The 72,089-nt window shown below is 39.3% G+C and overlaps 1 protein-coding gene across 1 annotated transcript; it reads left to right on the forward strand.

Annotated features, from left to right (window-relative positions):
- Positions 1–16,270: 16,270 nt before the first annotated feature.
- On the forward strand, positions 16,271–23,943 carry nkx2.2a (NK2 homeobox 2a). Its single transcript, XM_058749751.1, has 3 exons — positions 16,271–16,301; positions 21,885–22,190; positions 22,855–23,943. Exons 2-3 carry the CDS (start codon positions 21,923–21,925, stop codon positions 23,400–23,402), a joined length of 816 nt encoding a protein of 271 aa, XP_058605734.1. The 5' UTR covers positions 16,271–16,301; positions 21,885–21,922; the 3' UTR covers positions 23,403–23,943.
- The last annotated feature ends 48,146 nt before the right edge of the window (positions 23,944–72,089 follow it).

Genomic DNA, 72,089 nt, shown 5'->3' on the forward strand with positions numbered 1-72,089 from the left:
GTTACCATTCATTTCAAATTTAATTTGGTGATATGGAATATATTAACAAAATGTATTAATGATTTTCAGTATGTCAAGTGAACTGATTTACCTGATTTACCTGAAAAACTTTCATTTATGAATCAAGGATTTGGCTGGTTAGTCAAGTCATGTCAGGCAGATAACTTTAGTCGACTACTTATGTCTAGTAGATTATACAGTCATACAGTATATTTATCCTGCCTATAGCTCTCTGAATCTGCTTAGGTTTAGCTTTTATGGCTGACACGTCCTGTAACAATGTACTTTAATGAGCCAGCTACATGCTTGTTTTGGGAAACTGACATGAATCCATTGTTGTATAAAGTACAATGTAATTTCACAAAGATACCAGAAAACCTGGCCATTATTTATAGTCTATAACAATATAATTACAACCCCTCTTAAAATAATGAAATTTTGTATAATGTAACTTTGAGCTAGATTTTAGTCTTGTGCATGGCACTTCTATTTGCTAGTATAGCAGGCTACTAGTTATCTAATTTCAGATGTAATAATATATTGAATGCTGGATCCCTTTTCCCTGATGGACATCAAAGTACTGTGTTTCCGTATGTTGCCCCATTTGTCCCTAAATGTCACATTTGTGTAATATTTATTTCATGTCCATTAAATAGATCTTTAAGGAAATATCAGAATAAAAGTTCAAGATTTAATTACTTTTTAATGTATGTTAACAAAATTGTTGAACGTCATGTGACAAGTGTTTCTTGTCCAACTTGTTTATCAAGGTGCCATCTTTTGAGGCCCAGTGTAAATGCAGTTCATTGTTATTATCTCAGGATATAATTCAGGTTAGACATTGATTTGTCTCTGTCTCTACATTAAGTCATGGATTAAATCAGCGTTTATTTATTTTTTTCCTTGACCTTGAGCCCAAACAACCACAAGTTAGTCCATGATTAATGATTTACCTTATGTGTTTTCTTTGTACCTTACAATGAACCTGAAAATAAATTATTTTGACATTTTAAGCAGCATGAAGTCTCCAGCTGTATCTTCTTTATGTGTGTATTGTGCACTGTGTAAATTTTGTTCAAGCAACATGAGCGGCTAAGGACTGACTCTGAAAAAAAGGATAGAAGTGACAGAAAGAGGTTAAGAAGCATATAAGGGCTCAATATTTGCACACTGGTTGGAAAAAAAAAAACTGTTCCCCTTTCTGCAGTCGTATCAAGTTCTCAAGTGAGAATCTAGATAAGACAGTATGAGTGATGACATGATAGCAATCAGGTTATAAAGGAGTATGCTACAACATTCGCAAAAGGTCATCACTGTAAAAAAAAAAAAACACTTTCAACTTGAAACTTTCAGTTCAGTTGCTGCCTTAAATTCCTTCCTAAATACTTTTTTTGAAAGGCTAATTTTAGTTTTTAGTTTGAAACCAATGCACCTTTGATGTAACTAACAATTTTATTATCAATTTCAATTATATTATTAAGTTGCTGTTTTATGTAAGAGTTGATAGCTTTACCTCATTGGTGAAGATTTCTAGGAAGAGACTAGGAAGTAGCAAGCAGGCAGGATTGGGTCATAAACCCTTGTCGATGTACAACAGTTCTCAATCTCAGTTGTGTTTACCCATAAACACCTTAAATTCACTGGGGGAAACATGAGCCTGTACGGGTGAATAAATAATAAAGAGCGATACAATAATAGTGGAATGTTTGGGACAAGTTTAGACTTCAGTAAAACTGAGCAATTCATGTCAGATGTCCCTCACCACAGCAACAAGACATTTAACCAGTACTTTTGCATTAATGCCAGTCATTTGTAAAGTAGTAGAATTTAAATTATTAGAATTATTCTCAAAAAAATAAAAATAAAAATTCTCATGAGATGGATGGCTGGGGAACTTTAAAGACATCGAAAGAGCACACTTTCCTTTTTTTTTTTTTTTTTCTTTTTTTTTTGTGGGAATATGAATGTACAGATTCATCAACTTCAGGCAAAGACAGCAAATGCTCATTTGGGTTAAATGTGGTAAATGAGTTGTTTCAATTCCACTTAGAGATAGATTATTAATATGAAAAACAAACTATTACAATCATCACACTGCTTTTATGAATTAACAAAAACATTGTTTGTAGTGCTTTGGGTAATAGAAAGGCACATTATAAATAAGTGTATTATCATAAGAGACCTTATGTATTAATGGCAATCTCACAAAAACACTGAGTAATGTTATACACAATAAAAAAATAAATAAAAAAAATAAATATATAAATAAATAATGGTTGTTTTTCATCCCTAGGTTTAACTGTGTTACACTTTTATTGTTGGGGTACATACACGTACCAACAGTTAGGCTACCTTTTCTTTTTCTTTTTACAGTGTGCAGTAAACAATAAATGTGCAACACGGTGCACTTTAATGGAAAAACACCATGCATATTGGAATTGCATATTGATTAATGACTTTCCCCAAAAAGGGGAAAGTTGCAGGTTTTTATTGATGAGAGGTGTAGAAGTCGTAATTTGAACGGCCAGCAGATGGCAGTAAAGGATAGCGAGTGGACCTAGGTTCTGTTAGACTGCCGCTTTGAGCGTGAGACAGAAATAAACCGGGGTGAAATGTAAGTGGCTGACCCTCACATGCTGCTCTACACCTGTAATTGAGTTCTTCACTTTCAAGTTGTTGGTGCGCTGACCAAAGAAACACGCTTTCTCTCATTGAGTGTTTACAAGGCCAAGGGTTTTCATATGCTTCTCGGCTAAACTCGCCTCTGTCCTCATTACAGCGCCACGAAAGAAGCTGCCTGTGATGCGCAGACTAAAGAGGACAGAAACGCATTTAATAAAGACCTTCTCAGCCGTACAGATCTCTCTGCTAACGACAAATAATTGGCTTTGATTAGTGAATTAAAGAATAAAATAGCAAGAATAAATAAAATCTGAAATAAAACATCAGGCCAGAGGGTGGCAGTCTTCTCCCAATATAGTGACATTTTACATCGTTTTGAAATATTTTGTCATGCAAGCAATGCGAACTCTAAAATAAATATGTAATGCGTAAATCTTCATATCGTCTTTAACGGTAGTCCAGTGTGTTCCCTAAATAACTGGAGATAATCAAGAAAAAAATAAAATGTAGCAATTGCCTTTTTTCTGACCTTATTGCAGATGGTGCATAATTAAGAATAGGCCTATCTATTAGTCTCATACAAGTAGGCTTATGCAATGCAAGGTTTGGATTTATGCAGGTTGCTCCATGTGATAACCTGAGGCTTTAAAACAGCGTTGGCAGATATTTTATACAGTGTGTATTGCATTTCTTCCACATCCCTTTATTCTGTTCTTTAACATCCCTACATCCCCACAGGCATTCATTCATTTTTCAGAAATGTTTGCTGTCCCTTAACCTTTGAAAGAAGAGCTTAGCTTTAAAGGATGTTGCTTTAAATGACCTATTTCCCCCCATAACCTTGACATTTTACTCAGCCTTGTTTGTTTTCATACACCATTCAAAATATGCTGGTGCCATCAAACATGAATACTAATCTAAACAAACATAGACTATAAAGATTGCATTTTTGTACTGTATTGCACCTAAGGTGAATTCTAAATATTCTAATTTAGAAATTTAGATTGTATTTTATTAATTTATCTTTATTTCATCCATCCATTTTATGCTCAACATTAAAGCAAAAAAAAAAAGAAAAAACTTTTCAAAAGCGTTGAAATGTAACTCTCTCACTAAAGAGAGTTACAGTGAAACTCTCCATGGTGCTTTTATATATGTCTTTCTGCACTTCATATCATGAATCAGTGTGGGTCAAATAAGTGCAACAACTCTTAACCAACCACAATCGTTTTTTTTTTTTTAACTGTACTGATAGATGTTGTTCAAAAAGGATCCAGCCAAAACTCTTTACATTTACCTGATGTAGGTCAGTGCACTCTGGTTAACACAAGCAGGTTTGCGATTTAAAATCTGATTGAGTTGACAGAGGTCAGCCACTATATGGCTCATACTTGCTGTGTATCAGCGTGCACCGCATTCACGTCTCAAACTACAGACAGCTCTTTGGACTGACTCCAGAGTGGGGGGGGGGAAAAACTAAGATTTCAATTTTTGAATTTGTTATGGAGTTCAGTGGAGTGTCATGGTGCTTCTCCCAATTTCATGTTCTGATTTCAGCCTAGCTCTTTCCAAAACCCCCCATGACACTGATCCTACCTTGTTGCTCAGCCTAATTTCATTTCAACAGCAAATGCCGGGAGAGCGAGGAACTAGCCACTATCTCAACTCATCTTGACAGACAATTGTATTTACTATTTTCTTTTCACAGGCCAATAAAAGCGAGGCAGTTATTGCATCAGATTAAATGAAAAACTGTTTAATGATTCCAATTTATAACTCTACACCGAATAAAGCTGCGTTTAAGAGCTGACAGGCGATGATAAATGGGGCCTCATATAAAACATATTCAGAGTGAAGAATGGCTTTAGATGAATTGCACGCTGATACAAACCCCTGATAAAACACCCTAAGAGCCACTAGAAGACTTAATAATGTGCTATTCATTTTGAAGTGATAATTCCTGGCTAATAAAAGCACAGAAATTAAAAATATATAAATATATTTTAGAAAGGAAAGTTTTGTTTTCTTCTCACTTAAAGAGAAGGCTGTTACCTCATGTACACTCATTGTCTTAGTTTACGTGACTTAATGAGATGGAGATTTCCAACAGACCATCCATCAACTTCTTATCTTCGCTGGACTGATTGTCACAGACTGCAGCTGAGGGAATGAGCTCACTGTGACACACGTTACCAGCTCACTCCTATATACGTGACGCATGACAGAAGAAAAAAAAAAACACTTCCAACGGAACAGCATTGTTTTGAGGGTGCATCATTTGTTTTATCACATTTCTGTCTTGTATTCGTATGTACCTACTGGTGAATTTCATCTAAATCCTGTTACATTAGATACAGCTGGATGAAGCACAGAATTTTTGATTATTTCTTTATTTATAAAAACATTATGTTACCTACAGAAAATAATATGGATTGCAATATTTGTCTTGTTTGCCATTCTTCATTAATGCATAAATTTATAAATTTCACTAAAACTAGAACATTTGCCAGTTGACTATACCCAATGCAATAACATGAATAAAATCACAAACACAATGAATATGCACTTATTCAAAATGATTTCTGAAAAAAGTTAATCTTTGCATGTAGTCAGATCTGGTACATTCTGAAGTGTTTTATTGTTGCAATAGGTAATTATATATCTGTATATTATTACAACCCGAATGTTGGGACGTTTTTTAAAATTTGAATAAAATGAAAACTAAAAGTCTTTCAAATCACAGGAGCCAATATTTTATTCATAATAGAACATAGATAACATAACAAATGTTTAAACTGAGAAATTTCACAATTTTATGCACAAAATGAGCTAATTTCAAATTTTATCCCTGCTACATGTCTCTAAATAGTTGGGACGGGGGCATGTTTACCATGGTGTAGCATCTCCTCTTTTTTTCAAAACAGTTTGAAGACGTCTGGGCATCAAGGTTATGAGTTTCTGGAGTTTTGCTGTTGGAATTTGGTCCTATTCTTGCCTGATATAGGTTTCCAGCTGCTGAAGAGTTTGTGGTCGTCTTTGACGTATTTTTTGTTTAATGATGCGCCAAATGTTCTCTGTAGGTGATAGGCAGGCCAGTTCAGCACCCGGACTCTTCTACTACGAAGCCATGCTGTTGTAATAGCTGCAGTATGTGGTTTTGCACTGTCCTGATGCAATAGACGTCGTCTGGAGGGGAGCATATGTTGCTCTAAAACCTTCATATACCTTTCAGCATTCATAGTGCCTTCCAAAACATGCAAGCTGCCCATACCGTATGCACTTATGCACCCCCATACCATCAGAGATACTGCTTTTGAACTGAACACTGATAACATGCTCTCCCTCCTCTTTAGCCCGGAGGACACGGCGTCCATGATTTTCAACAAGAATGTCAAATTTGGACTCATCTGACCATAGCACACTTTTCCACTTTGAAACAGTCCATTTTAAATGAGCCTTGGCTCACAGGACATGACAGCGCTTCTGGACCATGTTCTCATATGGCTTCCTTTTTGCATGATAGAGCTTTAGTTGGCAGTGTCGTCTGAGGGCTGTACAATTTCTCTGTTTAAACATTTGTTATGTTCTCTATGTTCTATTGTGAATAAAATATTGGCTCATGTGATTTGAAAGTTGTTTAGTTTTCATTTTATTCAAATTAAAAAAATGTCCCAACATTTCCGGAATTCGGGTTGTATTACATTATGCCTACTGGTGTACATAAATGTTTACATGATTTAAGGGGAGAATTTATCTTCCACTCTTTCTTTATTAAAAAACCTACTGCACCTAATAGAGGAGGTCCTCTCAGAAATTTAACGTAACTTGCTGTCCAGAGAAGAAAAGAAATCCAATGCACTCTTAAAAATCAAGGTTGCAAAAGGCAATTTTATAGAAGGAACATTTTATCCGAAGAACCTTTTTCCACTATAAAGTATCTTTTGCAGTGCATGTTGAAAGTTCTTCATGGAACCAATAAAGTACCTTTAAAACCGCAATGTTCATCATCAGTGTGTGCAATATTTCCTGTTTCTTAGTTAACCTGTATAATACAAAAAATATATATATGGTGATTGTGGTGTGTCCAGAGCTGGTTAAACGGGTGTACCCTTCATCTGCCAGACAGCTCCTTAATACCACCTCCTCGTTGTTGTCAAGGGCAACCTGTGTTGCTATAGGACAAGTGATAATCTACCATTTGAATGATAAGAGTGTCTTGTTAATGAAAAAATGCTAATGTAGAACTGTTTGATGAAGAAACAAAGTGTGTGTGTGTGTGGGGGATCTGGTGTGACACCTGGGTGGCAGATGAAGCAGACAGCATTGCGAGTTTAAACCAGCGGTTTGGGACATGCAGTTCGATGTGTCATCAATGACAAATGATCCTAAATGGACTCTTTGCTCTGTGTTTCACACAGGTTGATGGTTGAATTAGATGCTTTCAAGGACTTTTTCTATTTATTGTCTATTATTGAAAACATGACCATGTTTTGTCATTGGTGGACTAAACCCTGGAGATGTGGAGATACTTGTTAATTCATTTATTCTTGATTAACTATTCAATGTAGTGGGTCAAATGTGGAGAATATTGTCTTTTTATGGAGTAAAAAGTAATTTTTCACACTATGCACAAATTACAATGTGTCCTTCAGCTAATACAAATAGCTCAGAATTAGCACTTTTTTCAATCCATCCGAAGTTGTGCCTTTGGTTAACGTGTCTGTAATAAGAGCAAGTCTCTGCCTACCCCCATCGGCCATCTTTTGAGATGTCATTCGGCATTATTGCCTGACACATCGATTTGCACAAACAACAAGAGTTGGGCCCTTCAGAGCCACTTTGCAACATCCTAGCAACACCCTCTGTCCACCTCCCTGGTCACACATTTACATCCCAACATAAACCATCCTCTTTTCATCCAAGGACCCCTCTCAAAAGCCCTTCTTGGTGCTTAGGGAAGACCCTAGGCCAGTGCTTGAGAAATGTGGGTCTGAATAGGGCTTGCCCTGGCCATTGTCCTAAGTCTCTCTCTATGTACACAGCCTTTGCTCTGGGTGTTTTCATCCTCTTAATTGCATCGCCTCAGGCTGTCAATGCGCCCTGCCAATGACATCACTTTCACAGGGGTCCGGGCCAGGTAAAGGAATGCTTACCGTGGGAGAGGTGGACATGACAGCAAATATTCTATCGTGCCGACTTCCGTACCCCTTATGAATTCTGAACGTTCCATTTTTTCATATACACTATACTACATAATTTGTTGATTTACCGCTTGGACGTAATGGTATATATTTTTGTAATGTAAATCTACTAAGGTTTTTGTTTAACCTGTAGAATTATGAATTAGTATATCATTAATTTTTTGTAACTACTATTTAAATGTATTTTTCTCATTTTGAATTCTATACTGGCTGCATAATTGGAAGTGTGGTCTTTGTCATTATTATCAGCTGTAAATACTCATACTGGGTTCTTTTTACATTTTGCTGATAATTTTGCATGTTTTGGAAGCCTGAAGAAGGATTGACTAAAACATTGCTAACAACATTTTTAGTGTTTTAACACTTTAAAACACTTTTTAAGGACCAATTCTCACTATTAACTAGCTGCTTATTAGCATGCATATTACTGCATTACTGCGTTGGCTGTTTATTAGTACTTATAAAGCACATATTAATACCTTATTCTAAATTTTATTTATTTATTTTTTTGATGATGATTAGCGCTTACAGCTCATGAAAGTCAAAAATCCAGTATCTCAAAATATTAAAATATTTCCTAAAATTTGCAAAACAGAAAAGTTCAAGTTCTTTAAAATATGTTAATTTATGCATTCAATACTTGGTCGGGGCTCCTTTAGCACAAACTCCAGCATCAGTGAGGTGTGGGATGGAAGCAATCAGTCTGTGGCACTGCTGAGGCACTATTGAGCCCTCAGCTCGTCTGTGTTGTTGGATCCACTGTTTCTCATCTTTCTCTTGAAAATATCCCATAGATTCCATATGGGCTTCAGGTCAGGCATGTTGGCTGGCCAATCAAACACAGTAATATCATGGTCAGCAAACCACTTGGAAGTGGTTTTAGCACTGTGGGCAGGTGCTAAAGTCTTGCTGGAAAAGGAAATCAGCATCTCCATAAAGCTTGTCAGCAGATGGAAGCATAAAGTGCTCCAAAATCTCCTGGTAGATGGCTGCATTGACTTTGGACTTGATAAAACACAATGGACCAACACCAGCAGACGTCACGGCACCCAAATCATCACTGACTTCAGAAACTTCACACTGGACTTCAAGCAGCTTGGATTCTGTGCCTCTCCACTCTTCCTCCAGGCTCCAGACCTTGATTTCCAAATGAAATGCAAAATTTACTTTTATCTGAAAAGAGGACTTTGGACCACTGAGCAACAGTCCAGTTCTTTTTCTCTATAGCTCAGGTAAGATGCTTCTGACGTTGTTTCTGTTTCAGAAGTGGCTTGGTAGCTCTTTTCCTGAAGATGTCTGAGCATGGTGACTCTTGATGCACTGACTCCAGCTTCAGCCCACTCCTTGTGAAGCTCTCACAAGTGTTTGAGTCAGCTTTGCTTGACTGTATTCTCAAGCTTGCGGTCATCTCTGTTGCTTGTGCATCTTTTCCTACCCAATTTCTTCCTTCCAGTCAACTTTGAATTTAATATACTTTGATACAGCACTCTGTGAACAGCCACCCCTTTCAGTAATTACCCCATTTATGACTTACCTTCTTTGTGGAGGGTGTCAATGATTGTCTTCTGGACCATTTCCAAGTCAGCAGTCTTCCCCATTGGTGTGGTTTCAAAGAACAAGAGAGACCCGGAATTTATACTGTAAGGATGGTCATTTAATGAAGCTCAAATGTAAATATTCTAATATTTTGAGATACTGGATTTTTGACTTTCATAAGCTGTGAGCTCTAATCATCAAAATTAAAACAGCAACAACAAAAAACGTTTGAAATATTTTACTTTACATGTAATGAATCTAGAATATATGAAAGTTTCACTTTTTGAAATAAGTTACCAAAAAAAAACAAAAAAAAAACTTTTTGACGGTATGCTGTGAAAATGTACTGTGAAAATATCTGTAGAAAAACTGAAAAGATACTGGTAATTTTCTGCCAAGACATTATCCGTTAAGTTTACAGACATGTCCTTTAATCCAGTGGTTTTCAAACTTGTTCCTGGGGACCCACAGCTCTGCACATTTTGCATGTGTCCATAATTTACACACCTGATTCAGATCATCAGCTCATTAGGAAAGAGCCCCATGAACTCAGATGAGTGTGTCAGATAAGGGAGACATGCAAAATGTGCAGAGCAGTGGGTCCCGAGGAACAGGATTGAAAATCACTGCTTTAATCCCAAAATACAACACAATGTGTAACTCCAAATACGGTTAAAATACCTGTGAAAAATCAATACAGAAAATTTCTTCATATTAACACAAAACAATGGACCCTGTTTTTACAGACTTTTCATAGAGTGTAGTCTATAACTGCCACACATTTTACGCCTGCAGAGACACTTTCATTGCTCTCTCATTGTATGAGAATTAAAAAAAAAAAAAAAAAATACCAGTCTTTGATGCTTTGAGTCACATCTCTTAGTAGATTTGAGTATATCTCTTTCTGAGTCAAAGACATACAAATGGCTGCGGCTACTGTTAAAATACTCCAAAATGTTTATTTGTTTCCCAATAATTTATTTTCCTATTAATTTTTTTTCATTTGGATGTTCCGTTTACTCATTCAGAAGACTCACTCTGTCTTAGTTGTAGGCGAAACGCACAGACCCTGTGTGGGTTGAGAAAGTTCGCTCTGGCCCAAACAGAGTCACTTCGAGGCGCTCGCTCACTCTGAGTCACTTTGTGGCAGATGTGATTAGTTATAATAAGAGCCATCAAAACATTTTCCTCACCCTTGACCTTTACACCAATGAAAGAGACAGGAACAGACACAGTGTACACTATAAGAGCCATTTCCTCTCCAGTTATCATTTCCACCGTGATTTTGTGAGCACCCATCACACCATACCGTTTATCGAGGAGAACACATAATTATCTTTTTGTTTACTTTAATAAAGAGGCATCCGAGTGCTCCAGCCTCAAGCACACATGCACACTCTCAAACCCTAGAAAAATAGCCCAAAACAGGAATAATGATATTGTCCCATTCACTTGGTATAATTAAAACATTAATAAGTATTTGCTTTTAACTAACCTAACTGCTATGCAAATGCGAGTTATTGTGTGAGTTGCGGAACACAGAGATTTTACCCCCTTTCAGCTTATGGGCCATTGAAAGTTCACCTCTGAAAATGCTATTTAGAATGTGATGTGATGGTACTGTTTAATTTCAAGAGGTACTTATCTCAAAGTCAACATCTTACCTCTGTTTTCCATGATGCCACGCTTCGCCACCTTTATTAGTTGGTAGCCAGGCAACCAGAAGAGCGTGGCTTTAGCAAATGGATGATTTCGGGATGCAGTGAGCCCAGGCTGGACCTGTAGCCCTGACCTTGACAGCCGCATTGGGTCTCTTTTCTCTTCCTGCTCTGGAAGGTGTCACCGATAAACGTTACCTTGTCTCGGCAGGTGTGCCAATATGGAGAGGCTCATGGCACTGACGGGGGTCACCAGCCCCACCCTGTTACCCCCATTTATTCAAATAATGGCCCATTAGGTGCTGGCCAATGAGAATGTGGCAGCCTGTGACCTGTAGATAAAAGAAATAATTACCTCATGGTGAGACATGGTGCTGCATACAGCACTTCTGCTAGACTTTTGCAGAACAGCAGGCCTGGAGCATGGTGACGCTCTTTCCACTAGATGGCAGCAGTACGGCCACTCCTGCAGAGTGCTGGTGGCATCATTCTAGTGTTTTCCATTTTTAGCTTCCCAGCAGTATAATTTTATACCAGCTTCCCATATATTGTGCATAGGAACGAGGCCTTAGCATAGCAGTATATACTGCACATAGAAAAGTTAAGAAGTACATGGTACACCAGCTTACAGCCTCTACAGTCATTTTCTGTTATTTATTATAATGTTGATTATTGCTTTGAGAAATGCCTGTGCAATAACTGGCACTACTTTCATTGTCATTAATGTCATTTGCACATTTCAAACTTGCAAGTGTCCATCGTGACACTCCTTTTGACTAAAAACTATATTCTCCTGTTAGCTCATAGGCCTACAACATTTAATCAAACATTGCAAATGCCTGATTAGAGGCCCTGGAATATTTCATTCCATTCTCGGAAAATAAACAAAACTGTATTCTATTTTAAAAGTTGAAAGGTGGCAAATTTGTTTAAATCCTTGATCGTTTGTTTTAAATCACCTCAGGTGGTCGGATATACATGGAGAGTTAGTAACCTGTTTATGAAATCTTATTCTGATAAGCAGTCCCCAGAGATGTTGCATTTACTATAACTAAGCTTTTTACATTTAACATTTGGGAACCCGCATAAATTGGTTGGATTTTCCAGTACGGACATACTTACATTGTAGAGATGAAAAAAAAAAAACCCTATTAAGGTTTTTATCACCATTGTTATCCGTCATACAAATCGAGGCTTAAGAGCGTTTTGCCTTATTGAGCACCAAATGTGGTTGGGACATCAGTGAGTACTCGTGTTTATATGCAACAACAAAAAAGAGATGGCCAATTAAGGTTACTTGAGTTCTCCTTGTGCCCTTGACATTTTATTTTTCAATAGATATCATCTTATAAAAGCGTCTTTTCAGTATTACAAAATGGGGACGCAAATCTTATTCCCTTTCTAAATGGATTTCCATCTTTCACTCGAAATTGTCATCTTGACCGCTTTTAAGGAAAGTTTCACCTCCTTACAATAAATGCTAATTGCCCTCAAAGGCAGAGTATAAAGAGTATATTTCCAGAATAATTATCCTGAAATTTGGCTGCCCATCTGTGGAGAGGACATTGAATTTTTTTGCTCTTCTTTTCTTTTTTGGGATGTGTTAATTAAAGGCTTCAGAAAACACAGATGGGCAACGTGTCTCTCTAGGGTGATGTATGGTTCAAGGAGAGCCTTACAACCTCCTTAAAACCATGGTCATCTGTTTTTTTGTACGGCCATTCTACCTGGAGAAGAGCAGGAGCGTAGCCTGGCCTCAAAAGAGACAAACCTTTAACTGCCTTCCAAACAGATGCATGAGCAGAGGTAAGGAGTGTGAGAAAGAAAGAGAGAGTTAATAATGATTAGCATGTGCGCATGATGAGTCACGTACAGAATGTGAGCAGTAGAAGCTTTGTGGATATGACCACCATATACTCCCTCAAGAAAATGACAGTCAAGAATTTTTAAGATCGTACAAGAATAAGACGGATCATGTCAGTGTATCAGGGCTGAAATGGTGCAACAGAAAAGTTGCAGAAAGTTGGCAAAATGTCACCTGTTAAACTGGTGCAATTGTTTTGACTGTTTTCTGAACGTAGGATCGCACAGCTCTTAGATGGTATATTGAAAGAGTATTTTGAAAAGCTCCATTTCTTGATACCTACTGCATCTTGTATGTTTAAGCACTGTTCGTACAGTGTATTTCTTTCAAATTATTATTTGTGCTGTTTTATCAAGTATTTTTTTTCCCCTGTCTTTCTTTTTTTCTGTTTTGTTCATGTTGAAATAAGTCAATAATAAAAGCTTGGAATGTCTTCATTTTTGAACTATTTGAAACTTTGAACTGCATAACATTCAGGTGATTGAAATGTACCTTATGTGATCTTAGTAAATAAACCATTTCTCAAAATTGAATCTCAAGTTATCTGCAGTAACATCAGATTCTAAGAACTGCTATCCAAATATCCAATTATTTATCCTTTACATCAGTGCTTTTCAACCCTGTTCCTGAAGCACATTTTGAATGTCTTCTTTTTCTGACACATCCTTTTCGAGTCTTGGAGTTGCTAATGAACTGAGGGAAGACATAAAAGTTGCTGTGTTGGGGGGATGCAGAAACAGGGTTTCAGCTATCGATTCTTCCAACAATTGTCCAATTTTACCTTCTGTTTGTGTAGCTGCTAGTTGCAGGAATTCAGCTGTTATGAATGAAAGCTTTTCAATAGTAAGCAGCAGAACTATATTAGATGTCACTAGACATCTCTCTTTGTTTTGCCTAGCTACCTAAATTGTACTGTACTTTCTCTTCTCCACCAAGGAATGAAGGAATGAAGCGTATTGCGCATATTGCACTGTTGCTTTGCTCAAAAGCTATACGATTTCCTTTCTACTCTCAGGTCTATAAGATAAGAAGTTTATTGTTGTTGTAGCTACTGTAGTACAGTAACCACAACATTCTCCTTGTTACCACTTACAAGACAACAGGACATATTTTACAGAATTCTAACAGTCTGATTGTGAATCTAATCCTTTGAACACATTCTAAACTTGAGAGTGGATATAACCACTCATACCACGAAATGCCAATCTCAAGTAACAGTGTCTTGGAGAAGATGATGACAGAAAGAATTAACATGTGTGTAATACAGCAACAATCATATATCAACAACAATACCAGACAGTATCAGATGATGCATGTTGCAGCCAAAAAAACTAACTATGCTTCATACTTGACATAATGTTTTGATTTCCATTCTCATACTCTTTAATTCCAAACATCCATGTGTCCATTCTTACAATTTAAATATATTGTATATACAAATTTTGGTGTCCAATTTTACATATGGATCGGATGCAATTCCTAAACCAAGAGATTTTCTCATAACCATGTTTTTTTTTTTTTTTTTTTGGCAGTAACTACCACAAGTTGATGGAACAGATTTTGGACTGTACATATTCTACATCCAGTATTAATTACTTTAACAGCACATGTCAGGAGCAAGAGGAGCAACGTTTGGTAAGCAGCTCTACCCATTTTAAAAATCTCCTCTTGATCACACCTCTTGTTTCTCTAGCGCAATCCGTGGCTCTCGTGCTCATCTCATGCAGAAGTACTCAAAAGCCCCAAGTGTCAGGCCTATCACTTAAAACACTTTCTTTTTGGACAATTACTCCCATGAATCTCTGCACAACAGAAACCCCATTCATGTGACCTGGAATCTTCACGAACGATTAACGGGATGGTGTTTTAGAGAACCAAATAAAATGGCACCTTTTTAGTGAAGAGCACTGGCCATTAGAACCAGCCAAAAGTAAAGAGTGGACAACTCCAAGGCAGAGGATCTTCGTTTGTAGTGAAAATGCACGGGGCTGCCCCAGTGTTAATTAAACATTTTTCCCAAAAGTGCACCCTTGGCTGAGAACGAATGAAGCTCTCAGTTGCATTTGTGTTTGGAGAAGCATTCTCTCTGTATGAGCGACCCTTCTCAAGTGGTTGATATATCAAAACTTGAACTGATAGATACAAGAATGGCATGCCATTGGTGTCTTTATGCGCCCGTCCAGCTCATTTGAAGTGTTTCAGTCATCAACGCTTTGGAAAGGGATATATCTTAATAGCTTGACCACAAGGGTCTATCATCTCCATTCTTGCTCTGAAGGTCTTTGAGGGAGCCCTCTGAGCGGTCATAATAGGACTCCCACTGCACAACGATTCACAACAGGATGAGTGGAAAGGATTTTTGTACTGGCAAGGAGCTTCATGAGTACATTGCTAGTCAAACCAGGTACTTTAGATTAATATGGAATCTGAATGCAGTGATGAGTCCAATTTATTTATATGTATTCGTCACACTGTGGCATTGCTCTCAAGAGCAAGGATAACATGAGGATAATCTCAGTCTTTTACCCGTAAAGTGGCGCCCAACAAAAACCAGTGGTAATGTATTCCTCCACTGATTAATGGTTGCTCCCTCCGTATTTAGAAAAACCATCATTGTGATGGAAAGTTTCCAAGCTGGACACAATGAAATATTTGAGACTCTTTGCAGTTATCGATAAGAATACAGTTCGTTAGTTCTGGAAAATGCTCTCCTTGTACAGAAAAAAAAAAAAAAGAAGAAGAATAATAAAATAATACATTTTATTTGTGCTGGCCTACATATTGTGAGAGATAAATAACACAACAGGGTTATCTTTATCTTTAAATGGAAACTATCCTGTGATAAAATGTCTTCTCATAACAATACCTCTATTTGAAACAGCAACAAGTTATTAGAGATACTGTTAGATGCCATTTTCTTTGCTAAATTTAAGCTACCTTTTTCCAAAGCAAAAAAAAAAAAAAAATCTAGTTTTACTCTAACCTATAAAGCTATTTCTTTATTGCAAGCAAATAAAATATAGGCTACAGTTAAGCACTGCTGTATTATTTAGTAAATTATGGCAAATATTGATGCATGTAGTTTAAATAGACATTTTCTATTTAAGCACTAGATAAAGCATCACTCTTAGCATTGGCCATCTGTGGAATCTGTAATAGGCCTACTTCAATTACTACTGAGGCTTAACTTTACACATCTATATTTACTTTTTTCGTAAGTCTGCCAATTAATTATTAATTACTCATATTCAGAATGATTCAATTGTAGCACATCGCAGTCAGATTGAAAGTGGAGATGCACGAGCAACTTTAAGCTGTTTGAATTGATCGAAAATGTAGGTACGCCCTGGCTTCACACCTTGAGTAGACCACGGATGAGCCCTGAGTCCTCTGACCTTGGATATCAACAACTGCATGAGGGTATCTTAAGTAAACGGGGTTTTAACCAACACAACATGCCACATCTGCTCATTTGGCTATGCAACATCATGGCAACCAAGCGATTTATTGTAGAGATTTCTGGCAGAGACTTTCTTAGCCGCAGGTTTACCAAAGCCACGTGAACAAACTTTTTTGTTGGCTATTTGATATAATAAACAGCTTTGGACAATTCACAGCCTAAGTGTATCAAAACGACACAGAAGGCAGTAATAGCACTTTGGTCAATAGTGTAGCATGAATCGGTGAATACGGATCAGCTAAAAGCGCTCTTATGAGGCAACCGTGTTTGCTCTCATGACCAATTTATTGCCGACGAACATATGGCCAATATTTTGTCTCACGTCATTGCAGGGGGAAAACAAACATCATGTAATGTTAGTAGCAAATCTAAGGCAGAGCCACTTCGCCAGCTATGCAAACGTACTTGGACAATATCAGAAGAGGAGTGCTTGCTCCCCGGGTATATAAAGCACATCAGGCTTATCGGTGCGTGCGTCCTTACTTTCATTTGGAGATATTTCATTAACGGTGCGGTGTCTTAACGCAAGCTGCACCACTTAGCCTCTTCCGTCAGCCGCCAGGTGAGCGTTTATTACTATCACTCGACCTCTCCGCGTACAGTGCGTTAGGTAGGTTGTGCAAAGATTAAATGCTTGGTCGCTTGCCTGTGTGTGTGTGTGTGTGTGTGTGTGAGAGAGAGAGACTGTGTGTGTGTGTGTGTGTGTGTGTGTGTGTGTGTGTGTGTGTGTTCGCTCGTGCAGGCGCACGCGCACGCGCACGCACTTGTGAGTTCTATTAAAAGCCTAAAGTCTAAAGGTATACTTGCTTGTAATGCTTCGTGCGGTGCAATCCTCCCCTTGTTGTTAACGCCTAATCATATTCGAAAATCATTTCAGAAATTCTTCCCTTTATTATGAAACAGTAATCTCTGGATATGAAAACTTGCATAACTACATATGACATAGTTTGAAACCTATGCGTCAATCTCACCATAATAAATAAAATTATTATTATTATTATTATTATTATTATTATTATTATATGTTACTGCTTTTTGTTTTCGTCGTTTATCATCACATTGTTAATTATAACTGTATTTTAGGTAAGTTAGTATCCCCCACACACACACATATATATATATATATATACACACGTATGTATGTATATATATATATATATATATATATATATATATATATATATATATATATATATATGTGTGTGTGTGTGTGTGTGTGTGTGTGTGTGTGTGTGTGTGTGTATGTGTGTGTGTGTGGGGGATACCTAACTTACCTAAAATACAGTTATAATTAACAATGTATAGGATACAACGTAAAATAACCAAAAACAGTGTTTCTGTGTCGCAGAAAACGCCATTAGAACTATTCATTTTAGTTCATTTTTTTTTCAGGCTATACGCATTTGTACCGGCAGAGTTCGCCCGAGTATCAAAAATGTCTCTTCTTTGCTCATCTCCACCATCATCCTCAGTGGAAATCATATGACTGGATGCAAGTATAATTCATTGGTGTGAAAGAAAGAAATCTCGCTCTGAAATATGTACTATTCCTAACTTCACGTGTGCGTAAAGCAGGGCCAGTTTATTTCAATTAATCTGTAATTAATTTCAAACGGATTGCAAAAATAGAGACAAACGTCCCAGTGGACTTTAAGATACCGAGAAAAGACGTGATTAAAATGATAATCCTTAAACCAATTTGTTTTGGGTACTCTGATAAAGGTGCCAGGACGGAGAATTTAACACTTATGCGCCATGAAATTCACCGTTACAAATAAACTGGTAGTTAAACAAATGAAGGCATGTCCCTGGGCCATGGGCAGCGTGTTAATCTCCTTCTGACATGTTTAATCATTAGAGGCTCTGAGACGAATAAAGGCGCAGCGTTTGCCCTGCAGTCGGGAGAATCAGACCAGCTCCAAACGATCTGTGCTGCAGGGCATTTTCTTGGGGCAGCGGCTAAGTCTCACAAGCCACCAGACTTATTTTTATACCAGCATTTCCCTGTTATGGCCTTTTAATCGCAGGGGAAAAGCAGAAAATCGCTCTTGTCAGTTTATACATTTATCATGAGCACCTAGAGGGAAACAGGGTTACATTTATCAAAGCTTAACTGCTCGCCCAAGGCATCAGAATACGCTGAAATTCGTCGATTAAAGCAAGAAATGATCAACGTTATTATTGTCCCCTGGCCTTCAGGCAGCATTAGGATTTTCTTTTTAATCAAGCGTATAAAGGTCTTTTTTGTTGTCCCCAGTTATTAACAATAGCTTCCATAAAATGACAGGTTCAGACATTTTTGTTCGACAAGGAATTAATTAATGGATGTTTAGCGTTATTGTATCATCGTATTTACGAAACATTGTGTTTTTAAATAAATATAAAGCGTGCTAACTATATACAATTCCAGATTGCAGAGAACCGCAGTTGTTTCCTCAAAAAAATAAGTCTTTATGATGATTTGTTGGTTTTATTTTAAACACGCGTTAGTAGGGGCTATAACCTACTCCTAATAATTTTCATATATATATATGCATATGTTTTGTGCGTGTACACATGCAACATGCACTAAATGTTTTTAAATATTGATGTGATGCTTTGTGCAAGATTTTATTTTCTGAACCTGAAAATATGCCTATAAGATAGACACCGAAATATACATTTAAATTGTGCGCGTTTTACTCAGCGCACATTATTATTATTATTATTATTATTATTAATAATAATAATGTTACTGTTAAAACGACTGTAGCCTTTTTTTATCCTGAAAATTATGATTCTAAACATTTTTCAACCCTCTCTAGCCAATCTGACACTAAGTGCTCACAACTGATGAGGGGACCTCAAGTACTGAATATTTAGACGCGATGTAAACACCGTTGTGAATGCTCATTTGGGAATTACACTATTTTAACTCAAATCGGTGCGCTAAAATACTCCTCTTTTCAGTATAAGCGCAGAGACAAACTGTCTATTTGAGCTACCTGCAAAAGTAAACAGGTAAACAGAAGGAAATGGCTCTTGAAGTGAAGTATAGCCACTCAGCCTGTGCACATTTACTTCTCCTTACCGAACTCCTCGGTTCAATTGTTCAAACACATTCCCAAATCACTGGCCACAGACAAACCACGAGTCCTGCCATCGATCGCCGGACTGTGTTGTGCTGGTTACATTGGAGTAGAGTAGAGTAGACTGGGGCATTAATTAATTCCTTATTTACAAATTCTGTCACCAGCCTATATATTCTGGAAATAAAATTCGAAACTGCATTAATGCCAAACAAAGAGTGTAACAGTAACAGTGTATCATGTGTTTAGTTTAAATCTGCTTACAGACTGCGTTTGCAAGGTTCTCGTCATTTATCATTTCATGGTTACAGGGATGTGTTCAGTAACCTGTCTCTGCGGCATGGGAAGGCTGGGAGAATGACCTTGCGAAAAGCGTTCACAGTTCGACTTTGCTCCTGGCCCGTCCAGTTCAATGCTCCCATTGTCTGATTTTTCTGTCGCTGCATGATTAATTCTACGTAAAACTCTGGTTAAGTATTTACCTATCAGGTAACTGATTATGAAATTGATCATAGGTTGAAAAAATATGCTTGATTACTTGCGTGTTTAGATGAGCTTGCTGCTATTGTAAATCTTGCTAAACCAATAATCCTACAGGATATTTTTCATTTTTATATCCTATCGAATATTCTAACACGTCGCTTGCAGAAAGCGAACGTTAAAATCAGTATTCACTTAATCCCTGAATCTAACGTTACTAACGTTACTATTATTAAGTTATAACAACAGTAATAATATATCTTTTCAACACATAATTAATAATGAAAAATATAAAGAAATAGGTTTATCTAATTTGTACCTCACTTATCACCAATCTTGAATGCTTGCATGCATGCGAGAAAAAGAGAAAGTGCGCGTAGAATGTGTGTGTGCGCGCGCGTGTGTCTGAGAGAGAGAGAGAGAGAGAGAGAGAGATGAAGGACTTTCCTTGATATTGTGAAGGGGTACAGAAATGAATGAAGAGATAGTCCATTGAAAGCAGTGAATGCCATGACAACTAGGAACAACCTCAGATTTATTCCAAACAGTTAGAACGTATTGTACAGGGGCGTCAATCATCTATTATTTTGGCCCTTAAATAAATGCAAAAACTACGGCCGGACAAAGGCTTCCAACAGGAGCCGGACATTTGTCTACATTTCCCCTATTGTCTGCAGCTTAGCAATCGGTTTGTATTTGTGTTTGCCCGGGTTCGACCACCCAGGATGAGCAGAGGACTGGCTAGAAACGTGCAACATTGTCACCCACATCACATACTAGATAGGAGGCAAAGAGGCAAAAAAGAAAAGATAGGACAGAGGGTTGAAAAGGAGAGGCAAAATACACAACAATAATGCTTCACTTTTTGTGCTGCGGACAACGGAAAGAAGCAATACAAATATAATGATCAGAAATTTGTTTTAAAAAGGAGGCAGTAAACTTTCGTTCATGTAATTTGAACATAGTTTTACTGTTGACCCACATAATCATCTCGATCAAATGTGTTACGAGTAATACTTCGTTTTTAACGTGCGCTAAACGGCTAAATGATAAAATAAATTATGCAAATTGCACAAGATTTATTTATTTTTTAAAGTCACAATAACAATTTCTCTAACAATAATAAAAGAGCTAATAATCATCCAGGGGGAAAAAAAAAAAAAAAAAAAAAGATCATTAATTGTTTCTTTCCCGTTTCATCTTTTTTGATGGCTTAATCATGTCCAGTGAACGACCCTTCTCCTTAATCCCGAACCAAAATATTGACCTACATAAATTAGTCTGTTACCACTAGAGGCGATTTCGTTGCCCTTTTTAAAATAAACAATTTTGGGGATTACAAAGAGACATCCTCCTAAATGCTGGATCCAAACAGCACTTTCAGTGCATCATTTATTTATATACATCTGCGTTATAAGTTACTACTGAGGAATATGCACAGATTTTGTCCATTTCCAGTTCAAGAAGGCCTATGATGTGTATAAAGCTACTTGGAGGTTCTTTGTATGTAAATAGGGTGTAAAAAGGCCCTCCCCATCTTTGTAATTAATTGACACGTTATACCACTCATCATGTTCTGAAGCACCAATGGTATAGGCTAGGATCTCCCCAAAACCCACAATTTCACATCGGCAAACACTGTCTTCATCCACTTGACTCCCAAGACCCGCCCACACGTGGCCAACCTTTTTCGTTTTTAATGCTTTTTCACTGCAGGTTCATGTGTTGAGACCAACCTTATATGGACTGATCAGCCTGGTAATGGCTTATTTCCCCCTAACACCCAGCAGTAGCGCAATATCCATGAGCTAGATATACCACTTCAGTCACTTTGGCATTCTTCCTGGACTTACAGAACTGATTTCTCCGCTACTTTTTTTCCCCCCAAGCAACGGTTACCGATCGAGCCTCATGCATCGACTTCAGTTTACTTCGCGCTGAAACGGCACCGATCCTATATTCATTAAATCATCTGTGTTTTGTGTTTTTAAACAGAGGATTGCCAAACTGGTGCAGCAACTTCACTGCATCAAATGCCCCAGAACATGTCGTTGACCAACACAAAGACGGGCTTTTCAGTAAAGGACATTTTGGACCTCCCTGATACTAACGATGAAGAAGGATCTATCACCGGGACTGAGGAAGATACGGAGGGTTCTGAGGCGACTAAAACGCCTGGAGTGCTAGTGCAAAGTCCTTTAGAGAATGTTCAAAACCTGCCTTTAAAGAATCCGTTTTATGATAATAGCGACAATCCTTATACCAGATGGCTCGCAACTACGGACAGCATCCAGTACTCATGTAAGTAGCAAGAATTCACACAAGTTGAAAGTCTCTTCGATTGTAAAAAAGCACTATTATTTACTCACAAATATTTGATTTTTGCACAGCTGAAATCATTTTACAAAATCACTGTTTTTGATAGCCTACTGTCGTAGATCTGCAGATTTCCACTGTTGCGCTTGTCTAAAGGCGTAACCTATTATGTGCTTCTGGATTGTGATCATAACTGCAATTAAATTAGTTATCAACACTACAATTTTTGTTTCAGAAATCATGTTTAAATTCCCCAGACAGTTTCTGGGAGCTTTACTGACTGATAGTTTTCGCTTACATTTTCCTCTTTGTTAATCAGTAACTGTTGAATCGGCTATACGGCAAAATCACCGTTTGTATCACACGCCCCGTGATAATAAGGGCCTATTAAAAAGAAAAGCATGTTCATGTTATGAACAGATCTGCAATAACAGATTGCTGAATTGCTATTTATTTGTCCGTCTGACCTAATTTAATGTTCTTTGGCAAATATTTGTTCGTTTGTATAATTGAAAATAAATACAAAGAAATGTCACTTATACACACAATTACATTTTACTTGATGTGGTATTAAATGTAATTTTTTCCCCCCCTTTCCTTTTTTTTTTTTTTTTTTTTTTTAATTTAATTTTATTTTATTTTGAACCAGTACACGGCCTATCCGCAAACTCTCAAGACTCGTCTGCAAAATCTCCGGAACCTTCAGCGGACGAGTCGCCGGACAACGACAAGGAAACTTCGAGCAACGGCAGCGACTCCGGTAAGAAGCGCAAAAGGAGGGTGCTCTTTTCCAAGGCACAAACTTACGAACTCGAGCGCCGGTTTAGGCAACAGAGGTATCTGTCAGCCCCGGAGAGGGAGCATCTCGCCAGTTTGATCCGCCTGACTCCAACCCAAGTGAAAATCTGGTTCCAGAACCATCGATACAAAATGAAGAGAGCCAGGGCGGAGAAAGGTATGGAAGTGACCCATCTCCCTTCTCCTAGGCGGGTGGCCGTGCCTGTGTTAGTCAGAGATGGCAAGCCCTGCCATACGCTAAAAGCTCAGGACTTGGCAGCTACTTTTCAGGCTGGAATTCCGTTCTCCGCGTATAGCGCCCAGTCTCTCCAGCACATGCAATATAACGCGCATTACAGCGCCGCCACCACACCACAGTTCCCACATCACTTGGTGCAAACGCAACAGTGGACTTGGTGAACAAATACTGACTTGCAAATGCAGGGCTGCATTTTAAAGACCGTGGTAGGGAGCTTTCCAAACAAAAATACAAGACTTTTTATTTTTGCAGCTTGACCCTTTCTCACCAATTTATTTTGGGGATTGACGTGTGCGCCATGTTTACATGTTTTCGTTAAGAAAACCGGGTCAAGCCTCTCCCCAAATTTAAGAATGTTAAAGCTCTTGTGAAATTTTGTAAAGTATGTTTGTGTGTTGTAGAAATGTTTTCCTTTTGTCCTTCGTGTTATAAGCACGTGCAAAACCACTTTATGATTATAGAAAATTTTATTTCTTTCTTTTACAATGGACCGAATATATTTATGGCCATGAATAAACATTGGCAATCTTTAGCTTATTACATTGGTTTGTTTTCTATGTAAATATTTTGTGATAACTGTTTGCAATATTATGTTTGACCGTTCAGTAAGCTATAGCCTAAATATATCCGATATTTAGGGAAAATGGAACATCAGTTGTCAATAAATACCCCTCATGTTAATTTCAGTAACACCGCGCGCTGGCGAGGGAGGTCTACAATTCTTTTTATTAAGACTTTTAATAAAATGATGTGTTTCAGAAATTCCGATTTGTTTTGCGTTTGGTCTCAGTGATTTCGGACACCTTTAGCAAAATATGGATCGTTTCTTCGCCATCTCCCATTAATACAAATACTTCAGAATAAACTAATAGAACGAATAAAAACAAATAATATAAATATGCTAATTTATAAATCCTTTGTGTTTGCACAAATGTTGCTTTGGACAGCTTGTCGCTCTCCCTGTCACTTCATCAGCAACACAATTGGCTTCATTTTTCCGAATTTATCTGTACGAACACTTCAGCAATAAGAAGGCTAAAGTCACTTGTGAAATGGGGGTAAAAATCCACTCACTTAATATAAGAGGGCTTCTTCAGCTAAGCAGCTTTTCATTCAAACGCTCTCTCCTTTTCAGGCTCCGCGGCTGACATTTCGGGTGTTAAAACGGCACATTTAAGAGACAAAACACACGTGACAAAGTTTTGTTAGCTTAATATTATGTCATTTTACTATTTGCAATGCAATTATAGAATATTTTATTGTCAACTAAACAAATGTGTTGTTACGCTTTGCCACAGAAGTTATTTTCTTGAACTGATATGCACCGCGGCCGTATACGAGTCAGAACATTTTTTTACACATCGGATGTCAGCTAAGAAATAGCTAAAAGTCCAAATTGCTATATATAGTATATATATAGCCTACTTTATTTTGTTTTTAAATAGGCAAAAACAACAGCTCTCTTTTTGGTTCGTTTCCTGGTGAGGATTAGCCTATCGTGTAGTAGCCTATTAGTGTCTTGGGTCAATACTAGGGTTCAGTGCAAAATCCGAAATGGTTTGCTTTTCAAATATATATTACAGCAGATGCGAAAGTAAACTTGGCTTTCATTAAACAAACGTTTAAAATAGAAACGCTGTGCTAATTATTTGCAGAATTAATCTTAAGCGACTCGATCTTTTCCCTATGCTTTCTACAGTTGGTTTGATTGTGACTTTTTGATATTTTGTTTATTTATTAATTTATGTTTTTAAATTACTCTATATAATATTTGAATAATATTTTGATAGCTAGTTCTTGCAAAACCGCTATTGTTTGGTAAGGAGAAGGCGGTGTGAAAATGACAGAATTGTACTTGCACCTGTTGTCGACTATAAGAAGTCATTTTTGACGGTATATTTAACGTTTCTTCAGTGTACCATTTTAGAGAAAGACAAAAAAACGTTTCCAAAGTTTTACCACTGCTTTTTTCTTTCCGATTAGTTTTTCCGTCTGTGATTGTGTAGCAAAACTGCGCTCAGAAGAAGAAGAAGAAAAAAAAAGAAGAAAAAAAAAATCGTGGCCACAGTTGCGTTGGACTGATGGTCAACAATGTGGCGAAGCACTTTTGAGCAGTCTATAGTAGCACAATATACAGTACATGACACAAAACCTAACAAAGCTTGGGGTCGGTTGTTGTGAATGTTAGAGGCGTGCATATTAACAGGGGGAGTGTATCTCCGGGTGGAGAGAGGGAGAAAGACAGTCCGCATTTCTTGGTGCTATTCAGGTCCTTTATCTGGACCAGTGCATCCCTGAGTCAGGGAGATATATCCTTTTTTTTTTTTTTCCTTTTTTTTTTTAGCGCCTGTCAGTTGGTGCCATTGTGGTGCTTGTTGTACACGTTCTATTCCATATGGACAGCTGGGCCCGCAAGAGGAGAAAGGAATCCCTCACAAAACCCAAATTGTGTCCTGCTTTCAAACGCAGCATTGTTGTCTCTCAAAGAAAAACGAATTAAAAATTCGTGCTATATCTATTCTGGAAAAGAAGGCAAACCCATTCACAGATAACAGGGAGTCCTTCTTCCTTGATATAGCAGTGCTAACAACAGTTCTCTCATTCCTTTAACCCTCTCATAAACTCCCCCTTTTCTTGACGTTGAAAGGGAATGATTATTGTCTGTTCTGCAAAGTCTGTAGCGTTACAACTTCATAACTATTTAATAGATACTTTCTTATTTCCAGTCCCGCATAAGTGAATTAAAGGCCCTACGTGTTGATCATTTCTCTGCGAATGGAAATGTCCAATTATTATTTAAATGCTAAGCATGCATTTAATAATGCAGATGCGAACTGGTATCTATCTATCTATCTATCTATCTATCTATCTATCTATCTATCTATCTATCTATCTATCCATCAATCGCAAAATACGCAGCAAGCGATGCGGCAATTGGCAAACATATAGCCTACATATATAGCCTACATATGCTGCCTTTTTTTGCGATAGCCTACTAAATTGCATTACAGATTTTTTTTTTTAAATATAAAATACGAGGATAAACCATTCACCTAATATTCCGCGTGTAACAAAAATAAAGATTCCATGAAATTTCCTGAGGACACGACATCTGCCTTACGTAGTAAAGAAAAACACTTTCTGTGTAAGACAAAACAATTTAAACATTGTATGATATTATCTGGAATTAGTCTCGGTTGCGAAGTATTTTATCGAAAATATCAAAAGTAGGCTAAGGGAGTCGCAAACGCTCATAAAACGATTTTGAATGCATGCTGAAGTTAACGCGTGGATAATAACCCTTTCACGCCTCCAAATGGGATATTTCAGGAAGTGTGCACTTGGGTGTCCATGGATCCAGATAACTGTTACCATTTTTTGAACTTCAGCATGAATCATTTCTTATCGTCCATATCTCAAAATGAGGGTTCTCAACGCCTTAATAAGCAGGACTAACATTTGAAGGAAGTAATTTGGTATTTTATTGCCAAAAGAAGATACAGATTAGATTCAACCACCATCTCAAATGTGTTACAAAATGAGTGCATTTTCAGTGTGATATGGACCAAATCACACATCACCAATATACTTGCCACAAGATGGAGACAGAGCCCGTTGAAAGGATCAGTAAGCCGAAGTGTTTAGATGTCACGATGAATTTTGTTGGTGTTCACGATATGATCCGCAGAGAGGCGCAATTGGTCCACACAAACCAAGACCTTAGCACCACAGCCCGCATAATACAGAGCACAGATATGGAAGTGGATAAGTGTTATCAGCGTCCTTGATGTTATTATTTTGTCATCAAACGTTGCCTTCTCGGAACATTTCAACCGACAAAATTATATATCACGGTAGGCTATTTTACCATACAATTTGCTGATTATGCATGACCACTAAATTATTACTTCCACTCTTACTTCCCAGAGTCCATACTTAAGCACCGTCATAATAACAATAAGCTAAATAATAATAATAATATATTTCTAAATGTTTCAAACTGCAATAACTGGATCAAAAACCGCTACAGCTATTATGAACTTTTTTTGCTATAGGCCTAGCCAAAAACTGGATTTATGTCATAACATTTGTTTTTTTTTTTAATTACAGAAACAATAGTGTAAAAACGTTGTTTTCTTTATTCTTTTATTTATGCATTTGTTTATTGCAATTGCCAAAGTAATATACTTGATAGCAATTATTTTTTCTTTCATTTATTTATATAATTATGTTTAAATCCCTTTCATTAAATACACAGCCAATCAGATTTAAAAAATAAATAAATAAATAAAACAAAATAAAAGTGAAATCTTCCAGGTAGCTTCAGGTCAGACACTTGGAGATCTCTGTCTCTGTATAGTTATAACAGTTTCAAAGTGCAGTGCTTTCTTGAGTATTCTAGGCATATGTTAAGTAGATCCTGAATTTCACCTCTTCTTACTGAATCATTACCAAATACTTATTGCCCACGGCACTTTTTTTAAGTTGCTTTTTTTGTTTACCCATATAGTTTCCCATAACAATGGACATAAATAATCAAGAAAGAAAGAAAAATGAAAAATAAAGTTGAGCTCACACTTACTTCATAGAAGTCATGATCAGATAGGTTTGTTTTTACAAGCATAACTGCAATGCACTGGGTATTATTTTTCTTTAGTATGTCCTAACATGACAACTGTTTTGAGTGATGGGAAATCAAAAATATGATTGTAAATCCAGGTTTGATTTGCAGACAGAAAAAAATGAAAAATGTAGTCATTCAACCAAGCAAGCCATTTGAACTTATATGTAAACTACAAAGACTTCAATATGTTTCAAATGAAAGGTTATTTGACTGACTGGTTTTAAAGAGTTTTATTTTTATTTTAAACGATGGTAAAATGATGCGAGTAATTCCCTTTAGGTCCCCCCCCCCCCCATCGCATTATTGCATGATAGTTAAAACAAAATTACGGTAAAGTATGGCTAAGCCAATGCATCCCATAATGATGCAAAAACCCTATGTATGATGTTAAATGAGCTAAGTGAATGTGTTAATATTGACAATAAATACACAAAACACTTATTCAACTGTCTTGAATATAATAGATGTTAACAGCGATTCAGAACTTGACCTTCCTCGGGGAGAAAGTCAGTGTGTGTATAAGTATAGAAAGGATTATTTAAATCAGACAATGTCATTATTGAATAGTTGACTTGACTCATCTTAGTATTTGACCTGTCTCCAGAACAGCATTTCTTCCAAAGACAATCTAGGCACAAATGCTCCTTGACACAATGCTAGTCTGCCATCACACTGTCAATTTGGGTGATGGGTCAACAGCACAAGCATCTCAGTTTACAGAAACACAAAGTATCTTTGTGTGCTCTTGTGGTTATTTGTTTTTATATAACATGTTTAAATCAATAAGTCTAACTCTTACAACATTTGGAACGGATGGAAAGCTGAACTGACTCAGGCCTGCATCCTGTGATCATGTGGAAGACAACAGGATATAAGGGAACTCCCAGATATTGGGACATCTGCTTTATAATTGCACTGTTTTAAGGACTCCAGAGTGATCACAAACTCTGGCTGTCTATACAAACCTCCATCAAAAATTTTCAATTTACTTGTACATCACTTGTTTAATAATACCCCCCAACCACCACCACCAAAAAAAAAAAAAAAAGGAACAAAAAGAAAAAAAATCAATCCTGCATACATCATCAACGGCAAAGAACAACTCCTAAGAAGAACACTTGGGAAGAACCGAAACACCAGGGGGAGTCCATCCTCCGTAGCTTGAATCAGTGTGGACAACAAAGATGATTTCATAATGATAATAACAATAGTTTACAAATAAATACATAAACACTATTAGGGCATACTCTAGTCTTTTATTAGAGTGAACAGTGTAGCGATATATATACACAAACTTTATATACTTTTACTGATTCTTTATAAATACATTTTAGATCTGAAAAGCTGAAAGCATTACACTGTTTACAATGATAAGGTTGGAAAAAATGATCAGTTTTGGTTCTGACTACTTAATGATTCTGGTTCTTTAATCATTAAAAAAATATTTTTGTTAAGGAAGAATAAATGGACAGTATTTGGAAAACAAGTCTTAATGCTTTCATTATTTTAAATTTTATTTATTTGTTATTCATTTATTTATGTATTTATTTATTTATTTAGTTTGTTAGTTAGATAGCATTCAAAGTTGATACATCATGAGAATTTGTATAATATAAATGTGCAAAATCTGACAAAAAAAACACCACTTAACATAACGGTCAAGCAATGAGCAGATTGTACAAAAATGTAAAATGTTGGAATGAGATTGCACAAATTCACAACCAGTTCACCAAGTAAAATATATTCCTACCTTTGAATGGATGTAATGTGATATAGACATTCATTTACAGTACGTTTCTAGGTTGATACTATATGGAGTAAATGTTTGTCCATGATAATCACACAGGTTACACACAGGTTATTGACTGTTTATATTTATTGCATCAAGCTGAATCACTGTTTTTATATATATATATATCTCGCAGCACATATCCATAAATTTAATTCATCCACATGTAGGCTACCTCATTTAATTACAAATAATAACATGCAATAAAATAAAAATACATCATTATGACATGACATAATTTTGATGCAAAATTATAAATTATATTGGAGACTTCCTTGAAAATTAATTAGCTTATTAAGTGGATTGAAGGTAAGTATGCAGACATTCTGAACTTTTTTTTTCATGGAACCAAAACATGCCTGTTATTATGACTGTATTATTATTATTATTATTCTAATATAATTTTTTATTTTATTTTATTTATTTATTTTTGGTGAAAATTTTGTATCATTGCAGGTGTCTCAACAAAATGTTAAACTTGTTGTGTAAGCCTGTTACATGTAATTGCATGTCTTTGTGGTTTATCTGAAATGTTATAGCTAATAAATAAAACAGTAAGCTCATACCAGTCTGTTTAAAAAAGAAAAAAAGAGAGTTTTGAAGTTTTGCGTACAGTATATAGTAGAAATATACTTTCCACTGTAAGTCCAGAAGGGATAAATACATATTACACATATTCACGGATCAAAGTCACTCCATGAATTTGTGAATTACATCTTAATTTAGTCAACAGTTATGTTCAGCATTCCTGTTGTGTGTTTTGTTTTGTTATGCTGTTTGGCTGTTTAATCTGCTTTTCTATTCTTAATCAGTGAGTTTGACAGACCTCTGCCAGAAGAGGGCATGATTTTAGCAACAACAGTGAGACAGGGTGGTCACACTTTTTTTAAGGTCCAATTCTATGTAAGGTCCAATAACTATGTCTCTTGCCTCAATAAACTCCTAATTTGCTAGTAATATGCATATTAATAAGCAACTAGGTAATAGTGAGAATTGCTCCCTAAACTGAAGTGTTACTATCAATTTGAATTGGGTAGTGAGACACAACACCAGCATTATAAAAGATTTTAACAGAGTTTGCCATCATTGTCAATTTATTTCCTCTTTCTCAACTATAGTCATCACTTGTTTTACTATGTAATTTCACATCCTATCTCACTAGAAAGCAGTAATTGGGCAATACTACAAAACTGGTGCCTCATTAGCATATTAGCATAACATTAAGTTTAAACCTATGACAAATTTAGCTATGGTATACAATAAAGTTATACTCTGGTACAGAGCGAGGTTGTAGATTAAATATATATGAGAATGTTATATTTTGTGGGGTCCATGCTAAAAATAAATAAATATAACAAAAAGAAAGTATCTGCCTTCCCCATGCATTTTGCTCTGGCTGCTCACTCAAATTTTCTTTCTGGCTTCAACCTGATTCTTGGACATCTGCCTTCCTACAAATACACCTCAACCAGCTGAATAGGATTTTTAATTTGTATTATTTTATTATTATTATTTTATTTATTTATTTTTTCACATACTGGTCAATTTTGAGTTTTTATTTTTATTTATTTATTTATTTATTTTTGGTGAAAATTTTGTATCATTGCAGGTGTCTCAACAAAATGTTAAACTTGTTGTGTAAGCCTGTTACATGTAATTGCATGTCTTTGTGGTTTATCTGAAATGTTATAGCTAATAAATAAAACAGTAAGCTCATACCAGTCTGTTTAAAAAAAGAAAAAAAAAGAGAGTTTTGAAGTTTTGCGTACAGTATATAGTAGAAATATACTTTCCACTGTAAGTCCAGAAGGGATAAATACATATTACACATATTCACGGATCAAAGTCACTCCATGAATTTGTGAATTACATCTTAATTTAGTCAACAGTTATGTTCAGCATTCCTGTTGTGTGTTTTGTTTTGTTATGCTGTTTGGCTGTTTAATCTGCTTTTCTATTCTTAATCAGTGAGTTTGACAGACCTCTGCCAGAAGAGGGCATGATTTTAGCAACAACAGTGAGACAGGGTGGTCACACTTTTTTTAAGGTCCAATTCTATGTAAGGTCCAATAACTATGTCTCTTGCCTCAATAAACTCCTAATTTGCTAGTAATATGCATATTAATAAGCAACTAGGTAATAGTGAGAATTGCTCCCTAAACTGAAGTGTTACTATCAATTTGAATTGGGTAGTGAGACACAACACCAGCATTATAAAAGATTTTAACAGAGTTTGCCATCATTGTCAATTTATTTCCTCTTTCTCAACTATAGTCATCACTTGTTTTACTATGTAATTTCACATCCTATCTCACTAGAAAGCAGTAATTGGGCAATACTACAAAACTGGTGCCTCATTAGCATATTAGCATAACATTAAGTTTAAACCTATGACAAATTTAGCTATGGTATACAATAAAGTTATACTCTGGTACAGAGCGAGGTTGTAGATTAAATATATATGAGAATGTTATATTTTGTGGGGTCCATGCTAAAAATAAATAAATATAACAAAAAGAAAGTATCTGCCTTCCCCATGCATTTTGCTCTGGCTGCTCACTCAAATTTTCTTTCTGGCTTCAACCTGATTCTTGGAGATCTGCCTTCCTACAAATACACCTCAACCAGCTGAATAGGATTTTTAATTTGTATTATTTTATTATTATTATTTTATTTTATTTTATTTTTTTTCACATACTGGTCAATTTTGAGTTTTTATTTTTATTTATTTATTTATTTTAGCTAAATACAATTTTAAAGCAAGACAATACCGGTAAAACATTATTATTATTATTATTATTATTACTTATTTATTTATTTTTTTCACATACTGGTGTATTTAGAGGGGTTGTTATTTTTGTTATTTTAAAATGTTATTTTGGGGGTAATTGGCTAATTGGCTTTGATAACACTTTATAACAACTTTCATTAATAAATCATTAACAAATATTATATAATGTTTAACAGATCATTAGTTAAAGTGGGCATAAAATTAAAATGTACAATTCTTATTTTTTGATGGAATACTGTAGTGTTTATTATAAAGAATTAATCTGTGCACTTCATTATTTTATTTTTTAAATCATGATTCATGCCCTCATAATCTTTAATCAAAAAAATAACCTCCCCTCCCCCTCAAAACGACTTCTCTACTCTTCCGGTCACGAGTGATGGCGCAAGGGCGGAGCAAGTGATGTGAGGAGTAAATGCTGGGATAAACGACAGGGGAAAAGCTGAAGCTGATGCTTCACTTTATAGCACTGACACCAGTCATGAGGGAGTACGTTACCCTTAAACACTGAAAAGATAGTAAGATATTACGACAACATTACTCTTAGGACATCGCAAACTAATTTATTTCATGAACATGACTTAACCTGATGGAGGATGCGCTCATATTCAGGCAGTCTCTCTCTCTCTCTCTCTCTCTCACTCTCTCTCTCTCTCTCTTTCGCGTGCGCTGTTTTGGCATGTTTTGTGCTGTTGATCGTGGTCATCATCCCTAATAAATAGCTCATTTATTCATGCTTGGGTGTCGGCGGTGAATCAAGTGGTGAGAAATCCCCCACCACTAACTGCAAACTGGCATTTCAGATCTGCCTCCATTTTGTTAGTAACACCCCAACTTCCAACGATCCGATCAATTCTCGAAGCACGAAATCAAGTCCCGCCCTCTCATTTCAGATGCCGTTAAACTCGGATATACGTCACAGAAAAGAAGAAAAGACAATCGCAACTTCCTTTTCATGCCGAAAGTTGAGAATTGATCGGATCGTTGGAAGTTGGGGTGTTACTAACAAATTGGAGGCAGATCTGAAATGCCAGTTTGCAGTTAGTGGTGGGGGATTTCTCGTCACTGGATTCACCACCGACACCCAACCATGAATAAATGTTTTATTTATTAGGGATGACGACCACGATCAACAGCACAAAACATGCCTAAACAGCGTGCGCGCGAGAGAGAGACTACCTGACTGACTGAGCGCATCCTCCATCAGGTTGTCATATTCATGAAACAAATTAGTTTGCGATGTCCTAAGAGTAATGTTGTCATAATATCCTAATATCTTTTCAGTGTTTAAGGTAACGTACTCCCTCATGACTGGCGTCAGTGCTATAAAGTGAAGCATCAGCTTCAGCTTTTCCCCTGTCGTTTATCCCAGCGTTTACCCCTCACATCACTTGCTCCGCCCTTGCGCCATCACTCGTGACCGGAAGAGTAGAGAAGTCGTTTTGAGGGGGAGGGGAGGTTAACATTTTTGATTAAAGATTATGAGGGCACATTAATTTTTTAAAAATAATGAAGTGCACGGATAAATTATTTATAATAAACACTACAGTATTCCATCAAAAAATAAGAATATTCAATTTTGATTTCATGCTGACTTTAATGTATATTAAAATGCTTACAGATGTAATTAAACTTTAAAATCATATATGATCATGCAAATCTACAAATGTATTTAAAATCACTTTATACTTTTCATTCAGAACTCATTAACAAACATTATTATAAATGTTCTACTAAATTATACTCATAACTTCGTATAACTACTAATTTATAACTATTTTTTCTACTATGCCTAACCAAAACCCAACAATTAACAATACCAGGGAGTCAAGGAAACCAGGAACGAGGAGACGAGGAATTCACAAAACGAGAGTCTTTAATAATCCAAATGGGAACATAGAGCACATGCAAGGAAGACATTCAGAATGATGTTTAAGACCGACAAACACTAACTGAAAGGACTGGGGCTTTTAAAGACAAGATAACGATGGACGAAAGGAGACACACCTGGAATCAAATTAACAATCAAGACGAGGGAGGACCTGGGTCACAGGGAACACAAACACAAAGACAGGTCCATGATCCTGACATAACGCCACATCCCGGAAGGCGCTTTCTCGTTCCGTAGAAACATCCGAGGGAGGGACGGGTGGGAGCTTGGGTGGAGGCTCTGGAGGAGGAGGGACACCCGGGAGGGGGCCGGCAGACAGAGACCAGGGAGGCGACGAAGGAGGGAGGTGCCAGGGAGGAGACAGGAGGGACCCGGAGCAGGAGGAGTCCAGCAGGACCCAGGCCACAGACATGATCACAGCGCACGGTGGAGCCGACAGAGGGAGAAGCCATGGAGGAGGGATGGCCGCCGACTCCAGGGTGCGACCAATGGCGGCAGAGCAGGTGGTGGAGGAGGTGGAGGTGGTGCCGGCGACCGAGGCAGAGGCGGGGATCCAGAGGGCTGTGGTGGAGCCGGAGCGACAGAGGACTGAGGAGGAGCCGAGGGGATGGAGGAGCCTGACGCAGCCGGAGGGACGAGGGAGCGCGCCGGAGCCAGTGGAGTGGAGCCTGAGGCGCAGGATGGTTGACGCCAGACCAAGGCGGAGGGACGAGGGAGCGCGCCGGAGCCAGTGGACAGATGGGCCATGGCAGAGAGGAGGGAGCTAGGAGCCTTGGTGGAGCTGACGGGTCGACGGACCGAGGTGGAGTCCGGGCCTCGAAGGCTGGAGGCAGAGGTGAGGGATACTCCAGCGATGCTGGAGGATGGCAGTCCCGTGGAGTTCGCACCGTACAGATAGGGGGCTGAGGGCGAGCGGAGGGACTGCCAGGCAGGAGTGGGTGGGTGGGAGGGCGGGCATTTGTGAGCCTCCAGTCTTCCAGGGCTGAACTCAGGAATGGGAGCCAACACTGGAGGGTGCTCTGGAGGCGCGGGCTCTGGGGGATGCCTTCGGGGAGCGGGAACTGGCGGGCGCTCTGGAGGCGCGGGCTCTGGAGGACGTTTTCGGGGAGCAGGCACTGGAGTGCACTTTTGAGGAGCAGGCACTGGAGGGCACTCTGGAGGAGCGGAGCTGGCTGGGACCAGCGGAGACGAAGGAGACTCAAGAGACGAAGGAGAGCTGGACTTGGGACCTGAGGCCCTCCCTGTGTTACATATGTGTAGTTAAATTTCATTTAATTATTATTATTATTATTATTTTTTATATATAGTTTAAAGGTGTGAAAAAAAAATATTAAAATGTCACATTTACAGATTGTGGTTGTGAGTTAATGCATTAGATAATATAGAAATAATTTTGATCAGATTAAACAACCAGTTTAATGGCATTCCTAAGCATTCAAATGCACATTAATAAATATGCTGTTAATGAGTGTATAACATCATTTGTAGATTTTTAAAAGTGCATGATCATGTATGAATCGAAAGTTTAACAACATTTAATTTATATTAACTAATGTTTTTTTTAATCATTATTTAATGTTCAGTGAGTTCTTTAGTAAGGCAAGGCAAGGTAAGGCAAGTTTATTTATATAGCACATTTCATACACAGTGGTAATTCAAAGTGCTTTACATTAAAGGAAGTGAAATAGTCATTAAAAAATAATAATAATAACAAGGAATTAAAAATAATAATAATCACAACAATAAAAACAAAGTGATTTAAAAATTGATTTAAAAATAATTTTAAACATTTAAGAATAGAAAATGATTATACACAGTGCAATTAGTTCGGACGTAGCACAGTGCTCATTCACCAAAAGCACAGCTAAACAGATGAGTTTTGAGTCTGGATTTAAATGTGGCTAATGTTTTAGCATATCTGATCTCTTCTGGAAGCTGGTTCCAACTGCGGGCGGCATAATAGCTAAAAGCAGACTCCCTTGTTTTGTGTGAACCCTTGGTATTTCTAACTGACTCGATCCTAATGATCTGAGTGGTCTGTTAGGTTTATATTCAGTGAGCATATCTGCAATGTATTTAGGTCCTAGGCCATTTAGAGATTTATAAACGAGTAAAAGTACTTTAAAATCAATCCTAAATGTAACTGGAAGCCAGTGTAAGGACCTGAGGACTGGTGTGATATGCTCAAATTTTCTGGTCATTGGTCTGGGGGTGTTAACCAGAGGAAAGGCTGATGGTAACGCCTAGGAGATTGAAGAATGATTTCCAGACACGGGATATGAACTGGGGCCCACAATCGGAGACGATGTCCTCTGGGAGAACGAAGTTATGGAAGCCGTGATGGAATAAGGATTCTGCGGTTTCCAAGGAGGCAGGTAGGCCCTTGAGGGGAATTAGTTTACAGGCTTTGGAAAACTGATCAACTACTACTAGGATACAGGTATAGTTGTCTGAGCTGAGGAGATCCTCTGATGTGGGACCATGGTCGACGGGGAACGGGGAGTGTAACCAGTTTTCCAGAGGGTAGGTGATGTGGTGATTTGGACATGGCACAGACTGAGCAGCGGTGGACATACTGGGAGGCGTCGCAGGCCATACTGGGCCATCAGTACCGAGCTTGGAGGAACGAGAGAGTTCGATAGCTGCCTGGATGTCCAGAGCCCGGTGAAGCATGAAGTGAGCCCAGAAGGGTTAAACGGAGGGAGGCTGGTACATAGGTCTTTCCTTCTGGCCCTCCCAGCGGAGCAGGTTTGGTGAGAGTGGCGAAGCAGATCTGTTCATCCAATTCCCATTGAATGGGGCTGACTATAATGGCTGGAGGGAGAATGGACTGTGGTGCTGCAGGACTATCAGGCTGATGAATGTGGGAGAGGGAGTCAGCTTTAACATTCTTGTTCCCAGGAGGGTAAATGATGGTGAAGTTGAACCGAGTGAAGTACAAGGTGCAACGGGCTTGGCGAGAGTTGAGTCTTTTAGTATTCTGGATATATTCTAGATTCTTGCGATCTGTGATTACGGTGAAGGGCTGTTGAGCTCCCTCCAGCCAGTGACGCCACTCTTCAAGGGTCAGTTTAATGGCCAGCAATTCCCTGTTCCCGATGTCAGGTTCGGATGAAGTGACCGGAGGATCCACAATACAATCACAGACCGGATGACAGATGTCGTGCTCGTTCCATTCTAGTGAGTCTGGTGGCATCCATCTGCATAGGTTCTGGTACTGGGTAACCGGCAGGGGGCGAGACTGGTGGAAGAGCAGTATCATCGGAATGGCATGCGGTGATGCACTGAGAAATCCGCACGGCTCACAGCATGAAATTCTCCAGTCCCACGTTGTCATCATAGATGGCCATTTGAGTGCGGATCTGCAAATCTAGCCCCTGGCCGTAGGCAGTAAGCAGGGCTGCCATGGCGTCATTACATGACCACGCGACGCTATCCGACGTCCCCTCCAGAATTTCACATAAACATATAGTTCGTCTTAGTGACGATGCCATATACAGTTTTGGGTGTTTCATTTTTATTTTTATGAATGCTTCAAGTGCAGTTAATTATTTGTACGTGCATACAGCGTTGAAGCTCTTTTATTTGCCGTCAAACAGTTGACCTCTGCCGTGTGTGTATCCTATCGCAAAATGCAGCGAAAAGTCCTACACAATGGTAATAATGTAATTAAGATGTTTACATGTATGTACTGCACTTCAATAATGCGACTAAAATAGGAATACTCCACGTCTCGTGTTTACTTCGATCATGACTTTAGCCGGATTAAGGTAATCAAAAATCTGTTTACATGCTAGATTCTTAATCAGAGTATTGTCTTAATCTTATTAAAATCGGAGTATTGATGTCCATGTTAACGTACCCACTGACACAGAGGGGTGAGTGCAGAGATAAGGGGAGCTTGATTGGCAGAGACAGGTGGCAATGATTAGTAGGCAGGTGAGAGGGACCTTGTTAATGTGATGGGTGGTGTGGCAGAAACCCTGACATTAATAGCTATGATGCTGTTTTTAAATCAAATCTATACATAGCTATGACAGGACACACTGGCATCTAACAATGATTTGGGAAAAAATAAAAAATAATTTAAAAAAAATAATTTAAAAAGCAAACAAAAAACATATGCATAAACCCAAATAGGAAATAAAACAGTTTTCAAATAAGCATGTGTCCTGTTCTGTGTCCTAAACTCCTGAAACACTAGTGTTTCATATTTTAGAGCAGTCAATACAGTTTTGGATGTACAAATATGTGTGTGAAAATATTCAGATTTAACCCCCCTTTGTAATCGTTAACATTTTCATAAGTAACTGTAATTTAATTACACATTTTCTTTCTCAGTAACTGTAACAGATTACAGTTTAACATTTATTTTGTAATTCAATTATGCAATTCTATTACATTTAACTAGTTACTCCCCAACACTGATCATGCTATGGTGGTTAAGCAGCGAATTACATAATTTACGAGAAACACACCCCTGAATAGCACGGCAGTCAACACTCTGTTTTCTAAGTCTCTAAAACTGTTAAAGAAAGAGCTGGGTGGTATGACCAAAAAATGGCATAGTGCTATTTTTTTTTAAGATTCTGTTGGTTTCACAGTATACAGTATCATGGTATTTGTGTGCGTGTTTATTACACACTTCTTCCAGGTCTGACATATTAAATCATTATTTTTTGGTTTTATACAGCCATTATTTGTCTATATTCTGGCGTTACATTGCTTTGATCCTGATGTACTTTTACTCATCTATTATTGAAAGTCAGTCTAGAAAACATGAATTTTTGTAGGATCTTTTGTGAATTCTTTTCTCAAGCTAATATTAATAGTATGCTTTTACTCACACTATCAAGTGTTAGCAATAACTTCCGATCTAATGTGGATTTTGCCACACGAGACAGAAATATATTATTTGTAGCTTTTTATTTAAGCTACATGCTACACCTGCTTAGCATTTTTCATGTAAACATTTATTATTATAAAATGTTCCCAAATTACACTGAAATGACATACAACTCATATACTGTTGTATATGTATTTGCTTCATTTATTGTCTATTGTAGTCTATTTAATATAAACGCAACAAAGGATACCCCTCTTCCACCAAAATCAGATGCATGTTCTGCAGCCAGACCTCATTCTTAGCAAGCTGAACACACAAATGGGCCCCATGTTTCCAACAGGTTACATTGCTATGCATTGTTTATGTGACTAAGTAACCATTCCAAACACAAACATGGCACTTCGCTGTGTTTATGTATACCAGGGGTAACCAACCCTACTCCTGGAGAGCTGAGTTGAGGCTACTTGACTCTTTGCCCAGGTTTCCACTTGGTATTTAATGCGTTTTTGGTGATACGATCATGAAAGGTCAGCTGAGATGCATTGCTATTTTTACTTTGTGGTAACAAGTATTTAAATGTATCTCCTTTGAGCATTTGTGTTCAGATATTGTTGCAAGCCTCTTATGCTTTCACATCCTACATTATTTTCTCTGAAATAGCAAATGCCACACACAAATACACTTGCATGAATGAATCCATGTTACGCAGCTTATGAGTAAACAGAAAAGAAAGTTGAATAAAAAGTATGTGGTTGGCAATTTGAATTTCAATTGTAATATTATGTACAACACAACAAAGAGTTGATTTGGTCTACTTCCTCGATATAATAATCATGAGTTGGGTGGGTGGCAAATAGGCATTCAAGAGACAAATTCTAGATGCAAAGCATTTCTACAAATGCAAAATGCATTTTTGACTGCCTCCGTATGTGGTTTCAGTGATCCAATTGTGGTGTTTGTTGAATAAACACTCTGAAAAGTAAATATATGAACTGGTGTGTAGCCTCTTTATTTCTTTAGCACACAACCTCAGTCTCAGTTTAGGCTTCTCTACTTCTTTGTTCTTTTTTTACTCCTATGTATCTGATACCTATATTTGTTACTATTGCCATCTAGTGGCTGATAACAGGAACATCAACTAATCACTACATCCCCTTTCCTTCTAAATAAAACAAATTGTAGTGCATAAACAACAGAGGCAATTTAACACAAAATTATCAAATTGTCACTAAACAGCCATTTAAAAAAAAAAATGCTTTTCTAATGTAACTAGGCATAGTCATTTACAAATTAAGTCAATAAGGTTTCTTTATGATACAGGATGATCTTCTTAGTATAGGAGAGTCATCATTGGTTTTTGCAGAATGACCATTATCCAAGGTAATGGAAGAAGACAAAGAAGACTGCATGCTTGGTGGTACTTGTTCTTCAGGTGAGACCAGAATTTCTTCTCCTTGCTTGTCAGCCACTGTGTTGTTTGTTTCTTGTGTCTTAAGGAGACTTCTGTGATTTCTCAGAAGAATTTGTCCCTTCTCTGTTCCGACAACATATGATCTTGGATTTACATCTTCCAAAACAACAGCCTTCTTGTCCCAGCAGTTTGCATCTTCCACTCTCACAATGTCATTCTTTGATAGCACATTCAGCATTTTTGTTTGTTTGTTATAGTTTGTCTTTTGTCTCTTTTGGAGGGCTTTCTGTTTCTGCCTTACTGTTACACTGCTCATCTTGTCTCGTTTTGTATTCATTCTGAAGGGAAGCGTCATTCTTATCTTACGATTCATTAAGCTGCAGGAGATGCATGCTCAAGAGGTGTTGCTCTATAGCTCAGAAGAGCTAGATATGGATCTGACTTGCCTTCTGATGCTTTCTTGAGCAACTGCTTCACAATATGAACTCCTTTTTCTGCTTTCCCATTAGATTGAGCATGATGGGGACTTGAAGTCACGTGTCTGAAATCATAGTGAGCAGCGAAATCCTGAAACTCTTCTGAGTTGTAGCATGGGCCGTTGTCACTCACAACTACCAGCGGAATGCCATGACTGGCAAAAATTGACTTCAAATGCTGAAGCATTGTAGAATTGTGCACAAGAACTTTTGACCCAGCCGTTGTTCAGATTGTCAATTACAGCTTGGAGAACAGGATCTTTTGCTGTCTCCTCAGCTATTTGCTTGAGCTTCTGATCAGAGACTGGAAATGATTCAACAATGAGATTCACATGCATGTTCACATGCATGTTCACATCATCTTCCGTGGAACTCGCATCTGAGAATTGCATGTTATTGGTGCACGAGATAGGACTATGTATTTGCCTGGAGTGTAGACTAATGCAAGGTAAGGCAAGTTTATTTATATAGCACATTTCATACACAGTGGTAATTCAAAGTGCTTTACATTAAAGGAAGTGAAATAGTCATTAAAAAATAATAATAATAACAAGGAATTAAAAATAATAATAATCACAACAATAAAAACAAAGTGATTTAAAAATTGATTTAAAAAGAATTTAAAACATTTAAGAATAGAAAATGATTATACAGTACATAGTGCAATCAGTTCGGACATAGCACGGTGCTCATTCAACAAATGCACAGCTAAACAGATGAGTTTTGAGTCTGGATTTAAATGTGGCTAATGTTTTAGCACATCTGATCTCTTCTGGAAGCTGGTTCCAACTGTGGGCGGCATAATAGCTAAAAGCGGACTCCCATTGTTTTGTGTGAACCCTTGGTATTTCTAACTGACTCAATCCTAATGATCTGAGTGGTCTTTTAGGTTTATATTTAGTGAGCATATAACCAATGTATTTAGGTCCTAGGCCATTGAGAGATTTATAAATGAGTAAAAGTACTTTAAAATCAATCCTAAATGTAACTGGAAGCCAGTGTAAGGACCTGAGGACTGGTGTGATATGCTCAAATTTTCTGGTTCTAGTCAGAATCCTGGCAGCAGTGTTCTGGATGAGCTGCAGCTGTCTAATGGTCTTCTTTGGAAGGCCGGTGAGGAGACCATTACAATAATCCACCCTGCTGGTGATAAAGGCATGAACAAGTTTCTCCAAGTCTTGACTGGAAACAAAACATCTAATTCTTGCAATGTTTTTGAGATGATAGTATGCTGATTTAGTTATTGCTTTGACATGACTACTAAAACTAAGGTCTGTCTCCAGTAACACCCCAAGATTTTTGACTTGGTTTTTAGTTGATTGACCCCTAGAGTCAAGGTATGCATTCACCTTGAGAACTTCATCTTTGTTTCCAAATGCAATGACTTCAGTTTTCTTCTTGAGAAGTATTTTATGATCAACAGTGTCAAACGCAGCACTAAGATTTAGTAGTACCAGCACTGATATTTTGCCAGAATCAGAATTGAAGCGAATATCATTTATTATCTTAATAAGTGTGGTCTCTGTGCTATGATGTGCTCGGAAACCAGATTGAAAATTGTCCAGGTATCCATTTGAGTTTAAGTAGTTGTTCAGCTGATTAAAAACTACCTTTTCAATAATCTTACCTATGAAAGGAAGATTTGATATTGGTCTATAGTTGTTCAACATTGAGTTATCAAGATTGCGCTTTTTCAGAAGGGGCTTAACAACTGCAGTTTTCAGGGAGTTTGGAAAAGTCCCAGAAAGAAGTGAGGCGTTCACCACTTCTAAGAGATCTGCTTCTAAACAGTTAAGCACACTTTTGAAAAAAGATGTGGGAAGTGTGTCAAGATAGCATGTTGACGATGTAAGGTGCTGTACTATTTCTTTCAAAATTTTGCTATCAATTGCTTCAAAAACAGACATAGTCACTTCTTTTTGAAATTGCGGTCTAATCTGTGTGACCTCTGCAAAACTAGATATGCCAATCTCCATTCAGATATTATTGATCTTCTCAGAAAAGAAGGAAGCAAACTCATTGCATTTGCTGTCGGAGAGCATTACACTGGGAATCAGTCTCTCAACAGTAGCAAAAAGAGTGCGAGAGTTGTTTAAGTTACTGTTTATAAGGTTTGAGAAGGTCTGTCTAGCTGTGGCTAGTCCCACATTGAAAGCATGTAGGCTGTCTTTATAGATGCTATAGTGAATTTCAAGTTTTGTCTTCCGCCGTATCCGCTCAGCTTTTCTGCATTGTCTTTTCATACTCTGAGCTGCTGTTGATTTTCTCCATGGTGATTTTTGTCTGCCATTCTTCTTGCAGACCCTTGCCAGAGCAATATCATCAATAACATTCTTAACTTTTGAGTTAAATGAATCCAGGCGAAGATCAACAGAGTCTGCAGAGATGCTTGGTGTTAAAGATATAGCCTTCATAAATAGCGCACTAGTGTTCTCGTTAATGCATCTCTTTCTGACAGAGACAGATCTAGATTCAGTGGTAACAGAGATCAATATATCAAAGAAAATACAGAAGTGATCAGATAGTGCTACATCCTTAATAACAATGGATGAAATGTTAGACCTCTACTGATGAGTAAATCTAGAGTGTGTCCACGATTGTGTGTGGGTCCATGCACATGCTGGATCAGGTCAAAAGTGTTTAAAACAGTTATAATTTATTTTGCAGTTTTGATTTCTGCATTATCTATGTGAATATTAAAATCCCCTGCAATAGTAAAACAGCCAAACTCTGAGGAAATCATTGATAACAGTTCTGTGAACTCTTCAACAAAGGCTGGAGAGTATTTTGGAGGCCTGTAAATAATGATAAACAGAATGCGTGGAGCACCTTTCAGCACAATGCCTAGGTATTCAAAAGACAAATACTGACCTAATGACACTTGCTTGCATTGATAAATATCTTTAAATAGAGCAGCTACACCTCCACCTCTCCTAACAGTCCTGCAGACACTTGTGAAATTAAAGGTAGGAGGGGCTGTTTCATTGAGGACTGTTGCACTGCAGCTGTCTTCTAGCCATGTTTCATTTAGAAACATAAAATCCAGGTTGTTTGTGGTTATTAAATCATTGATCAGAAATGATTTATTTTTTAGGGAGCGAACGTTTAAAAATGCTAACTTGATGGAATTACATTTTGTCTCTACAGCAATCTTAGATTGACGCATTATAGGCCGCAGATTAGATTGGTCAGCCGTACGGCTTGAGAAGGCCTTAGACTTTCTATCACTTGGTAAAACAGAAATATAGAAGGCTACAGGCACACTGGGTTCCCGCTTGTTCTGTGAACATTTGTGAATGTTGCTGCTAATATAGCAGGGACCCGACACATATCACTGAGAGCTGTTATCAGTTGTTTCTGGTTCACCTACAGCCGATGGAGGAGGGTTTGGGCCCTGGCATTGTGGCAGCGGTCGAAGAGCTCTCACAGGAGGAGGAGGGAGAGCTGGGCCTGCAGTCTTTGGTGGTTGTGGGGCCCGCTGTTTTTTAGTTGATATCTGGGGGCTTGCAGCGAACGAGTGGGAGAGTTTGGTCCCAGCATACACCAGTTCCTCCATTTTCTGTGAGAAGCTTAGAAGTGGAGATTCTGGAGAGAGGGATAGTGTGTCTGGTGAGATGGGCTCTGGCTCTGGTGTTTCCGGTGGCTCTGAAATGTTGTCCTGGCTTCCCTGGCTGTTTTCCAGATAGTTGTCCTTGGGTGCTGAGTCTTGGAGCTGTTGTAGTACGTCACAGTCTGTCTGTGATGAGCTCTTTGGGCAGGGCTCAGCCGGAATAGTTTCCATGAGGAAAGCTTGTTTTGGCTGCGTGGTGTTATCATTGTCCTTGTGGGATGTGTCAACCACAAGATGACTCTGAGGCTGACATGAAGTCCTGTGGTCACTCATACTCTGTCCAGGTGTGTGTGTGCCATTGAGGCCGAGTGCATTGGCACACACCACTGAAGGATGACAGAGGGAGAAATAGATATTGTCCTTTAGATATTGCCCTTTTATTGTCCTTGCACCTAGTTTGTTTGGGTGGAAACCATCCAGTTTAAACAATTGTCTATGGCCCCAAAAAATATTGAAGTTGTCGATGAAGTTGACTCTTTTTGTACTGCAGGTTCTTTGAAGCCATGTATTCAGCCCAAGCAGCCGTGAAAACATGTTAGTTCCCCTTGCTGGGAGTGGTCCACTGATGAACGACTGAACTTCAAATCTTTGAAGTATTTCAAAGAGTTCACTGAAATCCTCCTTAAGTTTGTTTCAAGAACCACAATCTTTTGTAGAAGTCTGTGGCAGTTCATGCAGCAAGTAGATTCCACAAGGGCATTTTCTTTCCCTTCTATTTGATTGTAGACAGCTTTGTTTTCCCGTCTCTGGAATGTAAACTGCTGGCAGTGGGAGGCAAAGAGCCTTCTTTTTCTAAAAACTGTGTTGTTTGAGCACTGTGCTGATATGCTGAAGTTAAAATCTTAGAGAAATCTGAGAAAAGTAAATAAATAGAGAGCAAAGCACAGAGCAATAAGCAGGAGCGTCCGAACAGTAGCGAAGCCAGAAGCGTAGTCCAGTTTGACTAATTCAAAGTCATACCGTTGCAGTCTCATCATTAGACGTTGAATGCGTGGAGACATCTCATTCAGATTTTTCCTGATGATTACAGTTAAAGGCTTATGGTCCGTTTCTGCTGTGAATGATGGTAAGCCATAGACATAGTCATGAAATTTCTCAAATCCAAAAACAAGTCTGAGGCATTCTTTTTTTCGATCTGAGCATATCTGCATTCAGACTGTGTCATAGTCCTGGAAGCATAGGCTATGGGTTTCCAGCCTTCGGCATCTGCTTGGAGTAGTCTAAGACTGCACCTAATCTGTCCTTTGATGTGTCTGAGGAGATTTTGATACTTTTAGAAGAATCAAAGTAGGTGAGAACTGGTTCTGTTGTCAGTGTTGACTTGAGTATTTTCCATTCTTGCTCATGTTTATTTGTCCACTTGAACTCAACTTTATGATTCAACAGTTCTCTGAGGCTCGCAGTTTTTGCGGAGAGGTTTGGAATGAATTTACCAATGAAGTTCACCATTCCCATTATCCTCAGCACACCTTTCTTGTCCACTGGACTCAGCATTTCCAGAATTGCCTGAATTTTGCTTTTGTCAGGTACAACACCGCGTCCAGACAACTTGTCACCTAGAAAGGTAATTTCTGTGACTCCAAACAGACATTTAGCTCTGTTCAACTTGAGGCTTTATTTCCAAATTCTTTGAAGTAACTGGATAAGTCTCTGATTGTGTTCTTGCACTGATGATCCCCAAACCACTATGTCATCGACATTTGCACGTTCACCCTCCAGTCCTTCTATGGCATGCTCCATGGCATGATGAAAGATTTCTGAGGCTGAAATTATGCCAAAGGGTAGACGTAAAAACTAATAACGTCCAAACGGTGTATTGAACGTATTTGGTACTGTCTTCATGAAGCTTCAATTGCCAGAATCCCTGTGATGCATCCAACTTGCTGAAGTACTGTGCGCCAGTCATTTCTCTTGTGATCTCCTCACGCTTTGGAATCTGGTAGTGCTCCCTTTTTATGTTTGCATTCAAGTCTTGAGGATCCATGCACACTCTCATATCACCGTTTTTCTTTTTAACACAAACCATTGAATTTATCCAGTCTGTAGGTTCCTCCACTTTCTTGATTACTCCTAGAGATGTCATCCTGTCAAGTAATTTTTTTTAGTTTCTCTTTCAGTGGCGCAGAAACCCTTCTTGGAGCGTGAACTACAGGGTGAGCATCTTCTTTGAGCTGAATTTTGTAAGTGAATGTTAGAGCTCCCAGTCCTTTGAAAACCTCATCAAATCTGCGAACAATGTCATTTGCAGTGTCCAGTTTTGTTGCTGTTACATCTTGGCTATTGATACAGTACACTCTTTTCACCAGTCCTAATTCCTCGCAAGCTTTGTCAAAGAGCAGGTGATGAGTTTTGTTTTTGACACATACTTTGAGTCTGCACACATCTTGAGTTTTTATGTCCTGTCCATTGTAGGTTTGTACAATGTAGACACAGGGTTTCTTTTTATCTGGGGCTTGATTTTCATTTCCTTGAGGTCACTTGTGCTTATGAGATTGGCCTTTGCTCCTGTATCAAGTTTAACACAATCGTTCCATTGACTTGCAATGGCACAATCCATTTGTCCTTAGACGCACAGTTCATATCTGAATCTTGTCTTTCTTTTGCTTCGTACTCTTGCTGAACAGTTTCTGCATCACTGTTGATCATGCCCACAAAGAAAGTGTCTGACAGTTCTGTCTCTTCCACAACATGAACATTTGTTGATTGCTTTGCTTGTTTTCTTGAAAAACATTGCTTAGTAAAATGGTTCACTTTGCACATTGCTTTCCAAATGCTGGGCATTGTTTAGGTCCATGCTTTGAACCACATCTTTTACAGCTGAATGAATCTGTGCTTATCCTCGGAGTAGCTTTTTGACTCTGCCTTTTCATTTTGTGAGTAACAGCGCCGATTACTGGACTGTCAGCAACAGTGGTGTCTTCTTTATCACTGAAAGTTCTAGAATGCAACAAAGCAATTTCGCTCGCATGACAAATCAATTCTCTGAGGAGTCTTTCTCTTATTTTCTTGTCATAAATTCCAAAGACAATTTGATCTCTGATCATAGATTTAGTCAAGATTCCAAAGTTGCACGTTTTTGACTTTAGTTTCAAATCAGTCAAAAAAGAATCAAAACTTTATCATTGTGATTGAGTGCTTGAGCGAAACACATATCTCTTGTATGTTTCATGAGCAGTGCTCATCAAATCTCTTCATAACCTCATCATATTTTCCTCTGTCCGCAACGTCCACGAACGTGAAAGTATTGTATACTTCAATTGCTTGAGGTCCAGCTACTGTCAGGAGCAACGCTATTTTCCGTGAATGTGATTCATCATCGAGACCAACAGCTTGCATGTAAAGCGTGAATTGCTGCTTAAATGCCCGCCAACTAATATCTACGTTCCCGGTGAGTTTCAAGGATTCCGGTGGTTTAACAGCATCCATCTCTGTTGTATCAAAGGACAGTATACTCCTGGTACCATGTGGTGTTTGTTGAATAAACATTCTGAAAAGTAAATGTATGAACTGCCGTGTAGCCTCTTTATTTCTTTAGCATACAACCTCGGTCTCAGCTTAGACTTCTTTGTTCTGTTTTTACTCCTATGTATCTGCTACCTATATTCGTTATTATTGCCATCTAGTGGACGATAACAGGAACATCAACTAATCACTACACCGATCACAAAACATTTTGATAGAGAGGAGAGGTTTTATGTCGCAAAAACAGGGCTATAACCATAATTCGAGAAAGACATTTAGATCAGTGAATCTTGATTGAAAAAAAGTTGTCCAACATTAAAAACAACCAGTACAGTAAACTAGGAATAATGTTTGATGACAGAGCTTTACTACCCTCATCTCAATGACGACCCAGCACAAGGTCTGCTTCTGGGTCTTCCATTCCAAACTGCTGGTTGTATACCCTTATAAGCGTCCTTGTCAGTAGCATCCACATCATCGCTGTAGATCCATCATGACCTTACTCTCCTCAACAAATGCATTGAAGACACAGTACCTAGAAGTAGTATGTAATATCTAAACCATAATCCATAGATATATGGGAAAATACACTCAATGCTCAAAGCCAAGACAAAAAAAAAAAAAATACTACATTATGTAGAGATAATTTACAATGAAATTTGGACTTTCATGGACAAACTCCCTCAGGCTTATTAAAAAAAAAAAAAAAGAAAGATGCATCATGATTAATTATTCAAAGAAAGATATTTAACCTTGTGATTGTGCTTTTTTACCTGTGTATATAATCTCATACTATGATGTACACAAACCCATGATATTTCATTATGATTATGTTCATTGTTAAAGGTACAACCATGGAATATTTCCCTGCTTTTGAATGTAAATAGTTCTGCAAAAATAAAATAATAATAATAATAATAATTAAGCGACACGTGCACTAACACCTAACTCAACAACCCTACCTAGTATGGAGTTCCTCAGCGTTTGCAATATCTGAACAAAGGAGGTTGGGCAGCTGTTTAAAGAGCTCGTGTTTTGAGAAGACTGTTGATTTTATACTTGAAAAATTTAAGTATTACTACTTTAAAATTCACATTACAGCATAATGAACTGCAATACTAGCCCACCCCAACACTTATACTCACAATAATAATGATAAATGCTGACCAATAATTAATTATATTACTTCTTTTTTTTTTTTTTTTTTTACTGAAAATTATGCATTTTACTAAAACAAGAAAAATGAATTAATGCATGAATTAATGAAATATTTGTTTTATTTACTGACAACAATAGGAGACACGAATAAATGAGTAAAAGAATAAATAAAAGTAATCATTACAATAAATTAATACATAGACAAGTGAACAACACCTTAAACAAAGCTTTATTCAAACTTATTGTTCTAACAATCACATATTTACAGGCAGTGAACCCCACATCTTACTGCCATCTCAACAAAGCTGTGCTAGTTCTGCAGGTTTATTTTGATGAAGCAGCTGACCACCATGCCCACCTTCGCCTGTCTTTGCCGTCCATCATGTCCCTCATTGCTGCAGTAAGGTTGGAATCTGATCATGGATGGGAAAGGGCCATCAAGGCTGTCCTTGCCTGAGTGCACCCATCTGCCGCATTACCCCATACACAGAGCCTGCGTGAAGGGCGAGTAAATAATGACTGGCTGTTTGGGTGAACTAATACTTTAAGCAACCCAAATAGAAGTTGTATGAAGTTGTATGTATGCATTTATATTCTAGTAGTACCTTGAAGAAATTAACTTCATGCTGACAGTTGGAGTGATGGAGTGTCTCATTCATGGCACTATACAATTTCCAGGATGCTGCTGTAAGCTCGCCATCCTCAGTGCTGACACCTGTGGACATTTTAAAGTTATATTAAATGCAATAAGTTGAACTTTTGAGTGATTTTTTTAAACCACTTAAGTGGGACTTTTTAGTACATCTTTATATGTACTTTCATAATTGCTTCTAGTGTCTTTAAAATATGGTTAAAGTGTACTAATAATGTACTAACAAGCAATTAATGTTAACTAAAATATACTTTAATGTCAGTTAACAATACACTTAAGTGTGAATTAAACGTAATGTTTTCAACCATTACCATATTATTTGTAATTGATTTCAAATATATTACAGTGTTAAATTACATTAATTGCAATTAGTTGAACTTTTGAGTGAAATTTCTGAACCACTTAAGTGGGACTTTAGTATATTTTATACGTACTTTGAAATATGGTAAATATGTACTTCTGAATAAGCAATTAATGTGAACTAAAATATACTTCAATGTCATTTCAATGTATTTCAGTGTCATATATCTCTGACAATGAAGTTGAAATTTAGTATATTTAAAATTTGATTTAAAAAAATCGGTTACACTTTATTTCGATAGTCCACTTTAGACATTCTACTAACTATAAGTAACTTTGTAACTACATGTCAACTAGATGTCAACTAATTCTCATTCATTTGCAACTACATGTCTACTAACTCTCAGTAGGGTAGGTTTAGGGTTAGTAGAATAAGTTGACATATACTTGCAAGGTTTCTCATACTTTGTATGTTGTGGGCCCATCAAAATAAAGTGTTGGAAGATATTAAACAGACAGTCTACTAATACTCTAATGACTGCTAGTTGACATGTAGTCGCAAAGTTACTTACTGTTAGTAGAAAATCTAAAGTAGACTATCGAAATAAAGTGTTACCAAAAGATCTCTCAATTGCCTAGTTACAATCAACACAAACACAAAATTGAAAACCCTCCACACTCATTGACAAAACAATCTCTAAAACAAATACACAAAAACGCTTTTTGCTGATGCACAAGAAAAACCCAACACTACACAGTTACAACACTTTAACTCACTTATTAGTAAGAGTCTGGAGAACAATGCAAAATCACTTACATAATTACTTACAAAAGTACCTAATCTCGCCATCAGAGAAAACATAATTCTGTATGATTTATGAGCCTGTTTCCAGAATTTACTGGTATTGCTATCCTTGTGGAGTCATTTGGTCCTCATAACATATAGGATTACTAACACACACACACACACACTTAATACAAAAAAATCAAGAAAATTATCATTCCATGTACAACAAATGAGACCTTATTGTAAAAAATTGCCAAACTGTGTTACTTGTATCCCTGGTTTCACAGACAAGGCTTAAGCCTAGTCCCAGACTAAAACGTAATTCTGAGCTGTTTCAACTGAAAGAAACTTGCACTGACTGATGTTGAAAAATATCAGTGCCTTTGTTTTGTCTCAGGATGCGCACCAGTAATGTTTTTTCTAAGGCATGTTAAAGGAGCACTCCACTTTTTTTGGAAATAGGCTCATTCTCCAACTCCCCCAGAGTTAATAAGTTGAGTTTTACCGTTTTTGAATCCATTCAGCTGATCTCTGGATCTGGCGATAGCACTTTTAGCATAGCTTAGCATAGATCATTGAATCCGATTAGACCAGTAGCATCGCGTTCAAAAATGACCAAAGAGTTTCGATATTTGTCCTATTTAAAACTTGACTCTTCTGTAGTTATATCGTGTACTAAGACCGGCAGAAACTGAAAAGTTGCGATTTTCTAGGCCGATTTGGCTAGGAACTATACTCTCATTCCGGCGTAATAATCAAGGAACTTTGCTGCCGTACCATGGCGCAGTGATATTATGTAGCGCCTGAAAGTAGTCCCCAGCTATATTATAACTAGGTACCTAGCTGGGGACTACTTTCAGGTGCTGCGTAATATCACTGCGCCATGGTACGGCAGCAAAGTTCCTTGATTATTATAATGTTGGGAAATGTTCTCTCCTGGAGGGGGGAGTGTGGGGCATATAATAACAGTCCCTGTAATGTGAATGTTTCCAAAGTATAAGGAAAAGGGTAGAATAAGAATAAGTCAGTGTGAAGTTAGTGAAAGTAGGCAGAGCTTCGTGTGTGCTGTGAATAAGCGATTCTGTGATGCATGCAGATAAAAGAAAGAGAGATTAAAAATGAACCCATTAAACTACGCATGCCTGGAACTTCATTTATTTCTGCATGCAACATAATCAAGAAATAATAATCAACAAAAGTGATTTTGACACAAGGAACCATGTTTTTGGTTTCTAATACGCACATTTATAAACACCCTTGTCGCTGTTCTCCATCACGTTCAGTGATGACGTATCCTCTCCCGTGGCCTCTTGGGATAGAAAAGTAACCATCGGGTGAACACTTCAGGATCTGGGCTCAAGCAGTAAGTCATCCGGGGATTTCTCACTTACTCTTTCATGAATACTGAGGTTTCGGACATACTACTCTCTTCACATACTCTTTTCTCCAACTACAACCCAAATTCTGGAAATGTTGGGACGTTTTTTTAAATTTGAATAAAATGAAAACTAAAAGACTTTCAAATCACACGAGCCAATGTTTATTCACAATAGAATATACAGTGGGGCAAAAAAGTATTTAGTCAGCCACCAATTGTGCAAGTTCTCCCACTTAAAAAGACGAGAGAGGCCTGTAATTTTCATCATAGGTATACCTCAACTATGAGAGACAAAATGAGGGGGGAAAAAAAAATCCAGAAAAATCACATTGTAGGATTTTTAAAGAATTTAAAAATTATGGTGGAAAATAAGTATTTGGTCAATAACAAATTTCATCTCAATACTTTGTTATATACCCTTTGTTGGCAATGACAGAGGTCAAACGTTTTCTGTAAGTCTTCACACACTGTTGCTGGTATTTTGGCCCATTCCTCCATGCAGATCTCCTCTAGAGCAGTAATGTTTTGGGGCTGTCGCTGGGCAACACGGACTTTCAACTCCAAAGATTTTCGATGGGGTTGAGATCTGGAGACTGGCTAGGCCACTCCAGGACCTTGAAATGCTTCTTACGAAGCCACTCCTTCGTTGCCCGGGCGGTGTGTTTGGGATCATTGTCATGCTGAAAGACCCAGCCACGTTTCATCTTCAATGCCCTTGCTGATGGAAGGAGGTTTTCACTCAAAATCTCACGATACATGGCCCCATTCATTCTTTCGTTCACACGGATCAGTCGTCCTGGTCCCTTTGCAGAAAAACAGCCCCAAAGCATGATGTTTCCACCCCCATGCTTCACAGTAGGTATGGTGTTCTTTGGATGCAACTCAGCATTCTTTGAGTTTTACCAAAAAGTTCTATTTTGGTTTCATCTGACATTCTCCCAATCCTCTTCTGGATCATCCAAATGCTCTCTAGCAAACTTCAGACGGGCCCAGACATGTACTGGCTTAAGCAGGGGGACACGTCTGGCACTGCAGGATTTGAGTCCCTGGCGACGCAGTGTGTTACTGATGGTAGCCTTTGTTACTTTGGTCCCAGCTCTCTGCAGGTCATTAACTAGGTCCCCCCATGCGGTTCTGGGATTTTTGCTCACAGTTCTTGTGATCATTTTGACCCCACGGGGTGAGATCTTGCGTGGAACCCCAGATCGAGGGAGATTATCAGTGGTCTTGTATGTCTTCCATTTTCTAATAATTGCTCCCACAGTTGATTTCTTCACACCAAGCTGCTTACCTATTGCAGATTCAGTCTTCCCAGCCTGGTGCAGGTCTACAATTTTGTTTCTGGTGTCCTTTGACAGCTCTTTGGTCTTGGCCATGATGGAGTTTGGAGTTGGACTGTTTGAGGTTGTGGACAGGTGTCTTTTATACTGATAACGAGTTCAAACAGATGCCATTAATACAGGTAACGAGTGGAGGACAGAGGAGCCTCTTAAAGAAGAAGTTACAGGTCTGTGAGAGCCAGAAATCTTGCTTGTTTATAGGTGACCAAATACTTATTTTACCGAGGAATTTACCAATGAATTCTTTAAAAATCCTTTAAAAATTTGATTTTCTGGATTTTTTTTCTTCTCATTTTGTCTCTCATAGTTGAGGTATATCTATGATGAAAATTACAGGCCTCTCTCATCTTTTTAAGTGGGAGAACTTGCACAATTGGTGGCTGACTAAATACTTTTTTGCCCCACTGTAGATAACATAACAAACGTTTAAACTGAGAAGTTTTAAAATTTTATGCACAAAATGAGCTAATTTCAAATTTGATCCCTGCTACAGGTCTCAAAATAGTTGGGACGGGGGCATGTTTACCATGGTGTAGCATCTCCTCTTCTTTTCAAAACAGTTTGAAGACATCTGGGCATCAAGGTTATGAATTTCTGGAGTTTTGGTGTTGGAATTTGGTCTCATTCTTGCCTGATATAAGTTTCCAGCTGCTGAAGAGTTCATGATCGTCTTTATTTTACGTTTAATGATGCACCGAATGTTCTCTATAAGTGAAAGATCTGGACTGCAGGCAGGCCAGTTCAGCACCCGGACTCTCCTACTACGAAGCCATGCTATTGTAATAGCTTCAGTACATGGTTTTGCATTGTCCTGCTGAACTACACGTCATCTGGAGGGGAGCATATGTTGCTCTAAAACCTTAATAAACCTTTCAGCATTCATAGTGCCTTCCAAAACATGCAAGCTGCCCATATCATATGCACTTATGCTGGCTTTTGAACTGAACACTGATGACACGCTGGAAAGTCTCCCTCCTCTTTAGCCCAGAGGACACGGCGTCCGTGATTTCCTACAAGAATGTCAAATTTGGACTCATTTGACCATAGAACAGTTTTCCACTTTTGCGCTTCTGGACCATGTTCACATATGACTTCCTTTTTGCATGATAGAGCTATAGTTGGCATCTGCAGATGGCACGGCGGATTGTGTTTACCGACAGTGGTTTCTGGAAGTATTCCTAGGCCCATTTAGTAATGTCAATGACAGAATCATGCCGATGAATGATGCAGTGTCGTCTAAGGGCTCGAAGACCACGTGCATCCAACAAAGGTCTTCGGCCTTGTCCCTTAAGCCCAATTTATACTTCTGCGTCGAACCTACGCCGTAGCCTATGCAGAGACGCACAGGCCTGCGCCGTAACCTACGCCGTACCTACGCCGTACCTGACGTGCACCTCTCCAAAAATCTAACAGCGCGTCAATTCTACGTGGACCGCAAGCGCTGTGATTGGTCTGCTAGAACCCCTCCCTCCGTATGCACTTGTGTTTTGTGTGCATTTATGAGTGCTGTAATATAGCTTAATGTTACACCTTCTTATTTAAAATAAAACAAAGCAAAGAACAAGTGTCTTATAATTTATTATACTACATAGCATTATACATCACTAGTTGTCCGCGACAAACAATGTTGATCTGCCGTGGTACACGTCCTTGCGGAGATTGAAAGAATGCCATCTTCTCCTGTTCCGTTGTTGTCTCCTTTTTGTAGATTTAAATAATGATTTAATGATTTGATATTTATTTGCCGCCGTCACGGCTATGCTTCTCAGACGAGCCGCTACTTCTTCGGCTTTTTCCGTGGTACTGCGGGTTCACAAGCAACATGCCCGTGGACACTGCGGACTAGCGGTCCACATGTGTACTGCACGTCGACGCGGACGACGACGCAGAAGTATAAATGAAAACCGACGCACAGCTTACGGCGTAGAGGCTACGGCACGCAGAAGTATAAATTGGGCTTTACGCACAGCGATTTCTCCAGTTTCTCTGAAACTTTTGATGATGTTATGCACTGTAGATGATGAGATTCACAAAGCCTTTGCAATTTGACATCGAGGAATGTTGTTTTTAAAGTATTCCACAATCTTTTTACGCACTCTTTCACAGATTGGAGAGCCTCTGCCCATCTTTACTTCTGAGAGACTCTGCCTCTCTAAGACATCCCTTTTATGTTACAGATCTGATGTCAATTAACTTAATTAGTTGCTAGATGTTCTCCCAGCTGAATCTTTTCAAAATTTCCTGCTTTTTCAGCCCTTTGTTGCCCCGTGCCAACTTTTTTGAGACCCGTAGAAGGCATCAAATTTGAAATGAGTTCATTTAGCGGATAAAAGTGTAAAATGTCTCTATTTTTAACATTTGTTGTGTTATCTGTGTTCTATTGTGAATAAAATATTAATATTAATATTAATTATAGAATGATTAGAATGATATTAGAATGATTTCTGAAGGATCATGTGACACTGAAGACTGGAGTAATGATGCTGAAAATTCAGCACTGCCTCACAGAAATAAATTCTATTTTAAAGTATATTAAAATAGGAAACCAATATTACAAATTACAATAATATTTCACAAAATAAATTTTTTTCTGTATTTTTGATCAAATAGATACAGCCTTGATGAGCAGAAGAAACTTCTTTAAAAAACATAAAAAATCTTACTGATCCCATATATTTATATTCATATAATTTATATTATAAATAAATATATTTAATATATAAACATAACCTCTTTTTCTGAAATATATACATGCATGTGTGTATATTTATATATACATAATAAATATACAAAGCACACATACAGTACATATACAGTGTCCTCCAGTAATATTGGCACCCTTGATAAATATGAGCAAAGGCGACTATGAAAATAAATATGCATTGTTTATCCTTTTGATCTTTCACTCAAAAAATTCACAAAATTCTAACCTGTCATTGAAGTAAAACAATTGAAAGTGGGAAGAAAATCTCATGATGAAATAAATGTTTTTCTCCAATGAATGTTGGCTACAATTATTGGCACCCCTAGAAATTCTTATGAGTAAAATATCTCTGAAGTATATTCCCATTCATATTCCCATTTTTTAGCACATCAGGGTGACTAGGAGCATGACATTGTCCAGCCATGACTTCCTGTTCCACAGGATTATAAATATGAGGAACACAAAGGCCAAATTCCCTTAATCATCTATCACAAGGGGTAAAACCTAAGAATATAGTTCTGATGTGCAGAACAAGATTGTTGAGCTTCACAAAATAGAAAGTGGCTGTAAGAAAAGAGTTAAAGCATTGAAAATACCCATTTCCACCATCAGGGTAATAATTAAGAGGTTCCAATCAACTAAAGATGTTAAAAATCTGCCTGGAAGAGGACGAGTCTATATCGTCCTAATGCACGGTGAGGAGGAGAGTTTGAGTGCCCAAAGACTCTCCAAGGATCACAGCTGTAGAATTGTAGAGATTAGTTGAGTCTTGGGGTCAGAAACCTAAAAAAATATATATATATATATATCAAACATCCCCTACATCACCACATGTTGTTCGGGAGGGTTTCAAGGAAAATTCTCCTCACTCATCCAAAAACAAACTCCAGGAAATTCAGTTGTCAGACACGACTGGAACTTCAAATGGCCCTGGCTTCTATGGTCAGATGAAAGTTTAGTACAAACGGGGATAAAAAAAAAAAAAAGTACCCCATGTCCACGGTTAAATATACTGCTGGGTCTTTAATGTTGTGGGCCTGTTTTTCTGCCAGAACATCTTGTTCAGAGGCATGGCATCAAGGATTCTATCAAATACCAACAGATAAAAAAATCAAAACCTGACTGCCTCTGTTAGAAATCTTATAATGGGCCGTGTTTGGATCTTCCACCAGGACAACGATCCAAAATAAACACAAAAATGGATCACTGAGCACAAAATAAATCTTTTGCCATGGCTGTCCCAGTCCTCTGACCTGAACCCTACAGAAAATGAGTGGGGTGAACTGAAGAGAAGAAGTACTAACATGGAGCTGTGAATCTGAAGGATCTGGAGAGATTCTGTATGAAGAAAATGGGCTCTGATCTCTTATCAGGTGTTCTCCAAACTCTTCAGGCATTATAGAAGAAAACTCAGAGCTGTTACCCTGGGAAATGGACGTTGCAATAATTGGGTGCCAGTAATTTTGGCCAACATGAACTAGAGAAGGCATTTATTTCACAATGAGATTTTCCCCCCACTTTCAATTTTTTTTTTACTTCAGTGATAGGTTGGAATTTTGTGATTTTTTTTTTAATGAAAGATCAAAAGGATAAACAATGCAGATTTATTTTCACAGCCGCCTTTGCTCATATTTATCAAGGGTGCCAATATTAGTGGAGGGTACTGTAATATGTAAACAAAACTTTTATTTTGACAGAACTAGTTTCTACCTCTTTCTCATCCGCAGACAAAGAGCACTACCTTATAGAACAACTGATCAAGAGAGGCTCGCCGCCAGTCAGAAGTGGACGGAGCAGGAGCTTGTACATCTACAAACAGAAGCTCTGGCTAATATTCTTCTTCCAAGACCCCTGCAGCCCAGCCCTCAGATACTGACTAAGCTCATGGAGCATGATGTTGTAGAGGCATTCCTCCCCAGTGGTTGAAGTAACAGGAAAATAGACACTGGAGAGAGAGAAACCTGCCGAGGGTACCTCCTGAGTAGATCACCTGTCTGCATGCTCTACTATTTGAGCCTGTCTAGCATGCTAGCATGCGCTAGCAACGCCAAGATCATGAGTTCGATTCCCAGGGAAAGCAAGAGCTGATCAAATGTAACTGTAACTTGAATGCAATGTAAGTCGCTTTGGATAAAAGCGTCTGATAAATGTAAATGTGATGTGCACTCCACGATGAGCCAATGCCCACAGACTCCATCACCTCGGACATATAAACCTGGTTCGCATGGCGTGTGTTCCATCAAGCAGCCCTGGCTAATGTTCCGATCCAAGAAGTCAAACTCAATGGCAAAAGGTAAAACCGATGTTGGACTCCCTCCATCATCCTGGCATGCTCTGATGTTAAAAAAACACTGAAGCTCTAATCCCAGTTAACTTGTGTGCAGAGGGACTCCAGGTACATGCCAGCCATCTCCACCACAATCTCTGCTGGGCCTGGCTCCTCTAGTCTTCTTTGACTCTACTCTTGACTTGTAATTACTCACAGGAGCTGCTATAAAAGCCTCTGGAACTATGGGTATGCGGCATCCCGCTCTCATTGCTCCCTTAGTTGTTTACTGTTTGTAATAAATGATTGTTAAAGAACTGGTACATGAGACATTTGTTGTCATTTGTTAAGTGAACTATTTTCAAATTTAGATTTCGGCTTTTATCTCTTCCTGACCATTGTTTAATCGAACATGATAGGGAGTTGAGTGTCTTTTTGTTTTATTTGTTTTCTCCTGGATATGTTAGTAGGGAGAGAAGCGTTTTGTATTTCTTTTGTAATCTGATTTCTAGGTTTTTGTGAAAATTCCTTAGTTTTGTTTTGTTATTTGTTTTTTGGCCTTGCCCCTCCCAAAGTTTGTTTCTCCTTGTTTAATACATTTGTTGTTCTTGTACTTTGAAAGTATTTTGTTGTTGTACAGTCTTAGGAGTGAGACTGGGGACTCCAGGGATCCTTTTATAGGGAAACCTGTTAATTGTTACGGGTATTTTGTTTCTCTTTGAGTAAAGGTTTAACTTACTCATGACAAATGGATTGCTCCTCCACTCATTTGTTTTTAACAAGTGAGAGTTTGCCTGTTTGCTTGCACATTTATTTTGAGTGAGGATTGATGAATGAATGATGCATTTATATAGTGCTTTATCGTGTATTTCTGTACACCCAAAGTGCAGTACACTCATATGGGGGGGGGTCTCTCCTCAACCACCACCAGTGGGCAGCATCCACGATATAACGGCTCTAACTCGTTTTGGTGAGTAAAATGTAGTTATAATGAAAGCTAATTATGGAGTCAGACATTGGAGCATTTCTTTGTAAACCTAGTTTTTATGCCTTTATTTCTCACAGTAAGTTGACAGGAAGTGAAGAGAGAGAGAGAGAGATAATTATTTATTGATTAGACCATTCAAAAAAAGGCAAATCCTCTCCAAATACAGATTAAGTAACCATGATTTAGAAATAGAGAGAGGAAGACACAGACAAACATGGACAGAGCAAGAGCAGAGGATCTGTAGACACTGTGATCTACATCAAATAGAGAACAAGAAACACTTTCTGCTGATTTGTCCTAAATATCACAATGTGAGGGAAACATTTCTCCCCAGATTTGAAGCATTGCTTCCATCATTTACTGAACTTAGTGATACTGAGAAAATGCCCTTCTTACTTGGAGAAGATGATAACACAGCTGCACTAGCTGCTAAATATGTATTAACCATTCACAATGTTAGATGTTAAACATGATTAACTCGAAACTGACTTACTTTATCTTTTCATTTATTTAGATGGATTTTATTTATTGTTATTTAGGTTGTTATTTATGTTGTTGTTGTTATATATATGTTAATGCTTTGGCAACATTGTGTTACACAGTCATGCTAATAAAGCTGAACTGAATTGAATTGAATTGAGAGAGAGAGAGAGAGAGACTCGAACTTGGGAAACCTGAAGTGCAACAGTGCTATCAGCATTGACTAATTTAATAGATTTAATACAAATTGCTAAAGTTTTGAATGTTCCTGTATCAAGTGCTGCACCTAAGAAAGTAGTAAAAGCTGAACTTTATGCTAAACTTGTCGAGTAAGATCTGTTGTCTACGTTTGTTGTCTAAAGTGATTTGGATAGCAAAATGGAAAAGACTGTTTTAGAGATGTCTGGAGCAACTGATTTAGCATCATCCAAGTCAGATCCTTTGCTTTAGTTTAAGTTCAAAGAACAAGGGCCAGTTTTACTAAACAAGGCAAATTTGATCTTTTATTTCCCGAAGCAAATTAAAAATAACATGGCTTGGCAAACGATATGTTCAGGTAATGTGTTCTTTCCAAGTAAATTAATATGTGTGGAAAAATCCTCTCCCCTCTAGCACACGCTCTCTGTTCCCTTTCAGTCGGTCACTCCGAGTCACGTCGGATGACCGACGAATTGGGATCTCACCAGAGAGACCAATCCACTTCGAGTGTAACTAAACGAGCCAATGGACATTGGCATGCGATCATTGCATCCAGCTGCCGCTGATCACAGCGTGAGTATAAGAGGCAGCGGGTGCACCACATTAATTCATCCTTTCGCTTCAGAGCCGAGCGGTGGTGAATTACTGCTGCTCTCCTTTCCTGAACGAGTGAGAAGACGAGCGAGCGAGCGAGCGAGTGAGTGCGGGCGTTACAGCGCAGCAGTGGTGGTCGCGGTCTCATGGGAGAAAAAGATCGATTCCCGTGAAGGCAGTCACACTAGGAGTGTGTGGTGGCCAGCTCCCCTGCGTGCTTCAGCACTAATAAAGAGCAAATTTTCTCTAAAAGAGTAACACGGGTGATCGCGTCTTTTTAAAGATGTCTTATCACCCGTGCGTTTCTGGGTGTGGTCGTTTCCTGGCGCCTCAGGATGGTCACGATCGCTGCCTCACGTGTCTGGGCATTCAGCACGCTGAGGAAGCTTTCGTGGATGGTTCATGTTCTTCTTGTGGGGACATGACCATCTCGGAGTTGCACAATAGACTCTGTTATGTCAAACATGGCGGAGTCCCTCTGCCTCTACCGCAATCCAGTGTTCGTTCCCGGGGCGGCGCTGGATCCGGTGGAGTCAGAGGTAATCTGAGGGTTACGGTGAGGGCTTCCCCAAGAGGAGTTCCTCACCCCTCAAGCACTCCGCAGCCGGTGGAGCTGCCGGTGGAGCTGCCGAAGGAGCGCGCTGGGCCCTCTGCTGGACAGAGTGCACCACGCGTTTCCTTCCGCGCCCCCTCTGACGACCAGATGTCGATTGCTGCATCGGAGGGCGAGTCCTCTCTCTCCGGGGATGACGACCCGGCTGCGTTGCCCCCTTCGGGTGTGGTAGCGTTGTCCGAGCCAGACCCAGAGATGACGGCTATGCTTTCCCGGGCCGCCGAGAATGTCGGGCTCGTGTGGAATCCTCCACCGCGTCCCGATCCTTCGAGGCTGGACAAGTGGTTTCTCGGCGGGGTGCCATTCTTCCCGGAAGTGCATGAGGAGCTCACAAGATCGTGGAGGGCACCTTTCACTGCCCGAAACAAATCTTGCGGCTCCTCCCCCCTCACCACCCTCGATGGTGGAGCCGCTTTGGGGTACGCGGTCATCCCTTCTGTGGAGCGGTCTGTGTCTGCGTGCTGCGACGGACCTCGCGCTTCGAGCGACGAAGGTGACCGCACAGACTCTGGGTCGTGCGATGTCCACGCTAGTGGTCCAGGAGCACCATCTCTGGCTGTGTCTTGCTGACATGAAGGAGCAGGAGAAGGTACAGTTCCTGAATGCTCCCGTGTCGCAGATGTCCTTTTCGGCGACGCTGTCGAGAGCTTTGCCCAGCAGTTCTCGGCAGCCCAGAAGCAGACTGAGGCGATCAAACACATCATGCGCCGGAGGAAACCTGCTGCTTCCACTCCGGCTGCAGCCCCTCAGCCTGCTCGTCGCCGTGGGCGCCCCCTGTGGCTGCCCCAGCTCCCGCGCAGCCGCAGCAGCCTTCCACCAGGCAGCGTCGTGGAGCCGGTTGCAGGCAGGACGCCCAGCCCATCCAGGCCCCCGCCAAACCTGACGGCAAGCGCAAGTGCAAGAGGCCCTGAGACGGGCGACCCGGAGATGGTGGAGACTGCTCGTCGGGAGATGGTGACCGTACCACTCCCTCCCCCGGAGGAGGGCCTGGTGGAGAATCCTTTGTTTCGTTTTGTTTTTGTTCCACCGCTGGCCCAGCAGCCAGCGGTACCCAAAACATCAGTAAAAGAGCAGTTTCCTCAATCTCTGGGTCTCAAGAGGAGGAGAGTGGTGGACCGTGCATCACAGGATCACTTCCCTTCTCCTCTCTCGCCAGCAGGCAGCAGTGGGTTGCCCACGAGCACCCCTCCTGCCCATTCGTGGAACCAGGTAAGGGCGGTAGCACTCAAGTCCCCGCTTCAAGTCGTCACACGCCAGGCTGTCACAAGCCTCAAGCCGGGTCCCTGTGTTTCCTCCCTCACGAGGAGGAATCGGGTGAGTGTTACACTGCACACCCAGACACCGCCCCCCGCCGTCACAGGCCAAGCCGTCACAGGCTCCGGGCCGGGTCCCTGTGTTCCACCTCGCTGCCCCACCGCGGGTATGTCGGTGACCCCGTTGGTCCCGCTGGTACGGTCTCTCGGAGCCTGGCTAGCGCTCCCCAGTCCGTCTCGGTGGCTCCTGCGGACCATCAGACTCGGCTACGCGATTCAGTTCGTCCGGCGTCCCCCCAAGTTCGGGGGCATCCGGTTCACTTCAGTCAAGGCCGTCGATGCCCCTGTCTTGCGTGCGGAAATTGCAGTCCTGCTGGAGAAGGACGCGATAGAGCCGGTCCCTCCAGCCGATATGAGGTCGGGGTTTTACAGCCCTTACTTCATTGTGCCCAAGAAAGGCGGTGGGTTACGACCGATCTTGGATCTGCGAGTTTTGAACCGTGCACTTCACAAGATGCCGTTCAAGATGTTGACGCAGAAACGCATTTTTGGGTGCGTCCGTCCCCTAGATTGGTTTGCAGCGATCGACCTGTGTACTTTCATGTCTCGATTCTCCCGCGACACAGGCCATTCCTGCGATTCGCGTTCGAGGGTCAGGCATATCAGTACAGCCTCGCGTCTTCACCAAAGTCACAGAGGCGTCCCTTGTTCCCTTGAGAGAACGGGGTGTGCGCATCCTCAACTACCTCGACGACTGGCTCATACTTGCACAGTCTCAAGAGCAGTTGTGCGCACACAGGGACCTGGTGCTGAGGCACCTCAGCCAGTTGGGTCTTCGGGTCAACTGGGAAAAGAGCAAACTCGTGCCAACGCAGAGGATCTCTTTTCTCGGCATGGAGTTGGATTCGGTCAACCAGACAGCACGCCTCACCCAGGAACGTGCTCAGTCAGTGCTGAACTGCCTCAAGACTTTATCAGGCAGGACGGCGGTCCCACTGAAACTCTTTCAGAGGATCCTGGGGCATATGGCTGCAGCTGCGGCGATAGTTCCGCTCGGTCTGCTCCATATGAGACCGCTTCAGCACTGGCTCCATGGCCGAGTCCCGAGGTGGGCGTGGAAACGCGGTACTCACCGGGTTCAGATTACACCATCCTGCCGCAAAACCTTCAGCCCGTGGACAGATCCCTCGTTCCTTCGGGCAGGAGTGCCCTTGGAGCAGGTATCAAGGCATGCTGTGGTATTTACAGATGCCTCGGCCACCGGCCGGGGAGCCACGTACAACGGGCACGCAGTGTCAGGGGTGTGGACGGGTCCCCAACTGCGTTGGCATATCAATTGCCTCGAGTTGCTGGCAGTACGCCTTGCCTTGAACCGCCTCAGAGGGCGCCTTCGGGGCAAGGACGTTCTGGTCCGTACGGACAACACTGCGACCGTTGCATATATCAACTGGCAAGGCGGTTTACGCTCCCGTCGCATGTCGCAACTCGCCCGCCACCTCCTCCTCTGGAGTCAGAAGCATCTGAGGTCCCTTCGTGCCATCCACATCCCAGGAGTGTTCAATCAGGTGGCCGACGAGCTGTCTCGGCGGCACTCCTGGGAGTGGAGACTCCATCCCCAGGCGGTCCAGCTGATTTGGAGTCGGTTCGGAGTTGCTCAGGTAGACCTGTTTGCGTCTCTAGAAACCACCCGATGCCAGTGGTTCTATTCCCTGTCCGAGGCAATGCTCGGCACGGATGCACTGGCACACAGCTGGCCCCCGGGCCTGCGCAAATATGCGTTCCCCCCAGTGAGCCTGCTAGCACAGACACTGTGCAAGATCAGGGAGGACGAGGAGCAGGTCTTGTTAGTGGCTCCATATTGGCCCAACAGGACCTGGTTCCCAGAACTCATGCTCCTCGCGACAGCCCCTCCCTGGCCGATTCCTCTGAGGAAGGATCTGCTTTCTCAGAGACGGGGCACCCTCTGGCACCCGCGTCCAGACTTGTGGAAACTCCATGTGTGGTCCCTGGACGGGACGCAGAGGTTCTAGGTGAGCTGCCCCAGGAGGTAGCTCTCACTATCGCTTCAGCACGAGCACCGTCCACAAGACGGGCCTATGCGCTGAAGTGGAACCTGTTCGTAGAATGGTGTTCCTCTCACCGTGAGGACCCCCGGAGATGTTCGATCAGAGCCGTGCTTTCCTTTTTGCAACAAGGGTTGGAGCGTAGGCTGTCCCCCTCCACCCTTAAGGTTTATGTTGCTGCTATTTCCGCTCACCACGACCCCGTAGAGGGGAGGTCGGTGGGGAAGCACGATCTGGTTGTCAGGTTTCTTAGGGGGACCAGGAGGTTAAACCCTCCTAGGCCTCCCTCCCTATCCTCATGGGATTTGGCATTGGTGCTAAGAGCCCTACAAATTGCCCCCTTCGAGCCTTTGCAGTCAGTTGAGTTGAAGTTTCTCTCTATGAAAACCCTACTCCTGACTGTGTTGGCCTCGATCAAGAGGGTGGGGGACCTGCAGGCATTTTCGGTCGACGAATCGTGCCTTGAGTTTGGGCCGGCTGACTCCAGTGCAACACTGAGGCCCCGGCCCGGCTATGTGCCCAAGGTTCCTACCACTGCCTTCAGGGACCAGGTAGTGAACCTGCAAGCGCTGCCCCTGGAGGAGGCAGACCCAGTCCTAGCTTTGCTCTGTCCTGTACGTGCACTGCGACAGTACGTGGATAGAACTCAGAGCTTCAGGACCTCAGAACAGCTCTTTGTCTGTTACGGAGGACAGCAGAAGGGGAAGGCTGTCTCCAAGCAGAGGATGGCCCACTGGATAGTGGATGCCATCACCTTGGCCTATGAAGCACAAGGTGTGCCCTGCCCGCTCAGGTTGCGTGCTCACTCCACTAGGGGTGTCGCATCGTCCTGGGCGCTGGCTCGTGGTGCCTTGCTAGCAGACATCTGTAGAGCTGCGGGTTGGGCGACTCCTAACACGTTCGCTAGGTTTTATAGCCTACGTGTCGAACCAGTTTCCTCCTGTGTTCTCACCTCAAACGGGTAGTGGCACTGAGAGGCCCGGCTCAGAGTCTTTAGCAAAACCTGACAGAACTATTTTAGTGCCAAAAGACGGTTTGCGCTGGCACAAGCTGTTAGTAAAACTGGCCCCTAGAGTTACAAATAAAACAACAATAGCATGAAAATCGTATGTTACATCTATGTGAGCTAGAAATAGTGCATAAAGAAAAAGAAAGAGAATATGTGCAAACTGCTGTTCTACCTGTTCTAACTACTGTACATGCAGATTTGCCTTCATCTAATCAGACTGCAGAGAAAGTAACTCATATGCCTGCTGCTGTTTTTTCATTTGATACAAGCAAGAGCATTAAACTCGTGCCTCTGTTTTGAGAGTCAAATGTTGATGTTATTTCATTGTATTTGAGTGAATTGCTGCCAAACTCAACTGGCCAAAGTATATGGATATATAAGGATAAGGATATATAGTTTAGTAGGTAAGGTGCATGAAATATGCTCTGCCCATTGGAGAGTCTATTAATTATAATTTAGTTAAAGCTGCTGTCTTAAGGGTTTATAAGTTCTGCAACTATACTAAATCGGCTAAACAAACTTTTGTGGAATTTGTATGTGACAAAAGAGGTATGTTGGAAAAGTGGTGCCCTGCATCTAAGACAACTTCAAAACTCTGTATTTACTCACTTTGTATTTAAGGGTAATGTGTCAATTTCTTCTGATTCGACTGTTAAGTTGATCTCTGTTTTGAGAGACATAGGTGCAGCTCAGCCATTTATACTTAAAAGTGCATTACCTTTTTTAAGTAAAATGCATAAAGGAACCCACATAGTCATCCTTGGAATTGAGTTTAGCAGTGTAAAAGTTCTTCATACTGTGTTTCTGAAATCTGATTTAGTTTCAGGTCCTGTAAAAGTGGGAGTACATTCGAAACTGCCTGTAGAGAGCGTGAGTTTAATTTTGCTAAATTTCCTGGCTTGTGGTAAGGTCCAGATGTAGCAAAGACTCCAGTTTGTGATGTGGTGTTTGGCAGTCAGTTCCCATTAACATTTTCAGCATGTGCAGTCACTTGATTGACTGATCTGTCTAATACCTTTCTTGCTTCTACAGATTCCTCCACTGAGTTGAGAAAGTCTGTACATCCATTGGGACTAAAACAGTCCTCTACCAAAATCCAAAGTGGACAAGGGAGACGCTGTTGTGGTATGGGGCAGACATAAGTATACTGAAGAGGCCTTGCGACAACTACAGAATTGTATTACCAGCTCCTCAAATTTAATCTGATAGAAAGGAATTAAAATCGAATTGACTGATATATTGACACATGCTAAGACAGAATAAGTATGATTTTATGTTTTGTAAAGACCCTAGAATCCCCCGAGGAGTGAGAATGAGAATAATTAGTGAGAATGGGCCTATTACAGAACCAGCTTCTAAATTTGTGGATAATTTTATAAAATCAATGGTTAGTGAACTTCCTTCTTACATTCAAGTTACAACTCATGTATTGAATATTATTAAGGAAATGAAAAATAAAGAAACCTCTATATTGGAAACTGTGGATTTGCATCATTGTATACAAATATAGATCATGAAGAAGGTCTTGAAGCATTATCACATTATCTAGAAATGAGATCACCTTTAGTGTCTTGTTTTATTTTACAACTAGCAGAATGGACATTGAAAAATGTTTTTTTGTTCCAAGATCAGTTATATAAACAAATCAGGGTTACAGCAATGGGTGCTCATTTTGCCCCTAATTATGCAAATTTATTTCTGGGACTTTGGGAAAATAGATTTGTATTTTCAGATTCCAATCCATATTTAGAGAACATAGTGTGGTAAGGAAGGTTTATCGATGATGTCATTTTGTTATGGTCGGGCTCAGAGGTAGATCTGTTGGCTTTACAATCATATCTAAATACCACTAATGTACATTTAAAGCTTAGTTTGGATTTTTCATTTACTCAAATTAATTTTTTGGATTTAAAAATATTTAAGGATAATAAAGAAAAACTGCACACAAATTTTTTTTAGAAAAGAAACAGACAGAAATACTATTTTAAGAGCAGACAGTTTTCACCCCATGGTTGACAGAAAACATTCTTTTTGGACAATTTCAGAGGCTAAAAGAATGTGTGATTAGAAGGAGGATTTTGACATCAAGGCCTATGATTCAAAGATTTAAAGAACAAGGGTATAAAAATAGTGTGATTTATAAAGCATACAATAGAGCTATAAACATTAGTAGAGATGAGTTATTAGTACAAAGACAAAAATCGAGTCATTTTGAAAACTTATTTTGTTACACAATACAGTACAGAGGCAAATAAAATCAAGAAAATTGTAAAAACCAATTGGGAAATCTTGATGAGTGATCCTTACCTGAGGGAAGTTCTACCTGAATCCGTACATTGTGTTTAGAAAAGCTCCAACTATTAAAGATAAACTGGCGAGAAGTCCTCTTTCCTATAGAAGGTCAAGCACTTAGTTATGTCCAAATGTAGGAAATTACTGATGTGGTAATTGCAATCATTGTGAGAATATGGTTAAGACAAATACATTCATTGATGTAACATCAGGCCGAGAGTTTAAGGTAAATTCATTCATTAATTGCAATACTTCATTTTCGGTGTATCGGTTGGAGTGTCCATGTGGTTGTTTTTATATAGGGATGACTAAAAGGAAACTGAAGTTGAGATTAGCAGAACATAAGAATGCTATATGAATCTGTAATCCTCAATATCCCATGGCTTTACATTACAGAGATAAAAATCATGGTAACCCTTAGTACGCTTATCCTAAGCGATGGGTAGGATTAGGGTTGTGGGGTAGATGCGTATCATATGTACGCGAAAACTGTATATTATATGTATGCCAAACACGTGCGTATCATATAAATGCCAAAGTCCATTTTTGCGTATCAATACCACAAGTTTTCAGGGGTTTTTTGGCTTACTATTTATACACATTTTCATGAGACCGGACACATTTAGGCTACATTTCTTTCTTGGAAGAAGACACGCTAAGCCAGAATTTACCACAGAAGAAGAACATGATTCAACGTACGGCTTGATCCAGCAGAGGATATCATTAGTTGCTATTGTGTTATTGTGACATAACTTGTACACATTTTAATAGTTAGATTTTCCCAAACTATAATTCCTGATTACATGTATGAAATCAAGTGAAACATTTTGAAATATGTGTCATTTCTTTGCACCTAAATGTCTCACAAAACCAGGATGTTTTTTAATGTTCTATAAAATATAAAAACACAAGATATAAAAGTAATGTGTTTAACACTGTAACACTATATGAATGTTAGAGTCTAAGAATGTTTGGCACAAAGGTGTGTTACTGTTCAAGTCTCTGTGTTAAGATCAGTATGTTCAATAATGTGTCTTTGACCTTCACTGTGAATATTTTGATTATACTGTGTTGTAAATAAAATACAAATAATAATAATAAAAAAAAAACATTATAACAATCTCCTCACATTCTTTCTTACCTGACAGTCACAGTAACGCTGATGGTTCATTAGGGGATGGCCCTTGTCTCTCAGGTGTGAATCACTAAATATTCATTGCCATTGTCACTCCCTCGCATACGGCCTTTCTAACACAAATCATGTCTTAAAAAAATTAAAACAATATATTGTTTTCTATGTGTATGAGTAAACAGGATGATTTTCACATCATTTTGTAGCAAACACTATTGTCTATTAAAAAAAATTGTTTTTCACTAACCATGCATAAATGTTGTTTTCTCAGCCCAGTTTGTGCTGTTTAAAGTGTGGTCAGACTTTATCCATTAATATGTTTTTAATATACTGAAAAGAAAAAAAAAAAAAAATGTCAGGGCATGTCAAAACTTCTCCAGGGCCCCAAAACCCCCTCAAACCCCAGAGGGTTAAGTGAACAACTGGTTGCTGATAACATGCCTCTTTTACCTGTGTCTGAATATGTTACTTCTATTTGTGAACATCTTCATAATGCATGTGAAATAGCGAGGAAGAATTTAGTAGGCTGACATGAAAGAATATTATGACCGTAGAAGTGTCTCTCATTCATTTCAGCCGGGTTATTCTGTATTGGTGTTGATGAATGAATGAATGAATGAAGTCTTAGATGGTGCATGTAAACATGTTAAAGACTTATGCAAAGGATGAGCCTGCCCCTGCTGCAATTGCTGCTATTAAGTCAAGTCCAGTTGTTGCATCGTCATTTCTTAATCCAAGAAAACATGAGTTAATGACAGCTGAGGTTGAATATTTATGCCAAAATAACTTTGCGAGTCTCAGTCAGAGGAGCTTGCGGAGTGTGTGGAGTTTGCCTTATTTATTAGGGTGTGTTCACACTTGGTTCAACTGCCTGGTTCAAACCCGAGTTCAGTTGCTCCCTCCTCCCTCCCTCTGCCCTCAATGATTTGTGTTCATACTCTATTTTTTTGGTTCCGAACCACTTCCGTTTTTTTTTTTTTTTTTCTGGTTCCGGTACTTTTGGTAACGACTATGCTAAAAATTACAAAATGAATGGATGCTTGCTGGCTGGCTTCATTTTTGTACTTCAGATGTTGACATTTTTTGTTAATTTCCAAAGCTATTTGTCACAAATGTAATGCAGACATTTAAAAGAATGTGGGAATCAATTTCTATGAGCAGAAATTACATATAAATCCTCTCTGTTGCATTGCACCAGTCATGCTTATCAGGAAAACGAGTGAGTAAATGCATAAATATACAGTTTGACCAACTCAGTTAATTGCATCTCACTTCTGTGATTTAGTATACTTGCATTTACATCAGAAGCAAACCATACTGGAGTTAGCATGAACCGTACCCCATACCACATGGGTATGGTTTGCAGATGCACACTCGAGTTCAGAAAACAGCTTTAAAATTATGCAAATTATCAAATTATCCAAAACTTTGATGTCAAATGAACCAGGGTGCGCAACAAAAGTGCTAGTATGAAAGCCCCCTTAGTTTCCAAGGTTTTGTGACAGTTTTGTAACCCCTGATGATTTCATGTAGTACCCCGTCAACATTCCAGAGGTTAATGTGTATTGTATAGGGGTGGCACGGTACACAGATGTCACGGTTCGGTACGTACCTCGGTTCGGGGGTCATGATTCGATACGATTTCGGTACAACAGGGGGAAAAAAAAAATCTACTATGCTCAGTTTCTTTTATTTATTTTGAACAGACAGTAGTGCAAATTACAATTTTTTCCATCTAGATGTGAAAATACTAAATATTATTACATGTTATATATAAAATCTGTTTTGTTTTCATTGTGAGTGTACACAAATAAAAGCAGACCTTTATACAGTGATTATTAATAAGACAATAAGTGTTTACAGTTGATTCTGCTGGTATAAGGAAACAGTTGAAGTGATCGCGCCGGAGCGCACGCACGCACACACACACATACATGCACACACACACACAAAACACATCAGTTCCAGCACTGCTAACTTGACAGCACAGTTGGTACTTTATCAAAATAAAATAACGTTACAGTGAGCCAAACATCAGCGCGCGCCTCTGTGTCACCATTGGAACGCGACTGAAGTACAAAGCCTATCATTTACATAATAAATAATAGTTTAGCATTCAGATACCTTACATCGCAAATATGGAGATATTATGGAAAATTTGGATTTGTGCCGACTGAGAGTGGTAGGATACACGAGCACAAAGCTCCATTTCGCAAACAGTTGAGTGCGCAAGCCTTTAAAGTATACTCCCTTGTCAGTCTACGTGAGACGCGTTCAGAATCAGCACATGGTCACTGTCTAGTGGGCTTTGTTTTCAAGTGCGCAACTCATGGCATTCGCTGTTCTTCTGCTGGCGGTTATCAAGCAGCATTGCATTACGGCGGGCGCCCCCTTCTGGATTGGGGGTGAATTGCCTGTATTCGTTGTAAGGCCTCATGCACCGAATCGAGACGCCCGTACCGTGACGTTTCGGGACGAATACATGTACCGTGCCACCCCTAGTATTGTACTAAATGGAGTTGAGAAATGTGAGGCCTACCTAGAAAATATTCTAATATATATTCATCTAGCTGGGGAAGAGCATGTGAGTTCTTTACCTGCTGTGTTTTCACGTCTTGTTGATGCTTCTCTGAATTTAAACTTAGCCAAGGGAAAAGGGTAGGTCAGAGACAAGTATGTCCAACTGATGCAAAAATTTCATCTGTTATGGATTTTCCCATACTAATGAATTAAAGGGAACT

This window comes from Onychostoma macrolepis, chromosome 17 (genome assembly GCF_012432095.1).
Source record: "Onychostoma macrolepis isolate SWU-2019 chromosome 17, ASM1243209v1, whole genome shotgun sequence".
Taxonomy (NCBI): domain Eukaryota; kingdom Metazoa; phylum Chordata; class Actinopteri; order Cypriniformes; family Cyprinidae; genus Onychostoma; species Onychostoma macrolepis.

Coding starts and splice junctions, on each gene's coding strand:
- nkx2.2a (XM_058749751.1), top strand. CDS start 21,923: ATGCCCCAGAACATGTCGTTGACCAACACAAAGACGGGCTTTTCAGTA. Junction 22,191..22,854: donor GGACAGCATCCAGTACTCAT/GTAAGTAGCAAG, acceptor ATTTTGAACCAG/TACACGGCCTATCCGCAAAC.